Source organism: Schistocerca serialis, chromosome 2, assembly GCF_023864345.2.
Source record: "Schistocerca serialis cubense isolate TAMUIC-IGC-003099 chromosome 2, iqSchSeri2.2, whole genome shotgun sequence".
Lineage (NCBI taxonomy): Eukaryota > Metazoa > Arthropoda > Insecta > Orthoptera > Acrididae > Schistocerca > Schistocerca serialis.
Window position 1 is genome coordinate 769,428,081 of NC_064639.1, and position 67,121 is coordinate 769,495,201.

General features: G+C 54.6%; 10 non-coding genes and 1 pseudogene across 10 annotated transcripts; all 11 read right to left on the bottom strand.

The window, feature by feature from the left end:
* Positions 1 to 16,078: 16,078 nt before the first annotated feature.
* Positions 16,079 to 16,241, bottom strand: LOC126458706 (U1 spliceosomal RNA). Its single transcript, XR_007585699.1, has one exon. It is a non-coding gene; the product is annotated as a U1 spliceosomal RNA (small nuclear RNA).
* Positions 16,242 to 27,703: 11,462 nt separating this feature from the next.
* Positions 27,704 to 27,866, bottom strand: LOC126458687 (U1 spliceosomal RNA). The gene has a single exon (XR_007585681.1). It is a non-coding gene; the product is annotated as a U1 spliceosomal RNA (small nuclear RNA).
* A 7,616-nt stretch (positions 27,867 to 35,482) lies between these two features.
* Positions 35,483 to 35,645, bottom strand: LOC126458689 (U1 spliceosomal RNA). Its single transcript, XR_007585682.1, has one exon. It is a non-coding gene; the product is annotated as a U1 spliceosomal RNA (small nuclear RNA).
* Positions 35,646 to 37,802: 2,157 nt separating this feature from the next.
* LOC126458690 (U1 spliceosomal RNA) lies at positions 37,803 to 37,965 on the bottom strand. The gene has a single exon (XR_007585683.1). It is a non-coding gene; the product is annotated as a U1 spliceosomal RNA (small nuclear RNA).
* Positions 37,966 to 45,619: 7,654 nt separating this feature from the next.
* Positions 45,620 to 45,782, bottom strand: LOC126458691 (U1 spliceosomal RNA). The gene has a single exon (XR_007585684.1). It is a non-coding gene; the product is annotated as a U1 spliceosomal RNA (small nuclear RNA).
* Positions 45,783 to 53,423: 7,641 nt separating this feature from the next.
* Positions 53,424 to 53,586, bottom strand: LOC126458692 (U1 spliceosomal RNA). Its single transcript, XR_007585686.1, has one exon. It is a non-coding gene; the product is annotated as a U1 spliceosomal RNA (small nuclear RNA).
* Positions 53,587 to 55,743: 2,157 nt separating this feature from the next.
* On the bottom strand, positions 55,744 to 55,887 carry LOC126458709 (U1 spliceosomal RNA; annotated as a pseudogene).
* Positions 55,888 to 58,044: 2,157 nt separating this feature from the next.
* LOC126458693 (U1 spliceosomal RNA) lies at positions 58,045 to 58,207 on the bottom strand. Its single transcript, XR_007585687.1, has one exon. It is a non-coding gene; the product is annotated as a U1 spliceosomal RNA (small nuclear RNA).
* A 2,157-nt stretch (positions 58,208 to 60,364) lies between these two features.
* LOC126458694 (U1 spliceosomal RNA) lies at positions 60,365 to 60,527 on the bottom strand. Its single transcript, XR_007585688.1, has one exon. It is a non-coding gene; the product is annotated as a U1 spliceosomal RNA (small nuclear RNA).
* A 2,157-nt stretch (positions 60,528 to 62,684) lies between these two features.
* LOC126458695 (U1 spliceosomal RNA) lies at positions 62,685 to 62,847 on the bottom strand. The gene has a single exon (XR_007585689.1). It is a non-coding gene; the product is annotated as a U1 spliceosomal RNA (small nuclear RNA).
* A 2,157-nt stretch (positions 62,848 to 65,004) lies between these two features.
* Positions 65,005 to 65,167, bottom strand: LOC126458696 (U1 spliceosomal RNA). Its single transcript, XR_007585690.1, has one exon. It is a non-coding gene; the product is annotated as a U1 spliceosomal RNA (small nuclear RNA).
* Between the last annotated feature and the right edge of the window lie 1,954 nt (positions 65,168 to 67,121).

Here is a 67,121-nt window from a genome sequence, read left to right on the forward strand (position 1 = left end):
ACACTCTTAAGAGTCGAGACAGCTTCAGGAAATCCCTGTCATATAGAAAGCGCTTTAGGCAGCTTTTAACTATGAAGTGCAAACAGCAGTAGGTGAAAACGGTAGCCGTCTGTAGAGCTATGAAGTGGATTTGCTGTAGAGACGTTTACAAAATCGCGTTGTAGGCACGCGAAGCAGCTGCGCTCACCTTACAGAAACTGTCCAGGATCATGCTTCTTAATCTGGATACTGTACTTACACATTTGAATATTTTTTGTATGACTGTTTCATAATTTTAAAGGTGTTTTCACGAATAAATTTGAGTGAAATTTTTTCGATACTTCACTATAAAGACACTTCGTTTTTTTTGTTTTCGTTTCTATTAGGAAACTGGAAAATTAATACCCTGGCAATGCCAGGTTTGTCATCTAGTAAAGTACAAAAGTATCTATAATCAAATGGAAATGTCCAAGTCTTTGGAGTCTTCACATTGGCGTCAGACGCTCGAAGTGGGCTCTCCTTAACAATGTGTTGCATTGTTTGCAACTCCTCCTCTATGCAGTCACAGTCAGCAGATAAACGGAAACTACTTCTTCAAGGTGTAACCACACCTCTTTTGACCTGTCCTAATGCAACTCACTTTCGACTGTGTTTGGCGCAGTAGCTCAACGTTCTTTGTTGGAAACATAATCGGGTGAGCAATGTTTTGTGGCTGTTTGAGCCAGTATTGGCGCTACTTGGAAGTCACATCCAAGGAACTGACACACTCTGACTCAACCTATGGTGTGTTAAAGAACAATGATGCAATCCTTGCTGGTTTTACCAGCCCCACATGCTTTCCATCAACGTTACATCTACATCTACATGATTACTCTGCAATTCACATTTAAGTGCTTGGCAGAGGGTTCATCGAACCACAATCATACTATCTCTCCACCATTTCACTCCCGAACAGCGCGCGGGAAAAACGAAAACCTAAACCTTTCTGTTCGAGCTCTGATTTCTCTTATTTTATTTTGATGATCACTAGTACCTATTTCGGTTGGGCTCAACAAAATATTTTCGCATTCGGAAGAGAAAGTTGGTGACAAATTTCGTAAATAGATCTCGCCGCGACGAAAAACGTCTTTGCTTTAATGACTTCCATCCCAACTCGCGTATCATATCTGCCACACTCTCCCCCCTATTACGTGATAATACAAAACGAGCTGCCCTTTTTTGCACCCTTTCGATGTCCTCCGTCAATCCCACCTGGTAAGGATCCCACACCGCGCAGCAATATTCTAAGTGTCCTGCCAATGAAACGCAACCTTTGGCTCGCCTTCCCCACAACATTATCTATGTGGTCTTTCCAACTGAAGTTGTTCGTAATTTTAACACCCAGGTACTTAGTTGAATTGACAGCCTTGAGAATTGTACTATTTATCGAGTAATCGAATTCCAACGGATTTCTTTGGGAACTCATGTGGATCACCTCACACTTTTCGTTATTTAGCGTCAACTGCCACCTGCCACACCATACAGCAATATTTTCTAAATCGCTTTGCAACTGATACTGGTCTTTGGATGACCTTACCAGACGGTAAATTACAGCATCATCTGCGAACAACCTAAGAGAACTGCTCAGATTGTCACCCAGGTCATTTATATAGATCAGGAACAGCAGAGGTCCCAGGACGCTTCCCTAGGCAACACCTGATATCACTTCGGTTTTACTCGATGATTTGCCGTCTATTACTATGAACTGTGACCTTCCTGACAGGAAATCACGAATCCAGTCCCACAACTGAGACTGTACACAATAGGCCCGTAGCTTGATTAGAAGTCGCTTCTGAGGAACGGTGTCAAACGCTTTCCGGAAATCTAGAAATACGGAATCAACTTGAGATCCCCTGTCGATAGCGGCCATTACTTCGTGCGAATAAAGAGCTAGCTACGTTGCACAAGATTCATGTTTTCTGAAACCATGCTGATTACGTATCAATAGATCGTTCCCTTCGAGGTGATTCATAATGTTTGAATACAGTATATGCTCCAAAACCCTACTGCAAACCGACGTCAATGATATAAGTCTGTAGTTCGATGGATTACTCTTACTACCCTTCCTAAACACTGCGCAATTTTCCGATCTGTAGGTACGGATCTATCGGTGAGCGAGGGGTTGTATATGATTGCTAAGTAGGGAGCTATTGTATCAGCGTAATCTGAAAGGAACCTAATCGCTATACAATCTTGACCTGAAGACTTGCCCATATCAAGCGATTTGAGTTGCTTCGCAACCCCTAAGGTATCTACTTCTAAGAAACTCATGCTAGCAGCTGTTCGTGTTTCAAATTCTGGAATATTCCATTCGTCTTCCCTGGTGAAGGAATTTCGGAAAACTGCGTTCAATAACTCCGCTTTAGCGGCACAGTCGTCGGTAACAGTACCATCGGCACTGCGCAGGGAAGGTATTGACTGCGTCTTGCCGCTTGTGTACTTTACATACGACCAGAATTTCTTCGTATTTTCTACCAAATTTCGAGACAATGTTTCGTTGTGGAACCTATTAAATGCATCTTGCATTGAAGTCCGTGCCAAATTTCGCGCGTCTGTAAATTTTAGCCAATCTTCGGGATTTCGCGTTCTTCTGAACTTCGCATGCTTTTTCCGTTGCCTCTGCAACAGCATTCGGACCTGTTTTGTGTTGTAAGTAGGCTGTTTATGTTTTCTTATTGGCAAGGTAAGTGATTTGTGAAAGGTATAGGTTAATATTAGTCAGGGCCATTCTTTTGTAGGGATTATTTAAAGTCAGATTGCGTTGCGCTAAAAATATTGTGTGTCAGTTTAAGCACAGTCTTGTATAATTGTTCAAAGGGGACGTTTCAGTGTACCATGTGGTATCAGTTCCATCTCTTACCAATTTATGAGGTATGAATCTCTCAATTGCTGTTGCTACTATATCTTTGAATTTGAGCCACATCTCGTCTACATTTGCATAGCCAGTTCAGAAGGAATGGAGATTGTCTCTTAGGAAGGCTTCCAGTGACACTTTATCCGCTTTTTTAAATAAAATTATTTTGCGTTTGTTTCTGGTGGATTTGGAAGAAACGGTATTGAGCCTAGCTACATCGACCTTGTGATCACTAATTCCCGTATCAGTCATGATGCTCTCTATTAGCTCTGGATTGTTTGTGGCTAAGAGGTCAAGTGTGTTTTCGCAACCATTTACAATTCGCATGGATTCGTGGAATAACTGCTCGAAATAATTTTCGGAGACAGCATTTAGGACAATCTCGGAAGATGTTTTCTGCCTACCACCGTTTTTTAACAAGTATTTTTGCCAACATATCGAGCGAAGGTTGAAGTCCCCACCAACTATAACCGTATGAGTGGGGTATTTATTTGTTACGAGACTCAAATTTTCTCTGAACTGTTCTGCAACTTTATCATCGGAGTCTGGGGGTCGGTAGAAGGAGCCAATTACTAACTTAGTTCGGCTGCTAAGTATAGCCTCCACCCATACCAATTCGCACGGAGTATCTACTTCGACTTCACTACAAGATAAACCACTACTGACAGACACAAACACTCCACCACCAATTCTGCCTAATCTATATTTCCTGAACAGCGTCTGAGACTTTGTAAAAATTCCTGCAGAACTTCTTTCGGGCTTTAGCCAGCTTTCTGTACCTATAACGATTTCAGCTTCTGTGCTTTCTATTAGCGCTTGAAGCTCAGGGACTTTCACAGCATAACTACGACAATTTACAACTACAATTCCGACTGTTCCTTGATCCAAGCACGTCCTGTATTTGCCATGCACCCTTTGAGACTGCAGCCCACTCCTTACTTTCCTGAGGCCTTCTAACCTAAAAAAAACCGCCCAGTCCACGCCACACAGCCTCCGCTACCCGTGTAGCCGTCAGCTGAGTGTAGTGAACTCCTGACCTATTCAGCGGTACCCAAAACCCTACCATCCTATGGCGCAAGTCAAGGAATCTGCAGCCAACACGGTCGCAAAACCGTCTGAGCCTCTGATTCAGGCCCTCCACCCGGCTCTGCACCAAAGGTCCGCAGTCGGTTCTGTCAACGATGCTGCAGATGGTGAGCTCTGCCTTCATCTCGTAAGCAAGAGCGGCAGCCTTCACCAAATCAGATAGCCGCTGGAATCCAGAGAGCATTTTCTCAGATCCAAAGCGACACACGTCATTAGTGCCGACATGTGCCACCACCTGCAGCTGGCTGTTCCCTGTGCTCTTCATGGCATCCGGAAGGACCCGTTCCACATCAGGAATGACTCCACCCGGAATGCACACGGAGTGAACACTGGATTTCTTCCCCTCCTCAGCCGCCATATCCCTAAGGGGACCCATTACGTGCCTAACATTGGAGTTCCCAACTACCAATAAGCCCACCCTCGGCGATTGCCCGGTCCTTGAAGGCTGAGAATCATCCTCTGAAACAGGGCAGGCAGCTGCATCTGACTCAGCCGGAGACAGTACCTGAAACCTGTTTGACAGACGCACCGGGGAGGCTTTCTGATCAGCCTCTAGGGACGTCTTTCGCTGCCTGCCACGCCTTGGAACGACCTCCCAATCAACCACAGGCGAGGGCTCAGCCCCACTGTGGGCAGCAACCGGGACAACCACAGCGGAAAATTAGCCATAGTTTCAAAATATTTTGTTATTTACAACATTGTTTTTGGACGGTCGACAAAATCTTTGTTTTTCTTGATAATATAGAGTAACTAACAAACTCTTCTTACACTTTCTGATTGTTGTAAATACACTTCTCAGGTCTGTTAAGGTAGTTAAAATGGGATCAAGTAACACTTATCTGGTCCAATTAAGAAGTAATAGCGAATGGTAAATTAGAGACTTCACTTCTGTTTGTTATCTAATTCTGAGTATTTGTGAAATTCTTTGTCTGAACAAATTCCTTAAAAGTTTATTACTGCATGTACTACAGTACTGAATTATCATAACCGTACTAGACCTATCTTTAAAACCTAAATTATGTTGGTCTCATCATTCTATGTCAGCCTGGGAGTCAAGTCACACTTCTGTCCTTTCTGAAGGATTTCGACAGAATCATTGTGGCCCCATTGTCTTCTGGCGAGGTGGTTTTCGATTTTCATTCTGTCTTTGAACTTGCTAGAATTCAATCTCAGGGCGGTGGGGAGGCGGGCGAGCAATGGGGCGGATGCCTCAAATTCAAAATTTTTTGGGGCACAAAAACAATTATAAGAGACAATTTTTATCATAAAATAAATTGCGATATTTCAGTGCTACATAGTTGATGTCCTTTTCAACAGTTATTATTTTACACATTAGGTCATAGCAGTAGGTGGGGGGGGGGGCGTTTCCACCCTCAAAAAGACGGTCGTGAGGTCGATTGTTTGGAGTGGCCCATTTTTGCTCATGGCGTGTGTACAAAACAAGTGCTCTGGCTTGCTTCACGACTCCATTGTTGTGAAAATACATCATAGAAAGTAGCCTTTCGATACAATGCATAGGTAAATAATATTTCTACATTGTATAATGATGCATAATAAAGTTTATTTACTGATAAATTTGTTTTTAAACTGTGAGAAAAGCAGTTTTTTATTGATAACGCTTGGCTGTTCCAAAAATAGCTTTAGCGACTTTCCCATAGGAAACACTAGCTACTGAAGCTGATCTTAATCCTTGCATACCTGAGAGTTGTTTATGAGTCCCCCCATGGACGTTTCTTGTACGTAATTTGCTAGTTGTTGTAAATAATGAATTACATTTTTTTGGTTCAAATGGTTCAAATGGCTCTGAGCACTATGGGACTCAACTGCTGAGGTCATTAGTCCCCTAGAACTTAGAACTAGTTAAACCTAACTAACCTAAGGACATCACACACATCCATGCCCTAGGCAGGATTCGAACCTGCGACCGTAGCGGTCTCGCGGTTCCAGACTGCAGCGCCATAACCGCGCGGCCACTTCGGCCGGCACATTTTTTTTTTTTTTTTTTTTTTTTTTGCATTTGTCCACTGAAATGCCTGTTAAGGCACAAATTTTTTGTAAATTAATGTAAACTGGAAAAATTAATGAACTAAAGAAAAAAGCTGTGGTAGCTTCACAGTGAGTTCTTGCTAGCTAAAGGGCTTACTGTGCACGTCCCGTCCTGTTTACCGTTACTATCGTGACTTGTAGATAGGTACCGCCGCCAATTGTAGTTTCCACTTCCTTCTTGCCTTCAGTAGTGCCACTATGTCGACTGATAAGTTTTTACCCTAGCGGCTGGCTGGCTGGCTGGCTGGCTGGCTGGCACCTGCAACCCTAACACTTCGATTAGTGACGGGCACGACTCGAAGGGCGGTACTCATTGCGAGGTACCGCTGGAGATGTGATTTCGCCGCTTTTTTTCTTTTCTTTATTGTGATTTTAAACACCTTGTACAAAGGTGGGCTGTCAGCAGCATAGTACGCTGCTCTTCAGCCGCAAGTGGCACAATATAAGACATAAGGGAGGCACAGATGATACAATAAAAATGGCGGGCAAAAAACTGTAGACACAGAAAACAATATACATGAAGCCATTCACTGCACAAGAAGACACTAAAACCTGTTGACACGACGCACAAATACTGACGACTGCGACGGCACAGGTGAACGGTGCAGCTGACGGCGAAAGAACACTAAACACAAACACGAAAGTACACACACGAGACACTGATGGTGGTGATCTCCGGGGCGAGAATGTCCACTGAGCGTGTACGACTCCAAGGACCTGCCAAGAGACGATAAGGGGGTAGGAGAGGGAGAGGGGAGAGCAGAGATGCCAAGGGCAGGGGAGAAAAAGGGGGAGGAAGGAATGGAGGGAGGAGGGGGGAGGGGAAGCCCGGGGGAAGAGGGGTGGAGGAAGGGGGGAGGAAGGGAAAAGGAGAGAGAAGAGAGGGAGGGTACCCAAAGGAAAAAAACACAGGAAGTGGGAGGGAGGATCAAAGTTGATAGGAGGGGTAGATGGAGGGGAGGAGGGCATCATCAGGGAGGGGGAGCTGGCGGAAGCCACCTTGGGAGAGGGTAAGGAGGGTGGAGAGACAGAGAGCAGGCGGGACGTGGGAATACAGGCGCGGCAGCGGGTGGGGGTGGGAAAGGATAGGTGAGACAAGCGGGTGCAGAAGATTGAGTTTACGGGAGGTGTAGAGGATCCGTATCCGTTCAAGGAAAAGGAGGAGGTGGGGGAACTGAATGAGTTCATACATGATCCGCGTGGGGGATGGGAGACGGATGCGACAGGTGAGGCAGACAGCATGGCGTTCATGGATCTGAAGGGATTTGTAAAAGGTAGGGGGTCAGAGATCCAGGGAGGATGGGCATAACAGAGGACAGGGCGGATGAGGGATTTATAGCTGTGGAGTATGGTGGAGTGGTCCAGACCCAACGTACGGCCGGAAAGGAGCTTGAGGATACGGAGTCGGGAGCGTGCCTTGGCATGGACTGTAAGGAGATGGGGGGTCCAGGAGAGGCGACGGTCGAGGGTGACGCCAAGGTACTTAAGGGTAGGGGTGAGGGCGATAGGACGGCCATAGATGGTTAGACAGAAATCGAGGAGGCGGAAGGAAGGGGTGGTTTTGCCGACAATGATCGCCTGGGTTTTGGAGGGATTGACCTTAAGCAACCACTGGTTGCACCACGCGGTGAACTGGTCAAGATGGGATTGGAGAAGGTGTTGGGAACGCTGCAGGGTGGGGGCAAGGGCAAGGAAGGCGGTGTCATCGGGAAACTGGAGAAGGTGGAACGGGGGTGACGGCGGCGGCATGTCCGCCATATACAAAGGTACAGAAGGGGGGAGAGACCGGAGCCTTGGGACACAACGGCAGAGGGAAAAAAAGTGTAGGAATCCGTGTTATGGATGATGACGTAGGAAGGACGGTGAAAGAGAAAGGAGCTGATCAGACGGACGTAGTTAATGGGAAGGGCGAAGGTTTGGAGCTCGAAGAGGAGACTGGAATGCCACACACGGTCATAAGCAAGTTCGAGGTCCAGGGACAGGAAGATAGTGGAGCGACGGGAATTAAGCTGTTCGGAAAAGGAGATGAGTGAGGTGAAGGAGAAGGTCATCGGAAGAGAAGGACAGCCGAAAGCCACACTGGGTAACGGGAAGGAGGCGGTGCTGGTGGACATGGTGGTGGATGCGGCGGGTAAGAATGGATTCTAGGACCTTGCTGAAGACCGAGGTAAGGCTGATGGGATGGTAGGAGGAGACGGCGGACGGCGGTTTAATGGGTGTAAGGAACATCAGGATACAGGAGGCTTTCCACAGGTTGGAGTAGTAGCCAGTGGACAGGACTACATTGTAGAGCCTGGCCAGGGTGGAGAGGAAAGAGACAGGAGCTTCACGAAGGTGGCGGTAGGTGACACGATCGTGACCATGAGGGGGTGTTGCGTTTCATGCGGAGTGTAGCAATGAGATTCTGTGTAGTGATAGGGGCATTGAGTTCCGTGTGTTCAATGTTGTCCAAGTACTGGAAACCAGGTGTGAGGGGGGGGACACAGGTGTCAGTTCGATCGCGGATATCCGGGAAGAGGGAGTAATTGAACTGGGGATCGTCAGGGATGGAAAAGACTTCAGTAGGAGGCAAAGTGATTGACCTTCCTAAGGGTGTCAGGGAATGGGTGATCATCATGGAGAAGAGGATAGTAGGGGGAGGGTTTAGTTCCAGTAAGGCGACGGAAGGCTGACCAGAACTTGGACGAGTTGATAGGTAGGGTAGACTTTAAATGGGTGTATGTCTGTCGCCAGTCTCGGCGTTTCTTAGCCGCGAGCAAGTTTCGGATGTGTCGCTGAAGTTGCTAGTGGCGTCGTAGTGTATCCGGGTCACGCGTGTGGAGGAAGGCACGTAAGAGACAGAGGGATTCACGGAGGAGGAGGACGGCCTGTGGGGGTAAAGTAGGATTGTGGGGGTGGACGGCGACAGTAGGGATGTGGGCCTCCATGGCCTCAGACAAGGTCTACTGGAGAAAGGAGGTGGCATGGGTAATATCATCAGGGTGGTGGTAGGTGAAGGGGTGGCTATCGACCTGTGTGGAGAGGGTATCCCGGTAGGCATTCTAGTCAGCACGGGAGTAATCATGGACGTACTTTGGGGGAGGGTCATTACGAGGGTCGGGGCGGGTGCGACGACCGCCTGAAACGGTGAGGACAGGGAGATGGTTGCTACCAATGGGGTCCAGGACATCCACCGCTATGCGGCCAAGGAGGTTACGAGAGGAGAGGATGACATCGGGAGTGGAGTTGGATTCGGGCAGGTGTGCTACGGAATGGGGACGAGGTCGCCTTGGAGGAAGGAGAGGCACCGATGCCACCACCGTAACTGGGTGGCGGAACGACTATGCATGTTGAGGTCGGCGGCGATCACGTAGGAGGAGAACGTACGGTCAATGTGGGAGAGGAACTCGAAAGGAATAGGGGCGTTAGGACGGACTTATATGGTGGCGCATGTGACGGTAAGTCCGGGGAAGAAGACACTAAGGATCAGGTGTTCGGTGGGGTCGGGAAGGAGCGGTTGGAGCAGAACTGGTCTCTGGCGGTGGTGACCAATGGCAACTCCGCCACGCGCTATCGGGAAGGGATTATCGGAGCGATGGAGAAGTTAGGGCGAAGTGTGGATGGTGTGGTGGGGTTGGAGGAAGGTTTCATTGAAGAGGAAGGCATCCTAGCGGTGGGTTGCAAGGGTGTGCATGAAGAGGTTCTTGTTGGCGGGAAGGGAACGGATGTTATTGAAGCTTTCGTCACTTTTTTTTCTTTATTGTTATTTTTACACATGTTTACAGTCAGGACAGCAGCAGCATACTACGACGCTCTTTGGCAATAGAGAAACACTTTTTAAAATACATGGAGCCGTTCACAGGCGTAGAAGATAAAATTTGTTCACACACTTGGACACATACAGAGACGAAAATTGTCACACGCGAACGTAGGTGCACAAAACGAATAACACTGAACCACTGAAGGACAAACAACGGCACACACAGAAACACGAGGCGTTGATCTCCGGCGCGCTAAAGTTCACTAAACGTATACCAGTCCGGGGACCTGCCAAGAGAGGGGGAGGCGGGGTGGGAGAAGGAGAGGGGAGAGGGGAGACGCCACAGGGGAGAGAGAGAGACGCTTGTGTTTTTTTTTTTTTTTTTTCTTTATTGTTATTTTCAAACCCGTACAAACAGGCAGGCTGTCAGCAGCATGGTACGCCGCTCTTCAGCCGTAGAGGAGATAAAGATAGAACAGAAAGAATACACAAATGTGACATAACGGTGGGTAATAAAACAGTAGACACATAAAGACAAACACGGAGCCGTTCACACTTGACGTAAATTCACTACAAACTGTTGTCACGACGCACTAACACTGAAGATGGCGATGGCACAGGTGAACGATGGAGGATGACGGGAACACTGAACACGAAACACGACGGCACTCACGAGACACTGATGGCGACGATCTCCGGCGCGCGAATGTCCACTCAGCGTGTACGAGTCCGGGGACCTGCCAAGAGAGGAGGTGGAGGAGGAGGAAGGGGAAATGGGAGAGGGGAGAGCAGAGATGCCATGGGCAAAGGAGAGAGGGGGAGGGAGGTAGGGGGAGTGAAGCCCGGAGGAGAGGGTAGGAGGGAGGGGGGAAAGGAAAGAGAAGGGAAGGGAAAAGGGGGGGAGGGAGGGTGCCTGAAGGAAAGGACACAGGAGGGGGGGGAGGATCAAAGTTGATAGGAGGGGTAGATGCAGGGGAGGAGGACATCATCAGGGAGGGGGAGCTGGCGGAAACCACCTTGGGAGAGGGTAAGGAGGGTGGAGAGATGGAGACCAGGTGGGACGTGGGAGCACAGGCGCGGCAGCGGGCGGGGGTGGGAGAGGATCGGGGAGACGAGCGGGTGAGGAGGATCGAGTTTACGGGAGGTGTATAGGATTCGTATCCTTTCGAGGAAGAGGAGGAGGTGGGGGAAGGGGATAAGGTCATACAGGATCCGCGTGGGGGAAGGGAGACGGATGCGATAGGCAAGGCGGAGAGCATGGCGTTCAAGGATTTGGAGGGATTTATAAAAGGAAGGGGGGGCGGAGATCCAGGCGGGATGGGCGTAACAGAGGATAGGGCGGATGAGGGACTTATAGGTGTGGAGGATGGTGGAGGGGTCCAGACCCCACGTTCGGCCGGAAAGGAGCTTGAGGAGACGGAGTCGGGAACGTGCCTTGGCTTGGATTGTCTGGAGATGGGGAGTCCAGGAGAGGCGACGGTCGAGGGTGACGCCAAGGTACTTAAGGGTGGGGGTGAGAGCGATGGGACGGCCATAAACGGTGAGATAGAAATCAAGGAGGCGGAAGGAGGGAGTGGTTTTGCCTACAATGATCGCCTGGGTTTTGGAAGGATTGACCTTGAGCAACCACTGGTTGCACCAAGCGGTGAACCGGTCAAGATGGGATTGGAGAAGGTGTTGGGAGCGTCGCAGGGTGGGGGCAAGGGCGAGGAAGGCGGTGTCATCAGCAAACTGGAGAAGGTGGATGGGGGGTGACGGCGGCGGCATGTCCGCCGTGTACAACAGGTACAGAAGGGGGGAGAGGACGGAGCCTTGGGGCACACCGGCGGAGGGGAAAAAGGTGTAGGAATCGGTGTTATGGATGGTGACATAGGAAGGACGGCGGGAGAGAAAGGAACCGATCAGACGAACGTAGTTAATGGGAAGGGCGAAGGTTTGGAGCTTGAAGAGGAGACCGGAATGCCATACGCGGTCATATGCGCGTTCGAGGTCAAGAGAGAGGAAGATTGCGGAGCGGCGGGAATTGAGCTGTTCGGAAAGGAGATGAGTGAGGTGAAGGAGAAGATCGTCGGAAGAGAAGGACGGCCGAAAGCCACACTGGGTAACGGGGAGGAGGCGGTGCTGGCGGAGATGCTGGTGGATGCGGCGGGTGAGGATAGATTCCAGGACCTTGCTGAAGACCGAGGTAAGGCTGATGGGACGGTAGGAGGAGACGGCGGACGGCGGTTTGCCAGGTTTGAGGAACATGAGGATACGGGAGGTTTTCCACAGGTCGGGGTAGTAACCGGTGGACAGGACTACATTGTAGAGCCTGGCCAGGGTGGAGAGAAAAGAGACAGGAGCTTCACGAAGGTGACGGTAGGTGACACGATCGTGACCAGGAGCGGTGTTGCGTTTGGTGCGGAGTGTATTGATGAGATCCTGTGTGGTGATGGGGGCATTAAGGTCCGTGTGTGGAATGTTGTCCAAGTACTGGAAACCAGGAGCGAGGGGAGGGACAGAGGTATCAGTTCGATCGCAGATATCTGGGAAGAGGGAGTAATCGAACTGGGGATCATCAGGGATGGAAAACACATCGGACAGGTAGGAGGCAAAGTGATTGGCCTTACTAAGGGCGTCAGGAAAGGGGCGATCATCGTGGAGAAGAGGATAGTAGGGGGAGGGTTTAGTTCCGGTAAGGCGACGGAAGGCGGTCCAGAACTTGGACGAGTTTATAGGGAGGGTAGCAGTTAAACGGGTGCATGTCTGTCGCCAGTCCCGGCGTTTCTTGGCCGCGAGCAAATTTCGATTGTGTCGCTGTAGTTGCCGGTGGCGTCGTAGGGTGTCCGGGTCACGCGTGCGGAGGAAGGCACGGTAGAGACGACGGGATTCACGGAGGAGGAGGACGGCCTGTGGTGGTAAGGTAGGACGGTGGGGGTGGATGGCAACAGTAGGGACGTGGGCCTCCACGGCCTCAGACAAGGTCTGCTGGAGAAAGGAGGCGGCATGGGTGACATCATCAGGACGGCGGTAGGCGAGAGGGTGGCTATCGACCTGAGTGGAGAGGGTATCCCGGTAGGCATTCCAGTTGGCACGGGAATAGTCATGGATGTACTTAGGGGGAGGGTCATGACAAGGGTCGGGGCGGGTGCGACGGCCGTCTGAAACGGTGAGGAGGACAGGGAGATGGTCGCTACCAATAGGCTCCAGGACATCCACCGTAATGCGACCAAGGAGGTTGGGGGAGGAGAGGATAACATCGGGAGTGGAGTTGGATTCGGGACGAGTATGCTGGGGGATGGGGATGAGGTCGCCTTGAAGGGAGGAGAGGAACCGATGCCACCGCCGTAACTGGGCAGCGGAGCGACTATGGATGTTGAGGTCGGCGGCGATCACATAGGAGGAGAAGGTACGGTCGATGTGGGAGAGGAAGTCGAAAGGAAGAGGGGCGTTGGGGCGGACATAGATGGTGGCACAGGTAATGGTAAGGCCGGGGAAGAAGAGACTAAGGATCAGGTGTTCGGTGGGGTCGGGAAGGAGAGGCTGGAGCCGAACGGGGATCTGGCGGTGGTGGCCAATGGCAACTCCGCCACGTGCAACTGGGAGGGGATTATCGGAGCGGTGGAGGAGATAGGGGGAGGTGTGGATGGAGTGGTGGGGTTGGAGGAAGGTTTCATTGAGGAGGAAGGCATCCACACGGTGGGTAGCAAGGGTGTGCAGGAAGAGGTTCTTGTTGGCGGGAAGGGAGCGGATATTGTTGAAAAGGATACGATGCTGTCGCGCCATGATAAGGACTTAGACGAGGGTGTCAAGGCGGGAGAAGGTGAAATGGGCCTGGTTATTGGAAAAGGTGGCGTACATTTTAAGGTGGAATATGGAACGGGCGGCGAGGGAGATCTGTTGTAAGGTGTGGGGGCGCTGAAAGGGATGGACGTTTTGAAGGACAATGGTGAGGAACCTGATGATGTCCTCAGCAGTGGGGGGGGGACGAAGGGAATTGCCAGGAGGGGTGGGGGCGTCCAGGGGACGGACAGGTACGGTGAGTTCAGGAGTGGTGGGAGGGGGTCGGGCTTTGCACTTTTGGGAGTAGGTGGGGTGGGGGAGGCTGCAGGTATTACAGGAGGGAGGGGATTGGAGGTTGGGGCACTGCCGGAGGAAGTGCGCTTGCCGACAATGTGGGCAGGTGGGGGCCTCGCGGCACTCTGCTGTTGGATGTGCATTGTAGCGCAGACATCTCTGGCAGCGCAGGGATTGAGGGGGGGAACGGGAGGGGTCGACCTTGTACCGCTGATTGAAGAGGAGGGCACCCTCCTTCAGGAGACGGTCAATGCAGGGGGCGTCCTCAGAGAAAACCCGCATAAGGCGGGTGGGGCCGGTCGCGTTGAAAATGCGGCGGACCGCCCGCACCTCCAGGGTGGGATGGGCCTTCAGCTCCGCCAGCACCTCCTCCTCCGTGATCGACGGGCTAAGCCGAGTGATCACGGCGGTGAGGGTCGGCGGGCGACGCGGGGGTTGGGGTTGGCGGGTAGGAGATGGGGAGGGAGCAGGGGTGAGGGAGGCGTGAGGACCAAAACGGGTGATGGGGAGGCGGGAGAGGATGTCAGTATGGAGGGTTGGGCTGGGGGAGGAGATAAGAACAGAATCCCGTCTGGGAGTAAGGAGAGAGATGGGGACGCCAGGGAAATGTTGGCGGAGGAGGAGGGAGAGATTCCGGGCCTCGAGGAAGGAAGGATCGGGACGGGACAGGAGATATTTGTAGAGACCGGGTGGGGAGGAGGAGGAGGAGGAGGAGGAGGGAGCGGGGCCTGGTGGGGAGACGTCCATGGCATTTTGGGGTGGGGATGGCGGGCGGGGTGGAGCCTTTTTAGGAGCAGAGGAAGTGGAGGCGCCACTAGGGCGTTTGACAGCGGCAGATGGGCGGGTGGTGACAGGAGGGACGGGAACGATGGGGAGGTGGTGGGAAGGGACAGGTCCCGGCACGGACGCAGCAGGCGGCGCCGGAGATAGTGACTGTGACGGTGCAGGCGAATGTGGCAGTGATGGTGATGGTGACGATGATGACGGTGGTGGCGGTGATGGCGATGGCGATGGCGATGGCGATGGGGAGAGCTGGGCGTGGGCAGTGGCCCGACGGGCCACCACCCTAGCCGGAGCTGCAGTGACAGGCTGGGGGAGTGGGGGGAAAGGATCAGAACGAGAGGAAGAGGCGGGAGACGGGGAGACAAAGAGCGAGGGCGAAGGGATAGAGAGGAGGGGAGGGATGGAAGGAGGGGGGTGGGATTGGGCACACCAAGTGATAGTGGTGGAGGCGGCGGAAGGGGACGTATACACGATGGCGGTGGTGGTAGTAGTGACGGTGGTGGTGGGGGCGGACATGACGACAAGAAGAAGAAAGAAAAACACAGCACTAAAAGGACAGGACACACACTGGGGGACGACGGACGGCGACGGCGACGGCGACGGCGACGGCGACGGCGACGGCGACGGCGACGGCGACGGCGACGGCGACGGCGACGGCGACGGCGACGGCGACGGCGACGGCGACGGCGACGGCGACGGCGAGAGGCAGGGACGCTGCTGCCGCGGACGGGGCCGGGGCGGCTGCGGCTGCGGCTGCTGCTGCTGCTGCTGCTGCTGCTGCTGGCTGGACTGCTGCTGGCTGGACTGCTGCTGGCTGGACTGCTGCTGCCACCGGAGGGCTGGCTGGCTGGCTGGCTGGCTGGCTGGCGGGCTGGCGGGCTGGCGGGCTGGCTGCGGGACCACTGCTGCAGGCCGGGACCGGGAACTGCTGGCTGGCTGGCTGGCTGGCTGGCACCTGGAACCCCTAACACTTCGATTAGCGCGAAAAAGGCACAATCGAAGGGCGGTAACCTTGCGGTGTACCGCCGGAGATGTGAGAGACGCTTGCTTCCGGCCCCCTCATGTACCTGGCCACAGACGACAAAGCGTCCGGCTGGGCGACGCCTCGTGTACGCCGGTTCGCGCCACCGCGGTCGCCGCGCGTGCAGGGAATGCCGCGCCGTCCAATTGCGTTTGGCGCGCATTCCCCTGATGGACAGAGAAAGCCAAAAGTCGCCGTTCGGCCATTAATGTGGATGTCGTACCAGAGTTAGACCGCTTGTGCCATCTCGCGGCTGCCGCTGCTACTACTGGTGCGCGTCCCCCGCGCTTATCGAACAGACAGTGTGCTCTGGCTCTGGGTTTGACGCCAGGTCGACGCAGACGTGTGGTACGCGCGTAGCGCGAGTGCTGCTGCGTTTGGCAGTCCCTTGCGGAACACGTTGCTGGCCGAGTGCTCAGACGCACTAGTTACCGACTGCTACCACAGAATACTGCGTTTGCAATTGAAATAGACACCGGGACAGCGCGAACGCAAGTCCCGACTACCAAAAATTATGCGCCCGAGTTACTCACATTTGGAGTAATCGCTGGGGTCAGCTCGACCGAAGGGCAATGGAAGAGCCTCACCCCGGAGGAACCGCCTTCATGATCACGGTATCCCCTACGCCAGGTAAGTATGCATTCGTCGCGTTTTTTTTTTTTTTTTTTTTTTTTCCTTTATTGTGATTTCATGCCCCTGCCCCATATGGGCAGGGGAGGGCTGTCAGCAGCACAATCCGCCGCTCTTCAGCCGAGTGACATGACAACTAAAACAAGAATAAAATAATACATACATAAGGAGGTAAAAAAAGGGGAACATAAAACAGAGTAAGGGGAGAAAATGGAGGTAAAAATCACTGACATGTAGAAGGTCATTGGGGACAGTTAAAAAAATCACCAGAAAGTTAAAAAACACAGTTGGCGATTCTTAAAACACAGAGAAGACACTGGATGCACATGCACAGGTTAAAAGTTGGCCACAGTATTAAAAACACTCCGAAGACAACACACTTAAAACCCACGTGGAGCACACACGACGAAGAGTAAAACTACCAGGCGGGACCTGCCGAGGGAAAGGGCAGAGAGGATGGAAAAGGAGGGGAGAGCATGGGGCAGCTGGGGAAGCGGCGGGAGGAAGAGAGGAGGGGCAACTGTGGGTTCACGAAGAGGCAGGAGACACATGGGGCGGGAGAGGAAAAGGGAAGACAGGGCAGGAGGGAGCGCAGAGACACCGAAAGAAGGCACAAGAGATGGATGGGGAGTAGGAGGGGAAATCCGCTGAGAAGGAGGGAGGGGGAGGAGAGGGAGCCCTGAGGAGGAGGCAGGAACAGGGGGTTAGAGTTGGTAGGAAGGGTAGATGTCAGGGCGAAGCTCATCATCCGGGAGTGGTAGACGGTGGAAGTTGTGTTGGGAAAGGAGATGGAGGGTGTGGAGATGGAGAGAGGGAGGGACACAACGGTAAAGGCGCGGCAACTGGTTGGGAGTGGAGAGGAAGGGAGACACCAGGGGGTGAGGGGGATCAAGGCGGCGGACAATATATAGTGTGCGGATATGTTCAAGGAAAAGGAGAAGGTGGGGGAAGGGGATGAGGTCATAGAGGATGCGCGTGGGGGACGGAAAGCGGATGCGGAAGGCGAGGCGGAGTGCATGGCGTTCGAGGATTTGGAGGGCTTTATAGAACCGGGGAGGGGTGGAAATCCAAGCGATGCTGGCATAACAAAGGATGGGGCGGATCATGGATTTGTAGGTGTGAAGGATGGTGGAAGGATGCAGACCCCACGTCCGGCCGGACAGGAGTTTCAGGAGGCGGAGGCGGTTGTGAGCTTTGTTTTGGATGGTAAGGAGATGGGGAGTCCAGGTGAGGTGGCGGTCGAGTGTGAGGCCAAGGTATTTGAGGGTAGGAGTGAGGTGGATAGGACGGCCATAAATGGTGAGGTAGAAATCATGGAGGCGGAAGGAGCGGGTGGTGCGGCCTATGATGATCGCCTGGGTCTTGGAGGGATTAACACGGAGGAACCACTGGTTGCACCAAGCGGTGAATTGGTCAAGGTGGGTTTGGAGGGTACGTTGGGACCGTTGGAGGGTAGGATAAAGGGCTAGGAAGGCGGTGTCATCAGCGAACTGGAGAAGATGAACAGGAGGGGGAGGTTTGGGCATATCAGCAGTGTACAGGAGATAGAGGAGAGGGGAAAGGACAGAACCTTGGGGCACGCCGGCAGAGGGGTAGAAAGTACGGGAGTTGGAATTGTGGATAGTCACATAGGAGGGACGATGGGAGAGGAAGGAAGCAACGAGACGGACGAAGTTGATGGGGAGAGCATAGGTCTGGAGTTTGAAAAGGAGCCCGGGATGCCAGACACGGTCATAGGCGTTCTGGAGATCAAGGGAAACAAAGATAGCAGAGCGACGGGAGTTAAGTTGGAGGGAAAGAAGATGGGTAAGGTTAAGGAGCTGGTCGTCAGCAGAGAAGGAAGGGCGGAAGCCACATTGGGTAAGAGGAAGGAGGCGGTGGAGGTTAAGGTGGCGGTGGATACGGCGAGAGAGGATGGCCTCAAAGACCTTACTGAACACGGAGGTGAGGCAGATGGGACGATAGGAAGAGGTAGCAGAGGGGGGTTTGTTAGGCTTAGGGAACAGCAGGACACGGGAAGTCTTCCACAGGTCAGGGTAAAATCCAGTGGAGAGGAGGACATTGTACAGGGTAGCAAGGACAGACAGGAAGGATGGAGGGGATTCCTTGAGGTGACGGTAGGTGACACCATCATGACCAGGGGCGGTGTTGCGTTTGGAGCGGAGGAATTCGTCGCTTTTTTTTTTTTTTTTTTTTTTCTTTATTGTATTTCAATTCCCCATCGGGGCGGGCTGGCAGCAGCATATGCGCTGCTCTTCAGCCGAAAGACATAGAACAAAACAAGAGAAGACATTTAAAAACAGCAAAGGAGAGAAGAAGGCGAACATAGATATAAAAAGGGAGAACATCATGGAAGGCAATATACAAAAAACGGGGTGACTGTAAAATGGAGATAAAAAACTGTTTAAAAGTAGCACACACAAAAAGCCACACACTGCGACGATTAAAAGAACACAAGGCACAGTATGACTGGAGCATAAAGGTGTTGACGGATGGCATAGCACACAGCGTAACACTGACGGCGAACCTCAAGGCAGTACACAATTAAAATCACACCTCTTGACGCACACGGGAAACAGCACGAAACACAACACTGACGTGGCACACTGATGATGAGCAATACAGAGGATCTGCCAGGTTCAAGGAGATGAGGGAGACCTGAAGAAGGGAGGGAGGGGAAGAGATGGGGGAGGGGAATGGGGGGCGCTCGGAAGAGGGCCAGGTAGGGAGGGATGTGGGAAGGAGAGAGGCAAGTATGGGGGGCAGGGTCTCAGGGGAGGGGGGGGATGGAGGAAAATCCGCTCTGGGAGAAGGAAGAAAGAGGAGAAGGGGGCCCTGGGGAGGGGGGGGGGGGGGAACAAGGCCGGGTTATAGTTGGAAGGAAGGGTATATGTCACGGCGAAGTTCGTCATCTGGGAGGGGAAGGCGTTGGAAATTGCCCTGATGAAGGAGATGGAGGGTGTGGAGGTGGAGAGAGGGAGGGATACAGCGATAGAGGCGCGGCAACGGGCGGGGGGTGGAGAGGAAGGAGGAAACCAGAGGGTGGGGGGGATCAAGCCTGCGAACAATGTAAAGGATGCGGAGATGTTGGAGGAACAAGAGGAGGTGGGGGAAGGGGATCAGTTCATACAGGAGCCGTGTGGGGGAAGGAAGGCGGATACGGAAGGCAAGGCGGAGCGTATGGCGTTCAAGGATTTGGAGAGCCTTGTAAAAGCGGGTGGGGGCGGAGATCCAGGCGACGCTGGCATAACAGAGGATAGGACGGATGAGGGATTTGTAGGTGTGGAGGATGGTAGAAGGATGCAATCCCCATGTCCGGCCGGACAGGAGTTTCAGCAGGCGGAGGCGGGAATGGGCTTTCTGCTGGATGGTCAGGAGATGAGGGGTCCAGGTGAGGTGTCGGTCAAGGGTGAGGCCAAGGTATTTCAGGGTGGGGGTGAGTTGGATAGGACGACCATAAAGGGTGAGGTAGAAATCTTGGAGGCGAAAGGAGCGAGTGGTACGGCCTATGATGATTGCCTGGGTTTTGGAGGGGTTGAGACGGAGGAGCCACTGATTACACCAAGTGGTGAACTGGTTAAGGTGGGTTTGGAGGGTACGTTGAGACCGTTGAAGGGTAGGATAGAGAGCCAGGAAGGCGGTGTCATCAGCATATTGGAGAAGGTGAACTGGTGGGGGTGGCTTGGGCATATCAGCTGTATACAAGAGATAAAGGAGAGGGGAGAGGACAGAACCCTGGGGGACGCCAGCCGTGGGATAAAAGATACGGGAGTTGGTGTTGTGGAGGGTGACATAGGAAGGACGGTGCGAGAGGAAGGAAGCGACCAGACGGACAAAATTGATAGGCAGGGCGTAGGTTTGGAGTTTAAAGAGGAGACCGGGATGCCATACACGGTCATAGGCATTTTGGAGGTCAAGGGAAACAAAAATGGCGGAGCGACGTGAGTTGAGCTGGAGGGACAGAAGGTGAACAAGGTTGAGGAGTTGGTCGTCAGCAGAGAAGGAGGGTCGGAAGCCACACTGGGTAAGGGGGAGGAGGTGGTGTTGAGCAAGGTGCCGATGGATACGGTGGGAGAGGATGGATTCAAGGACCTTACTGAAGACGGAGGTGAGGCAGATGGGACGATAGGAAGAGGCGGCAGAAGGGGGTTTGTTGGGTTTGAGGAAGAGGAGGACGCGGGAGGTCTTCCACAGGTCAGGGTAGAAGCCAGTAGAGAGGATGACATTATAGAGATGGGCGAGGACAGTTAGGAAGGAATAGGGGCTTTCTCGAAGGTGACGGTAGGTGACACAGTCGTGACCAGGGGCCGTGTTGCGTTTGGACTGGAGGAGAAGTTTAATGTCTTGTGCTGTGATGGGAGTGTTGACGTCGGAGGGGGGCAACTGCCCCAAGTACTGGAGACTAGGAGCAAGTGGAGCGACTGAGGTATCAGCACGTGCCATGACGGTGGGGAAAGGAGAATAATCAAAGTGGGGATCATCGGGGATGGAGAAGACCTCGGAAAGGTGGGAAGCGAAGTGGTTGGCCTTACTGAGGTTGTCAGGAAGGGGGCGATCGTTATGGAGAAGGGGGTAGTGGGGAGCGGAAAGGGAACCAGTAAGACGATGTAAGGCAGACCAGTACTTGGAGGAGTTGATAGGGAGGGTGGCATTGAGTCGTGTGCAGGTCTGGCGCCAGTCCCGGCGTTTCGTTGCTGTAAGAAGGTTCCGTACGTGTCGCTGTATTTGCCGGTGGCGTTGGAGTGTATCCCTGTCACGAGTGCGGAGGAAGGAGCGATAGAGGCGGCGGGATTCACGGAGGAGGAGGACAGCCCGCGGAGGGAGAGTGGGACGGTGTGGGTGGATGGTTTTAGTAGGAACATGGGCCTCCACGGCGTCAGTAATTACCGTCTGAAGGAAGGACGAGGCGCGGATGATGTCGTCAGGATGGCGATAGGTAAGAGGGTGGCTTTCGACCTGGGTGGAGATGGAGTCCCGGTAGGCATCCCAGTTGGTACGGCGATAGTCATGGACGACCTTGGGAGGGGGTGCAGGTTGCGGGGCCGGAGGGGGGCGGTTGGCAGACGTTATGGTGAGAAGGACAGGGAGGTGATCGCTACCTGTGGGGTCAAGGACGGCAACAGTGATACGCCCAAGGAGGTTGGCGGAGGCAATGACAACATCGGGGGTGGTGTTACTTTCGGGTCGGGTGTGCTGGGGAATGGGAACAAGGTCACCCTGGATTGTGGAGAGGAACTGATGCCACCGCCGAAGGGCAGCAGGAGTGCGGCTATGGACGTTGAGGTCGGCGGCAATCACATAGGTGGAGAAGGTGCGGTCAATGTGTGAGATGAAGTCATAAGGAAGAGGAGCAGTGGAGCGGACATAGATGGTGGCACAGGTAATGGTGATGGAGGGGAAGAAGACGCTAAGGATAAGGTGTTCAGTGGGGTCATTGAGGAGAGGTTGTGGCCGGACGGGGATATGCTTAAGGTGGCCAATCGCGACTCCACCCTGCGCACGAGGACCAGGAGCATCAGTGCGGTGGAGGATATAGGGGGAGGTGCGGATAGAATGGTGGGGCTGGAGAAAGGTTTCGTTCAAGAGGAAGGTGTCGACCTGGTGGTGGGAGAGGGTGTGCATGAGGAGGTATTTGTTGGAGCGGAAGGAGCGAATGTTCTGGAAGAGGATGCGAGACTCGTGCCGCGCCATGACGGGAAGGAGGGGGGGAAGAGAGGGAAGGGAAGAGACTTAAACTAGGGTGTCGAGGCGGGTGAAGGTGAAGTGGGCTTGGTTGTGGGAGTAAGTGGCGAAAGTGTTCAGGTGGAAAACAGAGCGAGCAGCAAGGGATATTTGTTGGAAGGTGTGCGGGCGCTGAAAAGGGTGAATGTTTTGGAGTACAACGGTAATGAACCGGATGATGTCCTCGGCCGTGGGGGGTGGACGGAGGGAATTGTTAGGATGGACAGGAGGATCGACGGGACGAACTGGGACTGTAAGTTCAGGGGTGGCTGGAGGGGGTTTAGCTTTACACTTGTGGGAGTATGTGGGATGGGGGCCATTGCAGGTATTACAGGAAGGAGGAGCAGCGAGGTTGGGGCAGTTCTTGAGAAAGTGGGAGGCCTTGCAATGGGGACAGGTGGGGGGGTTTTTGCAGTTGGGAGTCAGGTGGTCATTGTACATCAGGCACCGTTGGCAACGGTAGGATTGGGGAGGGGATTTGGAGGATTCAACAGGGTGGCGACGGTGGTAGATCAGGGCACCCTGGGTGAGGAGATGGTCTATGGACGGGGCTGACTCGGAGAATACCCGCATGAGGTAGGTGGGACCAGAGGCATTGTGGATACGGCGGGCAGAGCGGATTTCCAAGTCCGGGTGGGAGTTCAGTTCTACCAACACTTCATCCTCTGTGATCACCGGGCTGAGCTTGGTGATCACAGCAGTGTAGGTGGGGGGGCGACGGGGAGGCTGGGGCTGACGAGGAGTGGAAGCGGAAAGGAAGGGTGTCAGAGAGGCGTGGGGGCCAAACATAACTCGTGGGAGTTTTCGCAGGAGGTCTGTGTGAAATGATGGGGACGGGGACTTGATAAGGACTGAGTCCCTGCGGGGAATGAGTTGGGAGATGGGAGCACCAGGTAAGTACTTTCGTATTTCCTTGGTGAGGGTACGAGCGTCGAGGAACTTAGGATCGGGAGTGGACAGGACAAAGGTGTGGAGGGTGGGGGCCAAGGTAGGGGTGGCAGGAGGAGGGGTGGTGTCCATGGTGACGGCAGGGGGAGGGGGAGGTGGCGTTGATTTCTTGTGGGAAGTGGCGGGAGCAGAGTCGGTGAGGACGCGCTTTTGGGGTTTTTTGGAGACTGGAGGCTGGGAGGAGGGGAGAGGGACGGGGAGGAGAGGGAGGTGGCGGGTGGCAGATCCCTGTGGCGTAGTGGAGGCACCGGGAGAAGCAGCTGGTTCAGTGGCGGCGATGGTGGCTCGGCGCAACGTGATGCGTGCGAGAGATGCAGAAGATGAAGCGACGGGGTCGGTGAGAGAGGGGAAGCCAACCACCTGAGGGGCGGCAGCAGGGGCGGCAACAGATGCGTACGTGAGGGCGGGGGTAGGAGTGGGAGCTGGTGAGGGTGCGGAGGCTGGGGGAAGGGAGTAGAGGTGGGGGTATACAGCAGGGGAGGAGATAGGGGGGTGTGTAAGTGGGGGAAAGGAGGGGGAGGTGGAAGGAGGGAGGCCAGAGGCGGCACTCCAGGAAGTGACTGTGGGAGAGGGGGAGGGGGAGGTGTAGATGACGGTGGAGGTGGGAGTACTCATTGCAGACGAACGGCGACGGACAGACGGACGTGCAGCAGGCGGCGACGGCGTCGGCGATGGGCAGCGTCGGACGAACAGCAGGCGGCGTCGGCGTCGGCGGCGAACAGACTGACGAACAGCAGGCGGCGGCGGCGGCGGCGGCGGCAATGGTTACGACGACGGCGATGGACAGCCAGCAGGCGGACGGACGGACGGACGGACGGACGGAACGAACGAACGAACGAACAGCGACAGCAGCGGGCAGACACACAGACAGACAGACAAACAAACAAACACACACAATCTTCGAAGACGGAGATTCCACCCTGAGAGTAGCCCAGGCTTTGCAATCTGACACTTTCGAAGGAGGGGATCCAACCCTCTACATGGAATTCGTCGCGCCACAGGCGAGAATTTGTAGTGCCTCGCGCTATCGAGATGTAACGAGAGCTCCTGACGTTTCCGCAATCGGCGAACAGAATGGTGGCCGTCCATGTACCTGTCTCCTTACAAGAGAGCTATTGGCTGTCGAGTTAGATGGCAGACAGTCGCAACAACGCTCCTCTGCCGAGAAAAACGATGCATTTTGTGCGAGCAGCACCATACGGCTCGCGGCGCCGGCCGCTGCTGGGGTTAATTTACCGTTCCCTCCGGAAGATGGCGGGCCAAGTCCGGGTTGCCGCCTCCGGGCCCTCCTCTCCGTCTCCAACGAGCCCTCTTCCTCGGCTGTTGAAACCGCGAATGCGATCTGCGGAATGGGTGCTTTTTTCAGCCACAATGCAAGCCACACTTTACTTTCGCTCCTTCCAGGAGAGCCCTTAGTGCTAGCAAATACGGCAGCATTGTCACGCGCGGTCGACTGTCGCCGAGCAACTGAAGGACCACAGCTCAGACTGTCAGATGTTCTAAGAGAGCTGGATGCACTCGTGAGTGTTGTGCGCGACGAACAAACAGGACGTCAGTGAACTCCAAGAACGAACATCAGCCAGCACATTCGACATTCGACGCCGAGTAACAGAAGACACTTAAAAGGTAACACTTCTTTTTGCTTCTCCTTCCGAGTAGGACGTGGAAAGCTCGATCGAATATTTGTGCAAATTTTCATTCGGAATATGGACATATTTTCTTCGCGCATACATATGACCGCGTATGGCATTCCGGTCTCCTCTTCAAGCTCCAAACCTTCGCCCTTCCCATTAACTACGTTCGTCTGATCGGTTCCTTTCTCTCCCGCCGTCCTTCCTATGTCACCATCCATAACACCGATTCCTACACCTTTTTCCCCTCCGCCGGTGTGCCCCAAGGCTCCGTCCTCTCCCCCCTTCTGTACTTGTTGTACACGGCGGACATGCCGCCGCCGTCACCCCCCGTCCACCTTCTCCAGTTTGCCGATGACACCGCCTTCCTTGCCCTTGCCCCCACCCTGCGACGCTCCCAACACCTTCTCCAATCCCATCTTGACCGGTTCACCGCTTGGTGCAACCAGTGGTTGCTCAAGGTCAATCCTTCCAAAACCCAGGCGATCATTGTAGGCAAAACCACTCCCTCCTTCCGCCTCCTTGATTTCTATCTCACCGTTTATGGCCGTCCCATCGCTCTCACCCCCACCCTTAAGTACCTTGGCGTCACCCTCGACCGTCGCCTCTCCTGGACTCCCCATCTCCAGACAATCCAAGCCAAGGCACGTTCCCGACTCCGTCTCCTCAAGCTCCTTTCCGGCCGAACGTGGGGTCTGGACCCCTCCACCATCCTCCACACCTATAAGTCCCTCATCCGCCCTATCCTCTGTTACGCCCATCCCGCCTGGATCTCCGCCCCCCCTTCCTTTTATAAATCCCTCCAAATCCTTGAACGCCATGCTCTCCGCCTTGCCTATCGCATCCGTCTCCCTTCCCCCACGCGGATCCTGTATGACCTTATCCCCTTCCCCCACCTCCTCCTCTTCCTCGAAAGGATACGAATCCTATACACCTCCCGTAAACTCGATCCTCCTCACCCGCTCGTCTCCCCGATCCTCTCCCACCCCCGCCCGCTGCCACGCCTGTACTCCCACGTCCCACCCGGTCTCCATCTCTCCACCCTCCTTACCCTCTCCCAAGGTGGCTTCCGCCAGCTCCCCCTCCCTGATGATGCCCTCCTCCCCTCCATCTACCCCTCCTACCAACTTTGATCCTCCCACCCTCCTCCTGTGCTTGCTCCTCGGGGCACCCTCCCTCCCTTCTCTCCCTTTTCCCTCCCTCCTCCTTTTCTCGTCCCTCGTCCCCCGGGCCCCCCCCCTCCCCTGTCCCTATCCTCCTGTCCCCGTCTCCTAAGCCTTGGCATCCTCTTTTCCTCCCCTCTCCCCCTCCTCATCCCTGTTGCCCTCTTGGCAGGTCCCCGGACTCGCACACGCTCAGTGGACATTCGCGCGCCGGAGATCACCGCCATCAGTGTATCGTGTGTGCCGTCATGTTTAGTGTTCAGTGTTTACCGCCACACTCCATCGTTCACCAGTGCCATCGTCTCCTTCAGTGTTTGTGCGTCGTCTCAACAGTTTGCAGTGTGGCTTATCGTCGAGTGTGAACGGCTCCGTGTTTGTTTCTCTGTGTCTCCTGTTTTATTGCCCACCATTTTGTAACTTTTATGTTTTTCTCCTGTTTTTGCTGATTGTACCTTCTATGGCTGAAGAGCAGAGTAGTATGCTGCTGACAGCCTGCCTGCTGTACAAGCTTTAAAATAACAATAAAGTAAAAAAAAAAAAATTTCTTCGCGCATAAGAGAGAAAAATAAAGTCTCATTCATGACAACATTTCAGCTGTGTCGGGTTGATTTCGAAAATGCAGATTAATTGTGCGGTATTTGGTAAACGATTGATACCTTGTAGCATCTTGGCTTAGACGTGGATTAGGTAAAGATAAAACTAAATTGCTTTTTGTTTGTAAACACAACACGTCAGGTGTGTAACAAAGCGATGGGAAACAAGGAAGTCTCTTTTCTGTGAATGTAGTGATGCAACAACGAATTCACTGAGGGCTACCCGTTTCTGCAATTAGTAATTTATTGAAACTGCCGCTATTACGCGTCTGTCAATGTAGAACTGTGTGTGTTACAGAAGGCACTGTTCGGATATTTTGTCAGTGAGTAGGGAGAAATTGTGTTTTTAATTACACTTGTTACAGAAGAGAGAGAGAGAGAGAGAGAGAGAGAGAAAAGAAGAGTTTTATGTTATTTCCATTCCATTCGAAACCTATCTGTTCTCACTCCAAGGGCGCCCATACGACAGACAGTTTGTACAGGGGGTGGGGGACGGCTGAATCTGGAGGTATGGTGTACTTTTAATATTTTGGAAGACGAATAGCGAGCTTGTAAAGAGGCCATAAACAGATTTGAAGTTCCGAACCTGGTAAAGACGTGTGTAATACAGACCTTTTGACTCGATTTCTTGCAAGAAAAACACCTGATAACATTGCGTTTTCTACTTTCCCTGGGAGCCCCGAGTACAGGCGAAACACAACACCTGCGACGACAAGACATTCCTTACAGAAAGTAAACGCTCACTGTCGTGGCCTAATAAACAGCCTACAGCGGTTCTCGTCCCATCACCGAATTTGAGCAACGCTGGCCCTCGTTGTCAGTGTGGCCGCCTGGGAGCACAAGTGGCTGTTGCCTAGAATTTCTCTTCCCCGTTTTCGGTACAGTTGGCCACGTCATTTCACATCCCCGCAAGCTCCTCAAGTGCCGCAAGTCTGCAAGTCTCGGGACGCTACGCTAGACGCTTGCTGCCGGCCCCCTCATGTACCTGGCCACAGACGACAAAGCGTTCGGCTGGGCGACGCCTCGTGTACGCCGGCTCGCGCCACCGCGGTCGCCGCGCGTGCAGGGAATGCCGCGCCGTCCAATTGCGTTTGGCGCGCATTCCCCTGATGGACAGAGAAAGCCAAAAGTCGCCGTTCGGCCATTAATGTGGATGTCGTACCAGAGTTAGACCGCTTGTGCCATCTCGCGGCTGCCGCTGCTACTACTGGTGCGCGTCCCCCGCGCTTATCGAACAGACAGTGTGCTCTGGCTCTGGGTTTGACGCCAGGTCGACGCAGACGTGTGGTACGCGCGTAGCGCGAGTGCTGCTGCGTTTGGCAGTCCCTTGCGGAACACGTTGCTGGCCGAGTGCTCAGGCGCACTAGTTACCGACTGCTACCACAAAATACTGCGTTTGCAATTGAAATAGACACCGGGACAGCGCGAACGCAAGTCCCGACTACCAAAAATTATGCGCCCGAGTTACTCACATTTGGAGTAATCGCGGGGGTCAGCTCGACCGAAGTGCAATGGAAGAGCCTCACCCCGGAGGAACCGCCTTCATGATCACGGTATCCCCTACGCCAGGTAAGTATGCTTTCGTCGCTTTTTTTTTTTTTTTTTTTTTTTTTTACTTTATTGTCATTTTAATGCCTATACAATAAGCAGGCTGGCAGCAGCACACTACGCTGCTCTTCAGCCAAATGCGACAGAAGCACAAGAAACAGGAGAAAAACAGAAAAGTCACAAAACGGTGGGCGATAAAATAGGAGACACAAAGAGACAAACACGGAGCCGTTCACACTTGACGATAAACCACACTTCAAACTGTGGAGACGACGCACAGACACTGAAGAAGACGATGGCACTGGTGAACAACGGAGCGTGACGGGAAACACTGAACACGAAACACGACGGCACACACAAGACACTGATGGCGGCGATCTCCGGCGCGCGAAAGTCCACGTAGCGTGTGCGAGTCCGGGGACCTGCCAAGAGTGGAACAGGGGGGAGGTGGGGGGAGAGGGGAGAATAGGATGCCAACGGCGGGGGAGACGGGGGCAAGAGGGAGAGGTACAGGGGAGGGGAGGCCCGGGGGAGAAGGGGAGAGAAAAGGAGGAGGGAGGAAAAAGGAAGAGAAGGGAGGGAGGGTGCCCGGAGGAGCAAGCACGGGAGGAGGGCGGGAGGATCAAAGTTGGTAGGAGGGGTAGATGGAGGGGAGGAGGGCATCATCAGGGAGGGGGAGCTGGCGGAAGCCACCTTGGGAGAGGGTAAGGAGGGTGGAGAGATGGAGACCGGGTGGGACATGAGAGTACAGGCGCGGCAGCGGGCGGGGGTGGGAGAGGATCGGGGAGACGAGCGGGTGGGGAGGATCGAGTTTACGGGAGGTGTAGAGGATTCGTATCCTTTCGAGGAAGAGGAGGAGGTGAGGGAAGGGGATAAGATCATACAGGATCCGCGTGGGGGAGGGGAGACGGATGCGATAGGCAAGGCGGAGAGCATGGCGTTCAAGGATTTGGAGGGATTTATAAAAGGAAGGGGGGGCGGAGATCCAGGCTGGATGGGCGTAACAGAGGATAGGGCGGATGAGGGACTTATAGGTGTGGAGGATGGTGGAGGGGTCCAGACCCCACGTTCGGCCGGAAAGGAGCTTGAGGAGACGGAGTCGGGAACGTGCCTTGGCTTGGATTGTCCGGAGATGGGGAGTCCAGGAGAGTCGACGGTCGAGGGTGACGCCAAGGTACTGAAGGGTGGGAGTGAGGGCGATAGGACGGCCATAGACGGTGAGATAAAAATCAAGGAGGCGGAAGGAAGGGGTGGTTTTGCCGACAATGATCGCCTGGGTTTTGGAGGGATTGACCTTAAGCAACCACTGGTTGCACCAAGCAGTGAAGCGGTCAAGATGGGATTGGAGAAGGCGTTGGGAGCGTTGTAGGGTGGGGGCAAGAGCAAGGAAGGCAGTGTCATCGGCAAACTGGAGAAGGTGGACGGGGGGTGACGGCGGCGGCATGTCCGCCGTGTACAAAAGGTACAGAAGGGGGGAGAGGACGGAGCCTTGGGGCACACCGGCGGAGGGAAAAAAAGTGTAGGAATCTGTGTTATGGATGGTGACATAGGAAGGACGGCGGGAGAGAAAGGAACCGATCAGACGGACGTAGTTAATGGGAAGGGCAAAGGTTTGGAGCTTGAAGAGGAGACCGGAATGCCAGACGCGGTCATAAGCGCGTTCGAGGTCAAGGGAGAGGAAGATGGCGGAGCGACGGGAATTAAGCTGTTCGGAAAGGAGATGAGTGAGGTGAAGGAGAAGATCGTCGGAAGAGAAGGATGGCCGAAAGCCACACTGGGTGACGGGAAGGAGGCGGTGCTGGCGGAGATGCTGGTGGATGCGGCGGGTGAGGATAGATTCCAGGACCTTGCTGAAGACCGAGGTAAGGCTGATAGGACGGTAAGAGGAGACGGCGGACGGCGGTTTGCTAGGTTTAAGGAACATGAGGATGCGGGAGGTTTTCCACAGGTCGGGGTAGTAACCGGTGGACAGGACTACATTGTAGAGCCTGGCCAGGGTGGAGAGGAAAGAGACAGGAGCTTCACGAAGGTGACGGTAGGTGGCACGATCGTGACCAGGAGCGGTGTTGCGTTTTGTGCGGAGTGTATCAATGAGATCCTGTGTAGTGATAGGGGTATTGAGTTCCGTGTGTGTAATGTTGTCCAAGTACTGGAAACCAGGAGCGAGGGGAGGGACAGAGGTGTCAGTTCGATCGCGGATATCCGGGAAGAGGGAGTAATCGAACTGAGGATCATCGGGGATGGAGAAAACATCGGAGAGGTAGGAGGCAAAGTGATTGGCCTTACTAAGGGCGTCAGGGAAGGGGTGATCATCGTGGAGAAGAGGATAGTAGGGGGAGGGTTTAGTTCCGGTAAGGCGACGGAAGGCCGACCAGAACTTGGACGAGTTGATTGGTAGGGTTTCATTTAAACGGGTGCATGTCTGTCGCCAGTCCCGGCGTTTCTTAGCCGCGAGCAAATTACGAACGTGTCGCTGGAGTTGCCGGTGGCGTCGTAGGGTGTCCGGGTCACGCGTGCGGAGGAAGGCACGGTAGAGACGACGGGATTCACGGAGGAGGAGAACGGCCTGCGGGGGTAAGGTAGGACGGTGGGGGTGGATGGCGACAGTAGGAACGTGGGCCTCCACGGCCTCAGACAAGGTCTGCTGGAGAAAGGAGGCGGCATGGGTGACATCGTCAGGGTGGTGGTAGGTGAGAGGGTGGCTATCGACCTGGGTGGAGAGGGTATCCCGGTAGGCATTCCAGTCGGCTCGGGAATAATCGTGGACATACTTAGGGGGAGGATCAGTACGAGGGTCGGGGCGAGGGCGACGACCGTCCGATACGGTGAGGAGGACAGGGAGATGGTCGCTACCAATAGGTTCCAGGACATCCACCGTTATGCGGCCAAGGAGGTTGGGGGAGGAGAGGATAACATCAGGAGTGGAGTTGGATTCGGGACGGGTGTGCTGGGGGATGGGAATGAGGTCGCCTTGAAGGGAGGAGAGGAACCGATGCCACCGCCGTAACTGGGCGGCGGAACGACTATGGATGTTGAGGTCGGCGGCGATCACGTAGGAGGAGAAGGTACGGTCAATGTGGGAGAGGAAGTCGAAGGGAAGAGGGGCGTTAGGGCGGACATAGATGGTGGCGCAGGTAATGGTAAGGCCAGGGAAGAAGAGACTAAGGATCAGGTGTTCGGTGGGGTCGGGAAGGAGAGGTTGGAGCCGAACGGGGATCTGGCGGTGGTGGCCAATGGCAACTCCGCCACGTGCAACTGGGAGGGGATTATCGGAGCGGTGGAGGAGATAGGGGGAGGTGTGGATGGAGTGGTGGGGTTGGAGGAAGGTTTCATTGAGGAGGAAGGCATCCACACGGTGGGTAGCAAGGGTGTGCAGGAAAAGGTTCTTGTTGGCGGGAAGGGAGCGGATATTGTTGAAAAGGATACGATGCTGTCGTGCCATGATAAGGATTTAGACGAGGGTGTCAAGGCGGGAGAAGGTGAAATGGGCCTGGTTATTGGAATAGGTGGCGTACATTTTAAGGTGGAATATGGAACGGGCGGCGAGGGAGATCTGTTGGAGGGTGTGGGGGCGCTGAAAGGGATGGACGTTTTGGAGGACAATGGTGAGGAACCTGATGATGTCCTCAGCAGTGGGAGGGGGACGAAGGGAATTGCCAGGAGGGGTGGGGGCGTCCAGGGGACGGACAGGGACGGTGAGTTCAGGGGTGGTGGGAGGGGGCCGGGCTTTACACTTTTGGGAGTAGGTAGGGTGGGGGAGGCTGCAGGTATTACAGGAGGGAGGGGATTGGAGGTTGGGGCACTGCCGGAGGAAGTGCGCTTGGCGACAATGCGGGCATGTGGGGGCCTCGCGGCACTCGGCTGTTGTGTGTGCATTGTAGCGCAGACATCTCTGGCAGCGCAGGGATTGAGGGGGGGAACGGGAGGGGTCGACTTTGTACCGCTGATTGAAGAGGAGGGCACCCTCCTTCAGGAGACGGTCAATGGAGTGGGCGTCCTCAGAGAACACCCGCATAAGGCGGGTGGGGCCGGTCGCGTTAAAAATGCGGCGGACTGCCCGCACCTCCAGGGTGGGATGGGCCTTCAGCTCCGCCAACACCTCCTCCTCCGTGATCGACGGACTAAGCCGAGTGATCACGGCGGTGAGGGTCGGCGGGCGACGCGGGGGTTGGGGTTGGCGGGTAGGAGATGGGGAGGGAGCAGGGGTGAGGGAGGCGTTAGGGCCAAAACGGGTGATGGGGAGGCGGGAGAGGATGTCAGTATGGAGGGTTGGGCTGGGGGAGGAGATGAGAACGGAATCCCGTCTGGGAGTAAGGAGAGAGATGGGGGCGCCAGGGAAATGTTGGCGGAGGAGGAGGGAGAGATTCCGGGCCTCGAGGAATGAAGGATCGGGACGGGACAGGAGATATTTGTAGAGACCGGGTGGGGAGGAGGAGGAGGAGGAGGGAGCGGGGCCTGGTGGGGAGACGTCCATGGCATTTTGGGGTGGGGATGGGGGGCGGGGTGGAGCCTTCTTAGGAGCAGAGGGAGTGGGGGCGGCACTAGGGCGTTTGACAGCGGCAGATGGGCGGGTGGTGATAAGAGGGACGGGAACAATGGGGAGGTGGTGGGAAGGGGCAGGTCCCGGCACGGACGCAGCAGTCGGCGCCGGAGATAATGACTGTGACGGTGCAGGCGAAGGTGGCAGTGACGGCGACGGTGAAATCGATGAAGATGGCGGTGGTGGTGGTGGCGGCGGTGACGGCGATGGCGACGGGGAGAGCTGGGCGTGGGCAGTGGCCCGACGGGCCACCACCCGAGCCGGAGCGGCAGTGACAGGCTGGGGGAGTGGGGGGAAGGGATCAGAACGAGAGGAAGAGGCGGGAGAGGGGGCGACAAAAAGCGAGGGCGAAGGGATAGAGAGGAGGGGAGGGATGGAAGGAGGGGGGTGGGACTGGGCACACCAAGTGAGAGTGGTGGAGGCGGCGGAAGGGGACGTATACACGATGGCGGTGGTGGTGGTTGTGACGGTGGTGGTGGGGGCAGACATGACGACAAGGAGAAGAAAGAAAAAACACAGCACTAAAAGGACAGGACACACACTGGGGGACGACGGACGGCGACGGCGACGGCGACGGCGAACGGCGACGGCGAACGGCGACGGCGAGAGGCAGGAACGCTGCTGCCGCGGACGGGGCCGGGGCGGCTGCGGCTGCGGCTGCTGCTGCTGCTGCTGCTGCTGCTGCTGCTGCTGCTGCTGCCTGGACTGCTGCTGGCTGGACTGCTGCTGGCACCGGAGGGCTGCTGGCACCGGAGGGCTGCTGGCTGGCCGGCTGGCTGGCGGCGGGACCACTGCTGCAGGCCGGGACCGGGAACTGCTGCTGCTGCTGCTGCTGCTGCTGCTGCTGCTGGGCTGGGCTGGCTGGCACCTGTAACCCCTAACACTTCGATTAGCGCGAAAATTGCACTATCGAAGGGCGGTAACCTTTCGGTGTACCGCCGCAGATGGGCTTTCGTCGCGCCACAGGCGAGAATTTGTAGGGCCTCGCGCTATCGAGATGTAACGAGGGCTCCTGACGTTTCCGCAATCGGCGAACAGAATGGTGGCCGTCCATGTACCTGTCTCCTTACAAGAGAGCTATTGGCTGTCGAGTTAGATGGCAGACAGTCGCAACAACGCTCCTCTGCCGAGAAAAACGATGCATTTTGTGCGAGCAGCACCATACGGCTCGCGGCGCCGGCCGCTGCTGGGGTTAATTTACCGTTCCCTCCGGAAGATGGCGGGCCAAGTCCGGGTTGCCGCCTCCGGGCCCTCCTCTCCGTCTCCAACGAGCCCTCTTCCTCGGCTGTTGAAACCGCGAATGCGATCTGCGGAATGAGTGCTTTTTGCAGCCACAATGCAAGCCACACTTTACTTTCGCTCCTTCCAGGAGAGCCCTTAGTGCTAGCAAATACGGCAGCATTGTCACGCGCGGTCGACTGTCGCCGAGCAACTGAAGGACCACAGCTCAGACTGTCAGATGTTCTAAGAGAGCTGGATGCACTCGTGAGTGTTGTGCGCGACGAACAAACAGGACGTCAGTGAACTCCAAGAACGAACATCAGCCAGCACGTTCGACATTCGACGCCGAGTAACAGAAGACACTTAAAAGGTAACACTTCTTTTTGCTTCTCCTTCCGAGTAGGACGTGGAAAGCTCGATCGAATATTTGTGCAAATTTTCATTCGGAATATGGACATATTTTCTTCGCGCATAAGAGAGAAAAATAAAGTCTCATCCATGACAACATTTCAGCTGTGTCGGGTTGATTTCGAAGATGCAGATTAATTGTGCGGTATTTGGTAAACGATTGATACCTTGTAGCAATCTTGGCTTAGACGTGGATTAGGTAAAGATAAAACTAAATTGCTTTTTGTTTGTAAACACAACACGTCAGGTGTGTAACAAAGCGATGGGAAACAAGGAAGTCTCTTTTCTGTGAATGTAGTGATGCAACAACGAATTCACTGAGGGCTACCCGTTTCTGCAATTAGTAATTTATTGAAACTGCCGCTATTACGCGTCTGTCAATGTAGAACTGTGTGTGTTACAGAAGGCACTGTTCGGATATTTTGTCAGTGAGTAGGGAGAAATTGTGTTTTTAATTACACTTGTTACAGATGTTATTTCCATTCCATTCGAAACCTATCTGTTCTCACTCCAAGGGCGCCCATACGACAGACAGTTTGTACAGGGGGTGGGGGACGGCTGAATCTGGAGGTATGGTGTACTTTTAATATTTTGGAAGACGAATAGCGAGCTTGTAAAGAGGCCATAAACAGATTTGAAGTTCCGAACCTGGTAAAGACGTGTGTAATACAGACCTTTTGACTCGATTTCTTGCAAGAAAAACACCTGATAACATTGCGTTTTCTACTTTCCCTGGGAGCCCCGAGTACAGGCGAAACACAACACCTGCGACGACAAGACATTCCTTACAGAAAGTAAACGCTCACTGTCGTGGCCTAATAAACAGCCTACAGCGGTTCTCGTCCCATCACCGAATTTGAGCAACGCTGGCCCTCGTTGTCAGTGTGGCCGCCTGGGAGCACAAGTGGCTGTTGCCTAGAATTTCTCTTCCCCGTTTTCGGTACAGTTGGCCACGTCATTTCACATCCCCGCAAGCTCCTCAAGTGCCGCAAGTCTGCAAGTCTCGGGACGCTACGCTAGACGCTTGCTGCCGGCCCCCTCATGTACCTGGCCACAGACGACAAAGCGTTCGGCTGGGCGACGCCTCGTGTACGCCGGCTCGCGCCACCGCGGTCGCCGCGCGTGCAGGGAATGCCGCGCCGTCCAATTGCGTTTGGCGCGCATTCCCCTGATGGACAGAGAAAGCCAAAAGTCGCCGTTCGGCCATTAATGTGGATGTCGTACCAGAGTTAGACCGCTTGTGCCATCTCGCGGCTGCCGCTGCTACTACTGGTGCGCGTCCCCCGCGCTTATCGAACAGACAGTGTGCTCTGGCTCTGGGTTTGACGCCAGGTCGACGCAGACGTGTGGTACGCGCGTAGCGCGAGTGCTGCTGCGTTTGGCAGTCCCTTGCGGAACACGTTGCTGGCCGAGTGCTCAGGCGCACTAGTTACCGACTGCTACCACAGAATACTGCGTTTGCAATTGAAATAGACACCGGGACAGCGCGAACGCAAGTCCCGACTACCAAAAATTATGCGCCCGAGTTACTCACATTTGGAGTAATCGCGGGGGTCAGCTCGACCGAAGTGCAATGGAAGGGCCTCACCCCGGAGGAACCGCCTTCATGATCACGGTATCCCCTACGCCAGGTAAGTATGCATTCGTCGCGCCACAGGCGAGAATTTGTAGTGCCTCGCGCTATCGAGATGTAACGAGAGCTCCTGACGTTTCCGCAATCGGCGAACAGAATGGTGGCCGTCCATGTACCTGTCTCCTTACAAGAGAGCTATTGGCTGTCGAGTTAGATGGCAGACAGTCGCAACAACGCTCCTCTGCCGAGAAAAACGATGCATTTTGTGCGAGCAGCACCATACGGCTCGCGGCGCCGGCCGCTGCTGGGGTTAATTTACCGTTCCCTCCGGAAGATGGCGGGCCAAGTCCGGGTTGCCGCCTCCGGGCCCTCCTCTCCGTCTCCAACGAGCCCTCTTCCTCGGCTGTTGAAACCGCGAATGCGATCTGCGGAATGAGTGCTTTTTGCAGCCACAATGCAAGCCACACTTTACTTTCGCTCCTTCCAGGAGAGCCCTTAGTGCTAGCAAATACGGCAGCATTGTCACGCGCGGTCGACTGTCGCCGAGCAACTGAAGGACCACAGCTCAGACTGTCAGATGTTCTAAGAGAGCTGGATGCACTCGTGAGTGTTGTGCGCGACGAACAAACAGGACGTCAGTGAACTCCAAGAACGAACATCAGCCAGCACGTTCGACATTCGACGCCGAGTAACAGAAGACACTTAAAAGGTAACACTTCTTTTTGCTTCTCCTTCCGAGTAGGACGTGGAAAGCTCGATCGAATATTTGTGCAAATTTTCATTCGGAATATGGACATATTTTCTTCGCGCATAAGAGAGAAAAATAAAGTCTCATCCATGACAACATTTCAGCTGTGTCGGGTTGATTTCGAAGATGCAGATTAATTGTGCGGTATTTGGTAAACGATTGATACCTTGTAGCAATCTTGGCTTAGACGTGGATTAGGTAAAGATAAAACTAAATTGCTTTTTGTTTGTAAACACAACACGTCAGGTGTGTAACAAAGCGATGGGAAACAAGGAAGTCTCTTTTCTGTGAATGTAGTGATGCAACAACGAATTCACTGAGGGCTACCCGTTTCTGCAATTAGTAATTTATTGAAACTGCCGCTATTACGCGTCTGTCAATGTAGAACTGTGTGTGTTACAGAAGGCACTGTTCGGATATTTTGTCAGTGAGTAGGGAGAAATTGTGTTTTTAATTACACTTGTTACAGATGTTATTTCCATTCCATTCGAAACCTATCTGTTCTCACTCCAAGGGCGCCCATACGACAGACAGTTTGTACAGGGGGTGGGGGACGGCTGAATCTGGAGGTATGGTGTACTTTTAATATTTTGGAAGACGAATAGCGAGCTTGTAAAGAGGCCATAAACAGATTTGAAGTTCCGAACCTGGTAAAGACGTGTGTAATACAGACCTTTTGACTCGATTTCTTGCAAGAAAAACACCTGATAACATTGCGTTTTCTACTTTCCCTGGGAGCCCCGAGTACAGGCGAAACACAACACCTGCGACGACAAGACATTCCTTACAGAAAGTAAACGCTCACTGTCGTGGCCTAATAAACAGCCTACAGCGGTTCTCGTCCCATCACCGAATTTGAGCAACGCTGGCCCTCGTTGTCAGTGTGGCCGCCTGGGAGCACAAGTGGCTGTTGCCTAGAATTTCTCTTCCCCGTTTTCGGTACAGTTGGCCACGTCATTTCACATCCCCGCAAGCTCCTCAAGTGCCGCAAGTCTGCAAGTCTCGGGACGCTACGCTAGACGCTTGCTGCCGGCCCCCTCATGTACCTGGCCACAGACGACAAAGCGTTCGGCTGGGCGACGCCTCGTGTACGCCGGCTCGCGCCACCGCGGTCGCCGCGCGTGCAGGGAATGCCGCGCCGTCCAATTGCGTTTGGCGCGCATTCCCCTGATGGACAGAGAAAGCCAAAAGTCGCCGTTCGGCCATTAATGTGGATGTCGTACCAGAGTTAGACCGCTTGTGCCATCTCGCGGCTGCCGCTGCTACTACTGGTGCGCGTCCCCCGCGCTTATCGAACAGACAGTGTGCTCTGGCTCTGGGTTTGACGCCAGGTCGACGCAGACGTGTGGTACGCGCGTAGCGCGAGTGCTGCTGCGTTTGGCAGTCCCTTGCGGAACACGTTGCTGGCCGAGTGCTCAGGCGCACTAGTTACCGACTGCTACCACAGAATACTGCGTTTGCAATTGAAATAGACACCGGGACAGCGCGAACGCAAGTCCCGACTACCAAAAATTATGCGCCCGAGTTACTCACATTTGGAGTAATCGCGGGGGTCAGCTCGACCGAAGTGCAATGGAAGGGCCTCACCCCGGAGGAACCGCCTTCATGATCACGGTATCCCCTACGCCAGGTAAGTATGCATTCGTCGCTTTTTTTTTTTTTTTTTTACTTTATTGTTATTTTAAAGCCTGGACAGCAGGCAGGCTGTCAGCAGCATACTACGCTGCTCTTCAGCCATAGAAGGTACAATCAGCAAAAACAGGAGAAAAACATAAAAGTTACAAAATGGTGGGCAATAAAACAGGAGACACAGAGAAACAAACACGGAGCCGTTCACACTCGACGATAAGCCACACTGCAAACTGTTGAGACGACGCACAAACACTGAAGGAGACGATGGCACTGGTGAACGATGGAGTGTGACGGTAAACACTGAACACTAAACATGACGGCACACACGATACACTGATGGCGGTGATCTCCGGCGCGCGAATGTCCACTGAGCGTGTGCGAGTCCGGGGACCTGCCAAGAGGGCAACAGGGATGAGGAGGGGGAGAGGGGAGGAAAAGAGGATGCCATGGCTTAGGAGACGGGGACAGGAGGATAGGGACAGGGGAGGGGGGGGCCCGGGGGACGAGGGACGAGAAAAGGAGGAGGGAGGGAAAAGGGAGAGAAGGGAGGGAGGGTGCCCCGAGGAGCAAGCACAGGAGGAGGGTGGGAGGATCAAAGTTGGTAGGAGGGGTAGATGGAGGGGAGGAGGGCATCATCAGGGAGGGGGAGCTGGCGGAAGCCACCTTGGGAGAGGGTAAGGAGGGTGGAGAGATGGAGACCGGGTGGGACGTGGGAGTACAGGCGTGGCAGCGGGCGGGGGTGGGAGAGGATCGGGGAGACTAGCGGGTGAGGAGGATCGAGTTTACGGGAGGTGTATAGGATTCGTATCCTTTCGAGGAAGAGGAGGAGGTGGGGGAAGGGGATAAGGTCATACAGGATCCGCGTGGGGGAAGGGAGACGGATGCGATAGGCAAGGCGGAGAGCATGGCGTTCAAGGATTTGGAGGGATTTATAAAAGGAAGGGGGGGCGGAGATCCAGGCGGGATGGGCGTAACAGAGGATAGGGCGGATGAGGGACTTATAGGTGTGGAGGATGGTGGAGGGGTCCAGACCCCACGTTCGGCCGGAAAGGAGCTTGAGGAGACGGAGTCGGGAACGTGCCTTGGCTTGGATTGTCTGGAGATGGGGAGTCCAGGAGAGGCGACGGTCGAGGGTGACGCCAAGGTACTTAAGGGTGGGGGTGAGAGCGATGGGACGGCCATAAACGGTGAGATAGAAATCAAGGAGGCGGAAGGAGGGAGTGGTTTTGCCTACAATGATCGCCTGGGTTTTGGAAGGATTGACCTTGAGCAACCACTGGTTGCACCAAGCGGTGAACCGGTCAAGATGGGATTGGAGAAGGTGTTGGGAGCGTCGCAGGGTGGGGGCAAGGGCAAGGAAGGCGGTGTCATCGGCAAACTGGAGAAGGTGGACGGGGGGTGACGGCGGCGGCATGTCCGCCGTGTACAACAAGTACAGAAGGGGGGAGAGGACGGAGCCTTGGGGCACACCGGCGGAGGGGAAAAAGGTGTAGGAATCGGTGTTATGGATGGTGACATAGGAAGGACGGCGGGAGAGAAAGGAACCGATCAGACGAACGTAGTTAATGGGAAGGGCGAAGGTTTGGAGCTTGAAGAGGAGACCGGAATGCCATACGCGGTCATATGCGCGTTCGAGGTCAAGAGAGAGGAAGATTGCGGAGCGACGGGAATTGAGCTGTTCGGAAAGGAGATGAGTGAGGTGAAGGAGAAGATCGTCAGAAGAGAAGGACGGCCGAAAGCCACACTGGGTAACGGGGAGGAGGCGGTGCTGGCGGAGATGCTGGTGGATGCGGCGGGTGAGGATAGATTCCAGGACCTTGCTGAAGACCGAGGTAAGGCTGATGGGACGGTAGGAGGAGACGGCGGACGGCGGTTTGCCAGGTTTGAGGAACATGAGGATACGGGAGGTTTTCCACAGGTCGGGGTAGTAACCGGTGGACAGGACTACATTGTAGAGCCTGGCCAGGGTGGAGAGAAAAGAGACAGGAGCTTCACGAAGGTGACGGTAGGTGACACGATCGTGACCAGGAGCGGTGTTGCGTTTGGTGCGGAGTGTATTGATGAGATCTTGTGTGGTGATGGGGGCATTAAGGTCCGTGTGTGGAATGTGGTCCAAGTACTGGAAACCAGGAGCGAGGGGAGGGACAGAGGTGTCAGTTCGATCGCGGATATCTGGGAAGAGGGAGTAATCGAACTGGGGATCATCAGGGATGGAAAACACATCGGACAGGTAGGAGGCAAAGTGATTGGCCTTACTAAGGGCGTCAGGGAAGGGGTGATCATCGTGGAGAAGAGGATAGTAGGGGGAGGGTTTAGTTCCGGTAAGGCGACGGAAAGCGGTCCAGAACTTGGACGAGTTTATAGGGAGGGTAGCAGTTAAACGGGTGCATGTCTGTCGCCAGTCCCGGCGTTTCTTGGCCGCGAGCAAATTTCGAATGTGTCGCTGTAGTTGCCGGTGGCGTCGTAGGGTGTCCGGGTCACGCGTGCGGAGGAAGGCACGGTAGAGACGACGGGATTCACGGAGGAGGAGGACGGCCTGTGGTGGTAAGGTAGGACGGTGGGGGTGGATGGCAACAGTAGGGACGTGGGCCTCCACGGCCTCAGACAAGGTCTGCTGGAGAAAGGAGGCGGCATGGGTGACATCATCGGGACGGCGGTAGGCGAGAGGGTGGCTATCGACCTGAGTGGAGAGGGTATCCCGGTAGGCATTCCAGTCGGCACGGGAATAGTCATGGATGTACTTAGGGGGAGGGTCATGACGAGGGTCGGGGCGGGGGCGACGGCCGTCTGAAACGGTGAGGAGGACAGGGAGATGGTCGCTACCAATAGGCTCCAGGACATCCACCGTAATGCGACCAAGGAGGTTGGGGGAGGAGAGGATAACATCGGGAGTGGAGTTGGATTCGGGACGAGTGTGCTGGGGGATGGGGATGAGGTCGCCTTGAAGGGAGGAGAGGAACCGATGCCACCGCCGTAACTGGGCAGCGGAGCGACTATGGATGTTGAGGTCAGCGGCGATCACATAGGAGGAGAAGGTACGGTCGATGTGGGAGAGGAAGTCGAAAGGAAGAGGGGCGTTGGGGCGGACATAGATGGTGGCACAGGTAATGGTAAGGCCGGGGAAGAAGAGACTAAGGATCAGGTGTTCGGTGGGGTCGGGAAGGAGAGGCTGGAGCCGAACGGGGATCTGGCGGTGGTGGCCAATGGCAACTCCGCCACGCGCAACTGGGAGGGGATTATCGGAGCGGTGGAGGAGATAGGGGGAGGTGTGGATGGAGTGGTGGGGTTGGAGGAAGGTTTCGTTGAGGAGGAAGGCATCCACACGGTGGGTAGCAAGGGTGTGCAGGAAGAGGTTCTTGTTGGCGGGAAGGGAGCGGATATTGTTGAAAAGGATACGATGCTGTCGCGCCATGATAAGGACTTATACGAGGGTGTCAAGGCGGGAGAAGGTGAAATGGGCCTGGTTATTGGAAAAGGTGGCGTACATTTTAAGGTGGAATATGGAACGGGCGGCGAGGGAGATCTGTTGGAGGGTGTGGGGGCGCTGAAAGGGATGGACGTTTTGGAGGACAATGGTGAGGAACCTGATGATGTCCTCAGCAGTGGGAGGGGGACGAAGGGAATTGCCAGGAGGGGTGGGGGCGTCCAGGGGACGGACAGGGACGGTGAGTTCAGGGGTGGTGGGAGGGGGCCGGGCTTTACACTTTTGGGAGTAGGTAGGGTGGGGGAGGCTGCAGGTATTACAGGAGGGAGGGGATTGGAGGTTGGGGCACTGCCGGAGGAAGTGCGCTTGGCGACAATGCGGGCATGTGGGGGCCTCGCGGCACTCGGCTGTTGTGTGTGCATTGTAGCGCAGACATCTCTGGCAGCGCAGGGATTGAGGGGGGGAACGGGAGGGGTCGACTTTGTACCGCTGATTGAAGAGGAGGGCACCCTCCTTCAGGAGACGGTCAATGGAGGGGGCGTCCTCAGAGAACACCCGCATAAGGCGGGTGGGGCCGGTCGCGTTAAAAATGCGGCGGACTGCCCGCACCTCCAGGGTGGGATGGGCCTTCAGCTCCGCCAACACCTCCTCCTCCGTGATCGACGGACTAAGCCGAGTGATCACGGCGGTGAGGGTCGGCGGGCGACGCGGGGGTTGGGGTTGGCGGGTAGGAGATGGGGAGGGAGCAGGGGTGAGGGAGGCGTTAGGGCCAAAACGGGTGATGGGGAGGCGGGAGAGGATGTCAGTATGGAGGGTTGGGCTGGGGGAGGAGATGAGAACGGAATCCCGTCTGGGAGTAAGGAGAGAGATGGGGGCGCCAGGGAAATGTTGGCGGAGGAGGAGGGAGAGATTCCGGGCCTCGAGGAATGAAGGATCGGGACGGGACAGGAGATATTTGTAGAGACCGGGTGGGGAGGAGGAGGAGGAGGAGGAGGAGGAGGAGGAGGGAGCGGGGCCTGGTGGGGAGACGTCCATGGCATTTTGGGGTGGGGATGGGGGGCGGGGTGGAGCCTTTTTATGAGCAGAGGGAGTGGGGGCGGCACTAGGGCGTTTGACAGCGGCAGATGGGCGGGTGGTGACAAGAGGGACGGGAACAATGGGGAGGTGGTGGGAAGGGGCAGGTCCCGGCACGGATGCAGCAGGCGGCGCCGGAGATAATGACTGTGATGGTGCAGGCGAAGGTGGCAGTGACGGCGACGGTGAAGTCGATGAAGATGGCGGTGGTGGTGGTGGCGGCGGTGACGGCGATGGCGACGGGGAGAGCTGGGCGTGGGCAGTGGCCCGACGGGCCACCACCCGAGCCGGAGCGGCAGTGACAGGCTGGGGGAGGGGGGGGAAGGGATCAGAACGAGAGGAAGAGGCGGGAGAGGGGGCGACAAAAAGCGAGGGCGAAGGGATAGAGAGGAGGGGAGGGATGGAAGGAGGGGGGTGGGACTGGGCACACCAAGTGATAGTGGTGGAGGCGGCGGAAGGGGACGTATACACGATGGCGGTGGTGGTGGTTGTGACGGTGGTGGTGGGGGCAGACATGACGACAAGGAGAAGAAAGAAAAAACACAGCACTAAAAGGACAGGACACACACTGGGGGACGACGGACGGCGACGGCGACGGCGAACGGCGACGGCGAACGGCGAACGTCGAACGGCGACGGCGACGGCGACGGCGAGAGGCAGGAACGCTGCTGCCGCGGACGGGGCCGGGGCGGCTGCGGCTGCGGCTGCTGCTGCTGCTGCTGCTGCTGCCGCTGCTGCTGCCTGGACTGCTGCTGGCGGGACTGCTGCTGGCGGGACTGCTGCTGGCACCGGAGGGCTGCTGGCTGGCTGGCTGGCTGGCTGGCTGGCGGCGGGACCACTGCTGCAGGCCGGGACCGGGAACTGCTGCTGCTGCTGCTGCTGCTGCTGCTGGGCTGGGCTGGGCTGGGCTGGCTGGCTGGCTCCTGTAAACCCTAACACTTCGATTAGCGCGAAAGATTGCACCATCGAAGGGCGGTAACCTTTCGGTGTACCGCCGGAGATGTGGCATTCGTCGCGCCACAGGCGAGAATTTGTAGTGCCTCGCGCTATCGAGATGTAACGAGAGCTCCTGACGTTTCCGCAATCGGCGAACAGAATGGTGGCCGTCCATGTACCTGTCTCCTTACAAGAGAGCTATTGGCTGTCGAGTTAGATGGCAGACAGTCGCAACAACGCTCCTCTGCCGAGAAAAACGATGCATTTTGTGCGAGCAGCACCATACGGCTCGCGGCGCCGGCCGCTGCTGGGGTTAATTTACCGTTCCCTCCGGAAGATGGCGGGCCAAGTCCGGGTTGCCGCCTCCGGGCCCTCCTCTCCGTCTCCAACGAGCCCTCTTCCTCGGCTGTTGAAACCGCGAATGCGATCTGCGGAATGAGTGCTTTTTGCAGCCACAATGCAAGCCACACTTTACTTTCGCTCCTTCCAGGAGAGCCCTTAGTGCTAGCAAATACGGCAGCATTGTCACGCGCGGTCGACTGTCGCCGAGCAACTGAAGGACCACAGCTCAGACTGTCAGATGTTCTAAGAGAGCTGGATGCACTCGTGAGTGTTGTGCGCGACGAACAAACAGGACGTCAGTGAACTCCAAGAACGAACATCAGCCAGCACGTTCGACATTCGACGCCGAGTAACAGAAGACACTTAAAAGGTAACACTTCTTTTTGCTTCTCCTTCCGAGTAGGACGTGGAAAGCTCGATCGAATATTTGTGCAAATTTTCATTCGGAATATGGACATATTTTCTTCGCGCATAAGAGAGAAAAATAAAGTCTCATCCATGACAACATTTCAGCTGTGTCGGGTTGATTTCGAAGATGCAGATTAATTGTGCGGTATTTGGTAAACGATTGATACCTTGTAGCAATCTTGGCTTAGACGTGGATTAGGTAAAGATAAAACTAAATTGCTTTTTGTTTGTAAACACAACACGTCAGGTGTGTAACAAAGCGATGGGAAACAAGGAAGTCTCTTTTCTGTGAATGTAGTGATGCAACAACGAATTCACTGAGGGCTACCCGTTTCTGCAATTAGTAATTTATTGAAACTGCCGCTATTACGCGTCTGTCAATGTAGAACTGTGTGTGTTACAGAAGGCACTGTTCGGATATTTTGTCAGTGAGTAGGGAGAAATTGTGTTTTTAATTACACTTGTTACAGATGTTATTTCCATTCCATTCGAAACCTATCTGTTCTCACTCCAAGGGCGCCCATACGACAGACAGTTTGTACAGGGGGTGGGGGACGGCTGAATCTGGAGGTATGGTGTACTTTTAATATTTTGGAAGACGAATAGCGAGCTTGTAAAGAGGCCATAAACAGATTTGAAGTTCCGAACCTGGTAAAGACGTGTGTAATACAGACCTTTTGACTCGATTTCTTGCAAGAAAAACACCTGATAACATTGCGTTTTCTACTTTCCCTGGGAGCCCCGAGTACAGGCGAAACACAACACCTGCGACGACAAGACATTCCTTACAGAAAGTAAACGCTCACTGTCGTGGCCTAATAAACAGCCTACAGCGGTTCTCGTCCCATCACCGAATTTGAGCAACGCTGGCCCTCGTTGTCAGTGTGGCCGCCTGGGAGCACAAGTGGCTGTTGCCTAGAATTTCTCTTCCCCGTTTTCGGTACAGTTGGCCACGTCATTTCACATCCCCGCAAGCTCCTCAAGTGCCGCAAGTCTGCAAGTCTCGGGACGCTACGCTAGACGCTTGCTGCCGGCCCCCTCATGTACCTGGCCACAGACGACAAAGCGTTCGGCTGGGCGACGCCTCGTGTACGCCGGCTCGCGCCACCGCGGTCGCCGCGCGTGCAGGGAATGCCGCGCCGTCCAATTGCGTTTGGCGCGCATTCCCCTGATGGACAGAGAAAGCCAAAAGTCGCCGTTCGGCCATTAATGTGGATGTCGTACCAGAGTTAGACCGCTTGTGCCATCTCGCGGCTGCCGCTGCTACTACTGGTGCGCGTCCCCCGCGCTTATCGAACAGACAGTGTGCTCTGGCTCTGGGTTTGACGCCAGGTCGACGCAGACGTGTGGTACGCGCGTAGCGCGAGTGCTGCTGCGTTTGGCAGTCCCTTGCGGAACACGTTGCTGGCCGAGTGCTCAGACGCACTAGTTACCGACTGCTACCACAGAATACTGCGTTTGCAATTGAAATAGACACCGGGACAGCGCGAACGCAAGTCCCGACTACCAAAAATTATGCGCCCGAGTTACTCACATTTGGAGTAATCGCGGGGGTCAGCTCGACCGAAGTGCAATGGAAGGGCCTCACCCCGGAGGAACCGCCTTCATGATCACGGTATCCCCTACGCCAGGTAAGTATGCATTCGTCGCTTTTTTTTTTTTTTTACTTTATTGTCATTTTAATGCCTATACAATAAGCAGGCTGGCAGCAGCACACTACGCTGCTCTTCAGCCAAATGAGACAGAAGCACAAAAAAAACAGGAGAAAAACAGAAAAGTCACAAAATGGTGGGCGATAAAATAGGAGACACAGAGAGACAAACACGGAGCCGTTCACACTTGACGATAAACCACACTGCAAACTGTTGAGACGACGCACAGATACTGAAGAAGACGATGGCACTGGTGAACAACGGAGCGTGACGGGAAACACTGAACACGAAACATGACGGCACACACAAGACACTGATGGCGGCGATCTCCGGCGCGCGAAAGTCCACGTAGCGTGTGCGAGTCCGGGGACCTGCCAAGAGTGGAACAGGGGGGAGGTGGGGGGAGAGGGGAGAAAAGGATGCCAACGGCGGGGGAGACGGGGGCAAGAGGGAGAGGTACAGGGGAGGGGAGGCCCGGGGGAGAAGGGGAGAGAAAAGGAGGAGGGAGGGAAAAAGGGAGAGAAGGGAGGGAGGGTGCCCGGAGGAGCAAGTACGGGAGGAGGGCGGGAGGATCAAAGTGGGTAGGAGGGGTAGATGGAGGGGAGGAGGGCATCATCAGGTAGGGGGAGCTGGCGGAAGCCACCTTGGGAGAGGGTAAGGAGGGTGGAGAGATGGAGACCGGGTGGGACATGAGAGTACAGGCGCGGCAGCGGGCGGGGGTGGGAGAGGATCGGGGAGACGAGCGGGTGGGGAGGATCGAGTTTACGGGAGGTGTAGAGGATGCGTATCCTTTCGAGGAAGAGGAGGAGGTGAGGGAAGGAGATAAGATCATACAGGATCCGCGTGGGGGAGGGGAGACGGATGCGATAGGCAAGGCGGAGAGCATGGCGTTCAAGGATTTGGAGGGATTTATAAAAGGAAGGGGGGGCGGAGATCCAGGCGGGATGGGCGTAACAGAGGATAGGGCGGATGAGGGACTTATAGGTGTGGAGGATGGTGGAGGGGTCCAGACCCCACGTACGGCCGGAAAGGAGCTTGAGGAGACGGAGTCGGGAACGTGCCTTGGCTTGGATTGTCTGGAGATGGGGAGTCCAGGAGAGGCGACGGTCGAGGGTGACGCCAAGGTACTTAAGGGTGGGGGTGAGAGCGATAGGACGGCCAGAAACGGTGAGATAGAAATCAAGGAGGCGGAAGGAAGGGGTGGTTTTGCCTACAATGATCGCCTGGGTTTTGGAGGGATTGACCTTAAGCAACCACTGGTTGCACCAAGCAGTGAAGCGGTCAAGATGGGATTGGAGAAGGCGTTGGGAGCGTTGTAGGGTGGGGGCAAGAGCAAGGAAGGCAGTGTCATCGGCAAACTGGAGAAGGTGGACGGGGGGTGACGGCGGCGGCATGTCCGCCGTGTACAAAAGGTACAGAAGGGGGGAGAGGACGGAGCCTTGGGGCACACCGGCGGAGGGGAAAAAGGTGTAGGAATCGGTATTATGGATGGTGACATGGGAAGGACGGCGGGAGAGAAAGGAACCGATCAGACGAACGTAGTTAATGGGAAGGGCGAAGGTTTGGAGCTTGAAGAGGAGACCGGAATGCCATACGCGGTCATAAGCGCGTTCGAGGTCAAGGGAGAGGAAGATGGCGGAGCGACGGGAATTAAGCTGTTCGGAGAGGAGATGAGTGAGGTGAAGGAGAAGATCGTCGGAAGAGAAGGATGGCCGAAAGCCACACTGGGTGACGGGAAGGAGGCGGTGCTGGCGGAGATGCTGGTGGATGCGGCGGGTGAGGATAGATTCCAGGACCTTGCTGAAGACCGAGGTAAGGCTGATAGGACGGTAAGAGGAGACGGCGGACGGCGGTTTGCTAGGTTTAAGGAACATGAGGATGCGGGAGGTTTTCCACAGGTCGGGGTAGTAACCGGTGGACAGGACTACATTGTAGAGCCTGGCCAGGGTGGAGAGGAAAGAGACAGGAGCTTCACGAAGGTGACGGTAGGTGGCACGATCGTGACCAGGAGCGGTGTTGCGTTTTGTGCGGAGTGTATCAATGAGATCCTGTGTAGTGATAGGGGTATTGAGTTCCGTGTGTGTAATGTTGTCCAAGTACTGGAAACCAGGAGCGAGGGGAGGGACAGAGGTGTCAGTTCGATCGCGGATATCCGGGAAGAGGGAGTAATCGAACTGAGGATCATCGGGGATGGAGAAAACATCGGAGAGGTAGGAGGCAAAGTGATTGGCCTTACTAAGGGCGTCAGGGAAGGGGTGATCATCGTGGAGAAGAGGATAGTAGGGGGAGGGTTTAGTTCCGGTAAGGCGACGGAAGGCCGACCAGAACTTGGACGAGTTGATTGGTAGGGTTTCATTTAAACGGGTGCATGTCTGTCGCCAGTCCCGGCGTTTCTTAGCCGCGAGCAAATTACGAACGTGTCGCTGGAGTTGCCGGTGGCGTCGTAGTGTGTCCGGGTCACGCGTGCGGAGGAAGGCACGGTAGAGACGACGGGATTCACGGAGGAGGAGAACGGCCTGCGGGGGTAAGGTAGGACGGTGGGGGTGGATGGCGACAGTAGGAACGTGGGCCTCCACGGCCTCAGACAAGGTCTGCTGGAGAAAGGAGGCGGCATGGGTGACATCGTCAGGGTGGTGGTAGGTGAGAGGGTGGCTATCGACCTGGGTGGAGAGGGTATCCCGGTAGGCATTCCAGTCGGCTCGGGAATAATCGTGGACATACTTAGGGGGAGGATCAGTACGAGGGTCGGGGCGAGGGCGACGACCGTCCGATACGGTGAGGAGGACAGGGAGATGGTCGCTACCAATAGGTTCCAGGACATCCACCGTAATGCGACCAAGGAGGTTGGGGGAGGAGAGGATAACATCGGGAGTGGAGTTGGATTCGGGACGAGTGTGCTGGGGGATGGGGATGAGGTCGCCTTGAAGGGAGGAGAGGAACCGATGCCACCGCCGTAACTGGGCAGCGGAGCGACTATGGATGTTGAGGTCGGCGGCGATCACATAGGAGGAGAAGGTACGGTCGATGTGGGAGAGGAAGTCGAAAGGAAGAGGGGCGTTGGGGCGGACATAGATGGTGGCACAGGTAATGGTAAGGCCGGGGAAGAAGAGACTAAGGATCAGGTGTTCGGTGGGGTCGGGAAGGAGAGGCTGGAGCCGAACGGGGATCTGGCGGTGGTGGCCAATGGCAACTCCGCCACGGGCAACTGGGAGGGGATTATCGGAGCGGTGGAGGAGATAGGGGGAGGTGTGGATGGAGTGGTGGGGTTGGAGGAAGGTTTCATTGAGGAGGAAGGCATCCACACGGTGGGTAGCAAGGGTGTGCAGGAAGAGGTTCTTGTTGGCGGGAAGGGAGCGGATATTGTTGAAAAGGATACGATGCTGTCGCGCCATGATAAGGACTTATACGAGGGTGTCAAGGCGGGAGAAGGTGAAATGGGCCTGGTTATTGGAAAAGGTGGCGTACATTTTAAGGTGGAATATGGAACGGGCGGCGAGGGAGATCTGTTGTAAGGTGTGGGGGCGCTGAAAGGGATGGACGTTTTGAAGGACAATGGTGAGGAACCTGATGATGTCCTCAGCAGTGGGGGGGGGACGAAGGGAATTGCCAGGAGGGGTGGGGGCGTCCAGGGGACGGACAGGTATGGTGAGTTCAGGAGTGGTGGGAGGGGGTCGGGCTTTGCACTTTTGGGAGTAGGTGGGGTGGGGGAGGCTGCAGGTATTACAGGAGGGAGGGGATTGGAGGTTGGGGCACTGCCGGAGGAAGTGCGCTTGCCGACAATGCGGGCAGGTGGGGGCCTCGCGGCACTCTGCTGTTGGATGTGCATTGTAGCGCAGACATCTCTGGCAGCGCAGGGATTGAGGGGGGGAACGGGAGGGGTCGACCTTGTACCGCTGATGGAAGAGGAGGGCGCCCTCCTTCAGGAGACGGTCAATGGAGGGGGCGTCCTCAGAGAAAACCCGCATAAGGCGGGTGGGGCCGGTCGCGTTGAAAATGCGGCGGACCGCCCGCACCTCCAGGGTGGGATGGGCCTTCAGCTCCGCCAGCACCTCCTCCTCCGTGATCGACGGGCTAAGCCGAGTGATCACGGCGGTGAGGGTCGGCGGGCGACGCGGGGGTTGGGGTTGGCGGGTAGGAGATGGGGAGGGAGCAGGGGTGAGGGAGGCGTGAGGACCAAAACGGGTGATGGGGAGGCGGGAGAGGATGTCAGTATGGAGGGTTGGGCTGGGGGAGGAGATAAGAACAGAATCCCGTCTGGGAGTAAGGAGGGAGATGGGGACGCCAGGGAAATGTTGGCGGAGGAGGAGGGAGAGATTCCGGGCCTCGAGGAAGGAAGGATCGGGACGGGACAGGAGATATTTGTAGAGACCGGGTGGGGAGGAGGAGGAGGAGGAGGAGGAGGGAGCGGGGCCTGGTGGGGAGACGTCCATGGCATTTTGGGGTGGGGATGGCGGGCGGGGTGGAGCCTTTTTAGGAGCAGAGGAAGTGGAGGCGCCACTAGGGCGTTTGACAGCGGCAGATGGGCGGGTGGTGACAGGAGGGACGGGAACGATGGGGAGGTGGTGGGAAGGGACAGGTCCCGGCACGGACGCAGCAGGCGGCGCCGGAGATAGTGACTGTGACGGTGCAGGCGAATGTGGCAGTGATGGTGATGGTGACGATGATGACGGTGGTGGCGGTGATGGCGATGGCGATGGCGATGGGGAGAGCTGGGCGTGGGCAGTGGCCCGACGGGCCACCACCCTAGCCGGAGCTGCAGTGACAGGCTGGGGGAGTGGGGGGAAAGGATCAGAACGAGAGGAAGAGGCGGGAGATGGGGAGACAAAGAGCGAGGGCGAAGGGATAGAGAGGAGGGGAGGGATGGAAGGAGGGGGGTGGGATTGGGCACACCAAGTGATAGTGGTGGAGGCGGCGGAAGGGGACGTATACACGATGGCGGTGGTGGTAGTAGTGACGGTGGTGGTGGGGGCGGACATGACGACAAGAAGAAGAAAGAAAAACACAGCACTAAAAGGACAGGACACACACTGGGGGACGACGGACGGCGACGGCGACGGCGACGGCGACGGCGACGGCGACGGCGACGGCGACGGCGACGGCGACGGCGACGGCGAGAGGCAGGGACGCTGCTGCCGCGGACGGGGCCGGGGCGGCGGCGGCGGCGGCGGCGGCTGCTGCTGCTGCTGCTGCTGCTGCTGCTGCTGGCTGGACTGCTGCTGGCTGGACTGCTGCTGGCTGGACTGCTGCTGCCACCGGAGGGCTGGCTGGCTGGCTGGCTGGCTGGCTGGCTGGCTGGCTGGCTGGCTGGCTGGCTGGGGGACCACTGCTGCAGGCCGGGACCGGGAACTGCTGGCTGGCTGGCTGGCTGGCTGGCTGGCTGGCTGGCTGGCACCTGGAACCCCTAACACTTCGATTAGCGCGAAAAAGGCACAATCGAAGGGCGGTAACCTTGCGGTGTACCGCCGGAGATGGCATTCGTCGCGCCACAGGCGAGAATTTGTAGTGCCTCGCGCTATCGAGATGTAACGAGAGCTCCTGACGTTTCCGCAATCGGCGAACAGAATGGTGGCCGTCCATGTACCTGTCTCCTTACAAGAGAGCTATTGGCTGTCGAGTTAGATGGCAGACAGTCGCAACAACGCTCCTCTGCCGAGAAAAACGATGCATTTTGTGCGAGCAGCACCATACGGCTCGCGGCGCCGGCCGCTGCTGGGGTTAATTTACCGTTCCCTCCGGAAGATGGCGGGCCAAGTCCGGGTTGCCGCCTCCGGGCCCTCCTCTCCGTCTCCAACGAGCCCTCTTCCTCGGCTGTTGAAACCGCGAATGCGATCTGCGGAATGAGTGCTTTTTGCAGCCACAATGCAAGCCACACTTTACTTTCGCTCCTTCCAGGAGAGCCCTTAGTGCTAGCAAATACGGCAGCATTGTCACGCGCGGTCGACTGTCGCCGAGCAACTGAAGGACCACAGCTCAGACTGTCAGATGTTCTAAGAGAGCTGGATGCACTCGTGAGTGTTGTGCGCGACGAACAAACAGGACGTCAGTGAACTCCAAGAACGAACATCAGCCAGCACGTTCGACATTCGACGCCGAGTAACAGAAGACACTTAAAAGGTAACACTTCTTTTTGCTTCTCCTTCCGAGTAGGACGTGGAAAGCTCGATCGAATATTTGTGCAAATTTTCATTCGGAATATGGACATATTTTCTTCGCGCATAAGAGAGAAAAATAAAGTCTCATCCATGACAACATTTCAGCTGTGTCGGGTTGATTTCGAAGATGCAGATTAATTGTGCGGTATTTGGTAAACGATTGATACCTTGTAGCAATCTTGGCTTAGACGTGGATTAGGTAAAGATAAAACTAAATTGCTTTTTGTTTGTAAACACAACACGTCAGGTGTGTAACAAAGCGATGGGAAACAAGGAAGTCTCTTTTCTGTGAATGTAGTGATGCAACAACGAATTCACTGAGGGCTACCCGTTTCTGCAATTAGTAATTTATTGAAACTGCCGCTATTACGCGTCTGTCAATGTAGAACTGTGTGTGTTACAGAAGGCACTGTTCGGATATTTTGTCAGTGAGTAGGGAGAAATTGTGTTTTTAATTACACTTGTTACAGATGTTATTTCCATTCCATTCGAAACCTATCTGTTCTCACTCCAAGGGCGCCCATACGACAGACAGTTTGTACAGGGGGTGGGGGACGGCTGAATCTGGAGGTATGGTGTACTTTTAATATTTTGGAAGACGAATAGCGAGCTTGTAAAGAGGCCATAAACAGATTTGAAGTTCCGAACCTGGTAAAGACGTGTGTAATACAGACCTTTTGACTCGATTTCTTGCAAGAAAAACACCTGATAACATTGCGTTTTCTACTTTCCCTGGGAGCCCCGAGTACAGGCGAAACACAACACCTGCGACGACAAGACATTCCTTACAGAAAGTAAACGCTCACTGTCGTGGCCTAATAAACAGCCTACAGCGGTTCTCGTCCCATCACCGAATTTGAGCAACGCTGGCCCTCGTTGTCAGTGTGGCCGCCTGGGAGCACAAGTGGCTGTTGCCTAGAATTTCTCTTCCCCGTTTTCGGTACAGTTGGCCACGTCATTTCACATCCCCGCAAGCTCCTCAAGTGCCGCAAGTCTGCAAGTCTCGGGACGCTACGCTAGACGCTTGCTGCCGGCCCCCTCATGTACCTGGCCACAGACGACAAAGCGTTCGGCTGGGCGACGCCTCGTGTACGCCGGCTCGCGCCACCGCGGTCGCCGCGCGTGCAGGGAATGCCGCGCCGTCCAATTGCGTTTGGCGCGCATTCCCCTGATGGACAGAGAAAGCCAAAAGTCGCCGTTCGGCCATTAATGTGGATGTCGTACCAGAGTTAGACCGCTTGTGCCATCTCGCGGCTGCCGCTGCTACTACTGGTGCGCGTCCCCCGCGCTTATCGAACAGACAGTGTGCTCTGGCTCTGGGTTTGACGCCAGGTCGACGCAGACGTGTGGTACGCGCGTAGCGCGAGTGCTGCTGCGTTTGGCAGTCCCTTGCGGAACACGTTGCTGGCCGAGTGCTCAGACGCACTAGTTACCGACTGCTACCACAGAATACTGCGTTTGCAATTGAAATAGACACCGGGACAGCGCGAACGCAAGTCCCGACTACCAAAAATTATGCGCCCGAGTTACTCACATTTGGAGTAATCGCGGGGGTCAGCTCGACCGAAGTGCAATGGAAGGGCCTCACCCCGGAGGAACCGCCTTCATGATCACGGTATCCCCTACGCCAGGTAAGTATGCATTCGTCGCGCCACAGGCGAGAATTTGTAGTGCCTCGCGCTATCGAGATGTAACGAGAGCTCCTGACGTTTCCGCAATCGGCGAACAGAATGGTGGCCGTCCATGTACCTGTCTCCTTACAAGAGAGCTATTGGCTGTCGAGTTAGATGGCAGACAGTCGCAACAACGCTCCTCTGCCGAGAAAAACGATGCATTTTGTGCGAGCAGCACCATACGGCTCGCGGCGCCGGCCGCTGCTGGGGTTAATTTACCGTTCCCTCCGGAAGATGGCGGGCCAAGTCCGGGTTGCCGCCTCCGGGCCCTCCTCTCCGTCTCCAACGAGCCCTCTTCCTCGGCTGTTGCAACCGCGAATGCGATCTGCGGAATGAGTGCTTTTTGCAGCCACAATGCAAGCCACACTTTACTTTCGCTCCTTCCAGGAGAGCCCTTAGTGCTAGCAAATACGGCAGCATTGTCACGCGCGGTCGACTGTCGCCGAGCAACTGAAGGACCACAGCTCAGACTGTCAGATGTTCTAAGAGAGCTGGATGCACTCGTGAGTGTTGTGCGCGACGAACAAACAGGACGTCAGTGAACTCCAAGAACGAACATCAGCCAGCACGTTCGACATTCGACGCCGAGTAACAGAAGACACTTAAAAGGTAACACTTCTTTTTGCTTCTCCTTCCGAGTAGGACGTGGAAAGCTCGATCGAATATTTGTGCAAATTTTCATTCGGAATATGGACATATTTTCTTCGCGCATAAGAGAGAAAAATAAAGTCTCATCCATGACAACATTTCAGCTGTGTCGGGTTGATTTCGAAGATGCAGATTAATTGTGCGGTATTTGGTAAACGATTGATACCTTGTAGCAATCTTGGCTTAGACGTGGATTAGGTAAAGATAAAACTAAATTGCTTTTTGTTTGTAAACACAACACGTCAGGTGTGTAACAAAGCGATGGGAAACAAGGAAGTCTCTTTTCTGTGAATGTAGTGATGCAACAACGAATTCACTGAGGGCTACCCGTTTCTGCAATTAGTAATTTATTGAAACTGCCGCTATTACGCGTCTGTCAATGTAGAACTGTGTGTGTTACAGAAGGCACTGTTCGGATATTTTGTCAGTGAGTAGGGAGAAATTGTGTTTTTAATTACACTTGTTACAGATGTTATTTCCATTCCATTCGAAACCTATCTGTTCTCACTCCAAGGGCGCCCATACGACAGACAGTTTGTACAGGGGGTGGGGGACGGCTGAATCTGGAGGTATGGTGTACTTTTAATATTTTGGAAGACGAATAGCGAGCTTGTAAAGAGGCCATAAACAGATTTGAAGTTCCGAACCTGGTAAAGACGTGTGTAATACAGACCTTTTGACTCGATTTCTTGCAAGAAAAACACCTGATAACATTGCGTTTTCTACTTTCCCTGGGAGCCCCGAGTACAGGCGAAACACAACACCTGCGACGACAAGACATTCCTTACAGAAAGTAAACGCTCACTGTCGTGGCCTAATAAACAGCCTACAGCGGTTCTCGTCCCATCACCGAATTTGAGCAACGCTGGCCCTCGTTGTCAGTGTGGCCGCCTGGGAGCACAAGTGGCTGTTGCCTAGAATTTCTCTTCCCCGTTTTCGGTACAGTTGGCCACGTCATTTCACATCCCCGCAAGCTCCTCAAGTGCCGCAAGTCTGCAAGTCTCGGGACGCTACGCTAGACGCTTGCTGCCGGCCCCCTCATGTACCTGGCCACAGACGACAAAGCGTTCGGCTGGGCGACGCCTCGTGTACGCCGGCTCGCGCCACCGCGGTCGCCGCGCGTGCAGGGAATGCCGCGCCGTCCAATTGCGTTTGGCGCGCATTCCCCTGATGGACAGAGAAAGCCAAAAGTCGCCGTTCGGCCATTAATGTGGATGTCGTACCAGAGTTAGACCGCTTGTGCCATCTCGCGGCTGCCGCTGCTACTACTGGTGCGCGTCCCCCGCGCTTATCGAACAGACAGTGTGCTCTGGCTCTGGGTTTGACGCCAGGTCGACGCAGACGTGTGGTACGCGCGTAGCGCGAGTGCTGCTGCGTTTGGCAGTCCCTTGCGGAACACGTTGCTGGCCGAGTGCTCAGACGCACTAGTTACCGACTGCTACCACAGAATACTGCGTTTGCAATTGAAATAGACACCGGGACAGCGCGAACGCAAGTCCCGACTACCAAAAATTATGCGCCCGAGTTACTCACATTTGGAGTAATCGCGGGGGTCAGCTCGACCGAAGTGCAATGGAACCGCCTTCATGATCACGGTATCCCCTACGCCAGGTAAGTATGCATTCGTCGCGCCACAGGCGAGAATTTGTAGTGCCTCGCGCTATCGAGATGTAACGAGAGCTCCTGACGTTTCCGCAATCGGCGAACAGAATGGTGGCCGTCCATGTACCTGTCTCCTTACAAGAGAGCTATTGGCTGTCGAGTTAGATGGCAGACAGTCGCAACAACGCTCCTCTGCCGAGAAAAACGATGCATTTTGTGCGAGCAGCACCATACGGCTCGCGGCGCCGGCCGCTGCTGGGGTTAATTTACCGTTCCCTCCGGAAGATGGCGGGCCAAGTCCGGGTTGCCGCCTCCGGGCCCTCCTCTCCGTCTCCAACGAGCCCTCTTCCTCGGCTGTTGAAACCGCGAATGCGATCTGCGGAATGAGTGCTTTTTGCAGCCACAATGCAAGCCACACTTTACTTTCGCTCCTTCCAGGAGAGCCCTTAGTGCTAGCAAATACGGCAGCATTGTCACGCGCGGTCGACTGTCGCCGAGCAACTGAAGGACCACAGCTCAGACTGTCAGATGTTCTAAGAGAGCTGGATGCACTCGTGAGTGTTGTGCGCGACGAACAAACAGGACGTCAGTGAACTCCAAGAACGAACATCAGCCAGCACGTTCGACATTCGACGCCGAGTAACAGAAGACACTTAAAAGGTAACACTTCTTTTTGCTTCTCCTTCCGAGTAGGACGTGGAAAGCTCGATCGAATATTTGTGCAAATTTTCATTCGGAATATGGACATATTTTCTTCGCGCATAAGAGAGAAAAATAAAGTCTCATCCATGACAACATTTCAGCTGTGTCGGGTTGATTTCGAAGATGCAGATTAATTGTGCGGTATTTGGTAAACGATTGATACCTTGTAGCAATCTTGGCTTAGACGTGGATTAGGTAAAGATAAAACTAAATTGCTTTTTGTTTGTAAACACAACACGTCAGGTGTGTAACAAAGCGATGGGAAACAAGGAAGTCTCTTTTCTGTGAATGTAGTGATGCAACAACGAATTCACTGAGGGCTACCCGTTTCTGCAATTAGTAATTTATTGAAACTGCCGCTATTACGCGTCTGTCAATGTAGAACTGTGTGTGTTACAGAAGGCACTGTTCGGATATTTTGTCAGTGAGTAGGGAGAAATTGTGTTTTTAATTACACTTGTTACAGATGTTATTTCCATTCCATTCGAAACCTATCTGTTCTCACTCCAAGGGCGCCCATACGACAGACAGTTTGTACAGGGGGTGGGGGACGGCTGAATCTGGAGGTATGGTGTACTTTTAATATTTTGGAAGACGAATAGCGAGCTTGTAAAGAGGCCATAAACAGATTTGAAGTTCCGAACCTGGTAAAGACGTGTGTAATACAGACCTTTTGACTCGATTTCTTGCAAGAAAAACACCTGATAACATTGCGTTTTCTACTTTCCCTGGGAGCCCCGAGTACAGGCGAAACACAACACCTGCGACGACAAGACATTCCTTACAGAAAGTAAACGCTCACTGTCGTGGCCTAATAAACAGCCTACAGCGGTTCTCGTCCCATCACCGAATTTGAGCAACGCTGGCCCTCGTTGTCAGTGTGGCCGCCTGGGAGCACAAGTGGCTGTTGCCTAGAATTTCTCTTCCCCGTTTTCGGTACAGTTGGCCACGTCATTTCACATCCCCGCAAGCTCCTCAAGTGCCGCAAGTCTGCAAGTCTCGGGACGCTACGCTAGACGCTTGCTGCCGGCCCCCTCATGTACCTGGCCACAGACGACAAAGCGTTCGGCTGGGCGACGCCTCGTGTACGCCGGCTCGCGCCACCGCGGTCGCCGCGCGTGCAGGGAATGCCGCGCCGTCCAATTGCGTTTGGCGCGCATTCCCCTGATGGACAGAGAAAGCCAAAAGTCGCCGTTCGGCCATTAATGTGGATGTCGTACCAGAGTTAGACCGCTTGTGCCATCTCGCGGCTGCCGCTGCTACTACTGGTGCGCGTCCCCCGCGCTTATCGAACAGACAGTGTGCTCTGGCTCTGGGTTTGACGCCAGGTCGACGCAGACGTGTGGTACGCGCGTAGCGCGAGTGCTGCTGCGTTTGGCAGTCCCTTGCGGAACACGTTGCTGGCCGAGTGCTCAGACGCACTAGTTACCGACTGCTACCACAGAATACTGCGTTTGCAATTGAAATAGACACCGGGACAGCGCGAACGCAAGTCCCGACTACCAAAAATTATGCGCCCGAGTTACTCACATTTGGAGTAATCGCGGGGGTCAGCTCGACCGAAGTGCAATGGAAGGGCCTCACCCCGGAGGAACCGCCTTCATGATCACGGTATCCCCTACGCCAGGTAAGTATGCATTCGTCGCGCCACAGGCGAGAATTTGTAGTGCCTCGCGCTATCGAGATGTAACGAGAGCTCCTGACGTTTCCGCAATCGGCGAACAGAATGGTGGCCGTCCATGTACCTGTCTCCTTACAAGAGAGCTATTGGCTGTCGAGTTAGATGGCAGACAGTCGCAACAACGCTCCTCTGCCGAGAAAAACGATGCATTTTGTGCGAGCAGCACCATACGGCTCGCGGCGCCGGCCGCTGCTGGGGTTAATTTACCGTTCCCTCCGGAAGATGGCGGGCCAAGTCCGGGTTGCCGCCTCCGGGCCCTCCTCTCCGTCTCCAACGAGCCCTCTTCCTCGGCTGTTGAAACCGCGAATGCGATCTGCGGAATGAGTGCTTTTTGCAGCCACAATGCAAGCCACACTTTACTTTCGCTCCTTCCAGGAGAGCCCTTAGTGCTAGCAAATACGGCAGCATTGTCACGCGCGGTCGACTGTCGCCGAGCAACTGAAGGACCACAGCTCAGACTGTCAGATGTTCTAAGAGAGCTGGATGCACTCGTGAGTGTTGTGCGCGACGAACAAACAGGACGTCAGTGAACTCCAAGAACGAACATCAGCCAGCACGTTCGACATTCGACGCCGAGTAACAGAAGACACTTAAAAGGTAACACTTCTTTTTGCTTCTCCTTCCGAGTAGGACGTGGAAAGCTCGATCGAATATTTGTGCAAATTTTCATTCGGAATATGGACATATTTTCTTCGCGCATAAGAGAGAAAAATAAAGTCTCATCCATGACAACATTTCAGCTGTGTCGGGTTGATTTCGAAGATGCAGATTAATTGTGCGGTATTTGGTAAACGATTGATACCTTGTAGCAATCTTGGCTTAGACGTGGATTAGGTAAAGATAAAACTAAATTGCTTTTTGTTTGTAAACACAACACGTCAGGTGTGTAACAAAGCGATGGGAAACAAGGAAGTCTCTTTTCTGTGAATGTAGTGATGCAACAACGAATTCACTGAGGGCTACCCGTTTCTGCAATTAGTAATTTATTGAAACTGCCGCTATTACGCGTCTGTCAATGTAGAACTGTGTGTGTTACAGAAGGCACTGTTCGGATATTTTGTCAGTGAGTAGGGAGAAATTGTGTTTTTAATTACACTTGTTACAGATGTTATTTCCATTCCATTCGAAACCTATCTGTTCTCACTCCAAGGGCGCCCATACGACAGACAGTTTGTACAGGGGGTGGGGGACGGCTGAATCTGGAGGTATGGTGTACTTTTAATATTTTGGAAGACGAATAGCGAGCTTGTAAAGAGGCCATAAACAGATTTGAAGTTCCGAACCTGGTAAAGACGTGTGTAATACAGACCTTTTGACTCGATTTCTTGCAAGAAAAACACCTGATAACATTGCGTTTTCTACTTTCCCTGGGAGCCCCGAGTACAGGCGAAACACAACACCTGCGACGACAAGACATTCCTTACAGAAAGTAAACGCTCACTGTCGTGGCCTAATAAACAGCCTACAGCGGTTCTCGTCCCATCACCGAATTTGAGCAACGCTGGCCCTCGTTGTCAGTGTGGCCGCCTGGGAGCACAAGTGGCTGTTGCCTAGAATTTCTCTTCCCCGTTTTCGGTACAGTTGGCCACGTCATTTCACATCCCCGCAAGCTCCTCAAGTGCCGCAAGTCTGCAAGTCTCGGGACGCTACGCTAGACGCTTGCTGCCGGCCCCCTCATGTACCTGGCCACAGACGACAAAGCGTTCGGCTGGGCGACGCCTCGTGTACGCCGGCTCGCGCCACCGCGGTCGCCGCGCGTGCAGGGAATGCCGCGCCGTCCAATTGCGTTTGGCGCGCATTCCCCTGATGGACAGAGAAAGCCAAAAGTCGCCGTTCGGCCATTAATGTGGATGTCGTACCAGAGTTAGACCGCTTGTGCCATCTCGCGGCTGCCGCTGCTACTACTGGTGCGCGTCCCCCGCGCTTATCGAACAGACAGTGTGCTCTGGCTCTGGGTTTGACGCCAGGTCGACGCAGACGTGTGGTACGCGCGTAGCGCGAGTGCTGCTGCGTTTGGCAGTCCCTTGCGGAACACGTTGCTGGCCGAGTGCTCAGACGCACTAGTTACCGACTGCTACCACAGAATACTGCGTTTGCAATTGAAATAGACACCGGGACAGCGCGAACGCAAGTCCCGACTACCAAAAATTATGCGCCCGAGTTACTCACATTTGGAGTAATCGCGGGGGTCAGCTCGACCGAAGTGCAATGGAAGGGCCTCACCCCGGAGGAACCGCCTTCATGATCACGGTATCCCCTACGCCAGGTAAGTATGCATTCGTCGCGCCACAGGCGAGAATTTGTAGTGCCTCGCGCTATCGAGATGTAACGAGAGCTCCTGACGTTTCCGCAATCGGCGAACAGAATGGTGGCCGTCCATGTACCTGTCTCCTTACAAGAGAGCTATTGGCTGTCGAGTTAGATGGCAGACAGTCGCAACAACGCTCCTCTGCCGAGAAAAACGATGCATTTTGTGCGAGCAGCACCATACGGCTCGCGGCGCCGGCCGCTGCTGGGGTTAATTTACCGTTCCCTCCGGAAGATGGCGGGCCAAGTCCGGGTTGCCGCCTCCGGGCCCTCCTCTCCGTCTCCAACGAGCCCTCTTCCTCGGCTGTTGAAACCGCGAATGCGATCTGCGGAATGAGTGCTTTTTGCAGCCACAATGCAAGCCACACTTTACTTTCGCTCCTTCCAGGAGAGCCCTTAGTGCTAGCAAATACGGCAGCATTGTCACGCGCGGTCGACTGTCGCCGAGCAACTGAAGGACCACAGCTCAGACTGTCAGATGTTCTAAGAGAGCTGGATGCACTCGTGAGTGTTGTGCGCGACGAACAAACAGGACGTCAGTGAACTCCAAGAACGAACATCAGCCAGCACGTTCGACATTCGACGCCGAGTAACAGAAGACACTTAAAAGGTAACACTTCTTTTTGCTTCTCCTTCCGAGTAGGACGTGGAAAGCTCGATCGAATATTTGTGCAAATTTTCATTCGGAATATGGACATATTTTCTTCGCGCATAAGAGAGAAAAATAAAGTCTCATCCATGACAACATTTCAGCTGTGTCGGGTTGATTTCGAAGATGCAGATTAATTGTGCGGTATTTGGTAAACGATTGATACCTTGTAGCAATCTTGGCTTAGACGTGGATTAGGTAAAGATAAAACTAAATTGCTTTTTGTTTGTAAACACAACACGTCAGGTGTGTAACAAAGCGATGGGAAACAAGGAAGTCTCTTTTCTGTGAATGTAGTGATGCAACAACGAATTCACTGAGGGCTACCCGTTTCTGCAATTAGTAATTTATTGAAACTGCCGCTATTACGCGTCTGTCAATGTAGAACTGTGTGTGTTACAGAAGGCACTGTTCGGATATTTTGTCAGTGAGTAGGGAGAAATTGTGTTTTTAATTACACTTGTTACAGATGTTATTTCCATTCCATTCGAAACCTATCTGTTCTCACTCCAAGGGCGCCCATACGACAGACAGTTTGTACAGGGGGTGGGGGACGGCTGAATCTGGAGGTATGGTGTACTTTTAATATTTTGGAAGACGAATAGCGAGCTTGTAAAGAGGCCATAAACAGATTTGAAGTTCCGAACCTGGTAAAGACGTGTGTAATACAGACCTTTTGACTCGATTTCTTGCAAGAAAAACACCTGATAACATTGCGTTTTCTACTTTCCCTGGGAGCCCCGAGTACAGGCGAAACACAACACCTGCGACGACAAGACATTCCTTACAGAAAGTAAACGCTCACTGTCGTGGCCTAATAAACAGCCTACAGCGGTTCTCGTCCCATCACCGAATTTGAGCAACGCTGGCCCTCGTTGTCAGTGTGGCCGCCTGGGAGCACAAGTGGCTGTTGCCTAGAATTTCTCTTCCCCGTTTTCGGTACAGTTGGCCACGTCATTTCACATCCCCGCAAGCTCCTCAAGTGCCGCAAGTCTGCAAGTCTCGGGACGCTACGCTAGACGCTTGCTGCCGGCCCCCTCATGTACCTGGCCACAGACGACAAAGCGTTCGGCTGGGCGACGCCTCGTGTACGCCGGCTCGCGCCACCGCGGTCGCCGCGCGTGCAGGGAATGCCGCGCCGTCCAATTGCGTTTGGCGCGCATTCCCCTGATGGACAGAGAAAGCCAAAAGTCGCCGTTCGGCCATTAATGTGGATGTCGTACCAGAGTTAGACCGCTTGTGCCATCTCGCGGCTGCCGCTGCTACTACTGGTGCGCGTCCCCCGCGCTTATCGAACAGACAGTGTGCTCTGGCTCTGGGTTTGACGCCAGGTCGACGCAGACGTGTGGTACGCGCGTAGCGCGAGTGCTGCTGCGTTTGGCAGTCCCTTGCGGAACACGTTGCTGGCCGAGTGCTCAGACGCACTAGTTACCGACTGCTACCACAGAATACTGCGTTTGCAATTGAAATAGACACCGGGACAGCGCGAACGCAAGTCCCGACTACCAAAAATTATGCGCCCGAGTTACTCACATTTGGAGTAATCGCGGGGGTCAGCTCGACCGAAGTGCAATGGAAGGGCCTCACCCCGGAGGAACCGCCTTCATGATCACGGTATCCCCTACGCCAGGTAAGTATGCATTCGTCGCGCCACAGGCGAGAATTTGTAGTGCCTCGCGCTATCGAGATGTAACGAGAGCTCCTGACGTTTCCGCAATCGGCGAACAGAATGGTGGCCGTCCATGTACCTGTCTCCTTACAAGAGAGCTATTGGCTGTCGAGTTAGATGGCAGACAGTCGCAACAACGCTCCTCTGCCGAGAAAAACGATGCATTTTGTGCGAGCAGCACCATACGGCTCGCGGCGCCGGCCGCTGCTGGGGTTAATTTACCGTTCCCTCCGGAAGATGGCGGGCCAAGTCCGGGTTGCCGCCTCCGGGCCCTCCTCTCCGTCTCCAACGAGCCCTCTTCCTCGGCTGTTGAAACCGCGAATGCGATCTGCGGAATGAGTGCTTTTTGCAGCCACAATGCAAGCCACACTTTACTTTCGCTCCTTCCAGGAGAGCCCTTAGTGCTAGCAAATACGGCAGCATTGTCACGCGCGGTCGACTGTCGCCGAGCAACTGAAGGACCACAGCTCAGACTGTCAGATGTTCTAAGAGAGCTGGATGCACTCGTGAGTGTTGTGCGCGACGAACAAACAGGACGTCAGTGAACTCCAAGAACGAACATCAGCCAGCACGTTCGACATTCGACGCCGAGTAACAGAAGACACTTAAAAGGTAACACTTCTTTTTGCTTCTCCTTCCGAGTAGGACGTGGAAAGCTCGATCGAATATTTGTGCAAATTTTCATTCGGAATATGGACATATTTTCTTCGCGCATAAGAGAGAAAAATAAAGTCTCATCCATGACAACATTTCAGCTGTGTCGGGTTGATTTCGAAGATGCAGATTAATTGTGCGGTATTTGGTAAACGATTGATACCTTGTAGCAATCTTGGCTTAGACGTGGATTAGGTAAAGATAAAACTAAATTGCTTTTTGTTTGTAAACACAACACGTCAGGTGTGTAACAAAGCGATGGGAAACAAGGAAGTCTCTTTTCTGTGAATGTAGTGATGCAACAACGAATTCACTGAGGGCTACCCGTTTCTGCAATTAGTAATTTATTGAAACTGCCGCTATTACGCGTCTGTCAATGTAGAACTGTGTGTGTTACAGAAGGCACTGTTCGGATATTTTGTCAGTGAGTAGGGAGAAATTGTGTTTTTAATTACACTTGTTACAGATGTTATTTCCATTCCATTCGAAACCTATCTGTTCTCACTCCAAGGGCGCCCATACGACAGACAGTTTGTACAGGGGGTGGGGGACGGCTGAATCTGGAGGTATGGTGTACTTTTAATATTTTGGAAGACGAATAGCGAGCTTGTAAAGAGGCCATAAACAGATTTGAAGTTCCGAACCTGGTAAAGACGTGTGTAATACAGACCTTTTGACTCGATTTCTTGCAAGAAAAACACCTGATAACATTGCGTTTTCTACTTTCCCTGGGAGCCCCGAGTACAGGCGAAACACAACACCTGCGACGACAAGACATTCCTTACAGAAAGTAAACGCTCACTGTCGTGGCCTAATAAACAGCCTACAGCGGTTCTCGTCCCATCACCGAATTTGAGCAACGCTGGCCCTCGTTGTCAGTGTGGCCGCCTGGGAGCACAAGTGGCTGTTGCCTAGAATTTCTCTTCCCCGTTTTCGGTACAGTTGGCCACGTCATTTCACATCCCCGCAAGCTCCTCAAGTGCCGCAAGTCTGCAAGTCTCGGGACGCTACGCTAGACGCTTGCTGCCGGCCCCCTCATGTACCTGGCCACAGACGACAAAGCGTTCGGCTGGGCGACGCCTCGTGTACGCCGGCTCGCGCCACCGCGGTCGCCGCGCGTGCAGGGAATGCCGCGCCGTCCAATTGCGTTTGGCGCGCATTCCCCTGATGGACAGAGAAAGCCAAAAGTCGCCGTTCGGCCATTAATGTGGATGTCGTACCAGAGTTAGACCGCTTGTGCCATCTCGCGGCTGCCGCTGCTACTACTGGTGCGCGTCCCCCGCGCTTATCGAACAGACAGTGTGCTCTGGCTCTGGGTTTGACGCCAGGTCGACGCAGACGTGTGGTACGCGCGTAGCGCGAGTGCTGCTGCGTTTGGCAGTCCCTTGCGGAACACGTTGCTGGCCGAGTGCTCAGACGCACTAGTTACCGACTGCTACCACAGAATACTGCGTTTGCAATTGAAATAGACACCGGGACAGCGCGAACGCAAGTCCCGACTACCAAAAATTATGCGCCCGAGTTACTCACATTTGGAGTAATCGCGGGGGTCAGCTCGACCGAAGTGCAATGGAAGGGCCTCACCCCGGAGGAACCGCCTTCATGATCACGGTATCCCCTACGCCAGGTAAGTATGCATTCGTCGCGCCACAGGCGAGAATTTGTAGTGCCTCGCGCTATCGAGATGTAACGAGAGCTCCTGACGTTTCCGCAATCGGCGAACAGAATGGTGGCCGTCCATGTACCTGTCTCCTTACAAGAGAGCTATTGGCTGTCGAGTTAGATGGCAGACAGTCGCAACAACGCTCCTCTGCCGAGAAAAACGATGCATTTTGTGCGAGCAGCACCATACGGCTCGCGGCGCCGGCCGCTGCTGGGGTTAATTTACCGTTCCCTCCGGAAGATGGCGGGCCAAGTCCGGGTTGCCGCCTCCGGGCCCTCCTCTCCGTCTCCAACGAGCCCTCTTCCTCGGCTGTTGAAACCGCGAATGCGATCTGCGGAATGAGTGCTTTTTGCAGCCACAATGCAAGCCACACTTTACTTTCGCTCCTTCCAGGAGAGCCCTTAGTGCTAGCAAATACGGCAGCATTGTCACGCGCGGTCGACTGTCGCCGAGCAACTGAAGGACCACAGCTCAGACTGTCAGATGTTCTAAGAGAGCTGGATGCACTCGTGAGTGTTGTGCGCGACGAACAAACAGGACGTCAGTGAACTCCAAGAACGAACATCAGCCAGCACGTTCGACATTCGACGCCGAGTAACAGAAGACACTTAAAAGGTAACACTTCTTTTTGCTTCTCCTTCCGAGTAGGACGTGGAAAGCTCGATCGAATATTTGTGCAAATTTTCATTCGGAATATGGACATATTTTCTTCGCGCATAAGAGAGAAAAATAAAGTCTCATCCATGACAACATTTCAGCTGTGTCGGGTTGATTTCGAAGATGCAGATTAATTGTGCGGTATTTGGTAAACGATTGATACCTTGTAGCAATCTTGGCTTAGACGTGGATTAGGTAAAGATAAAACTAAATTGCTTTTTGTTTGTAAACACAACACGTCAGGTGTGTAACAAAGCGATGGGAAACAAGGAAGTCTCTTTTCTGTGAATGTAGTGATGCAACAACGAATTCACTGAGGGCTACCCGTTTCTGCAATTAGTAATTTATTGAAACTGCCGCTATTACGCGTCTGTCAATGTAGAACTGTGTGTGTTACAGAAGGCACTGTTCGGATATTTTGTCAGTGAGTAGGGAGAAATTGTGTTTTTAATTACACTTGTTACAGATGTTATTTCCATTCCATTCGAAACCTATCTGTTCTCACTCCAAGGGCGCCCATACGACAGACAGTTTGTACAGGGGGTGGGGGACGGCTGAATCTGGAGGTATGGTGTACTTTTAATATTTTGGAAGACGAATAGCGAGCTTGTAAAGAGGCCATAAACAGATTTGAAGTTCCGAACCTGGTAAAGACGTGTGTAATACAGACCTTTTGACTCGATTTCTTGCAAGAAAAACACCTGATAACATTGCGTTTTCTACTTTCCCTGGGAGCCCCGAGTACAGGCGAAACACAACACCTGCGACGACAAGACATTCCTTACAGAAAGTAAACGCTCACTGTCGTGGCCTAATAAACAGCCTACAGCGGTTCTCGTCCCATCACCGAATTTGAGCAACGCTGGCCCTCGTTGTCAGTGTGGCCGCCTGGGAGCACAAGTGGCTGTTGCCTAGAATTTCTCTTCCCCGTTTTCGGTACAGTTGGCCACGTCATTTCACATCCCCGCAAGCTCCTCAAGTGCCGCAAGTCTGCAAGTCTCGGGACGCTACGCTAGACGCTTGCTGCCGGCCCCCTCATGTACCTGGCCACAGACGACAAAGCGTTCGGCTGGGCGACGCCTCGTGTACGCCGGCTCGCGCCACCGCGGTCGCCGCGCGTGCAGGGAATGCCGCGCCGTCCAATTGCGTTTGGCGCGCATTCCCCTGATGGACAGAGAAAGCCAAAAGTCGCCGTTCGGCCATTAATGTGGATGTCGTACCAGAGTTAGACCGCTTGTGCCATCTCGCGGCTGCCGCTGCTACTACTGG